The 72089-nt window shown below is 37.2% G+C and overlaps 3 protein-coding genes and 1 long non-coding RNA gene across 4 annotated transcripts; 3 read left to right on the top strand and 1 right to left on the bottom strand.

Annotated features, from left to right (window-relative positions):
* Positions 1 to 19887: 19887 nt before the first annotated feature.
* On the top strand, positions 19888 to 23593 carry LOC132053564 (uncharacterized). Its single transcript, XR_009414149.1, has 2 exons — positions 19888 to 20082; positions 20547 to 23593. It is a non-coding gene; the product is annotated as an uncharacterized LOC132053564 (long non-coding RNA).
* Positions 23594 to 29701: 6108 nt separating this feature from the next.
* On the top strand, positions 29702 to 35665 carry LOC132029714 (uncharacterized). The gene is made up of 2 exons (XM_059419043.1): positions 29702 to 30130; positions 35400 to 35665. Exons 1-2 carry the CDS (start codon positions 29765 to 29767, stop codon positions 35553 to 35555), a joined length of 522 nt encoding a protein of 173 aa, XP_059275026.1. The 5' UTR covers positions 29702 to 29764; the 3' UTR covers positions 35556 to 35665.
* A 14190-nt stretch (positions 35666 to 49855) lies between these two features.
* LOC132029719 (BTB/POZ domain-containing protein At3g56230) lies at positions 49856 to 53269 on the top strand. Its single transcript, XM_059419056.1, has 3 exons — positions 49856 to 50167; positions 51899 to 52075; positions 52641 to 53269. Exons 1-3 carry the CDS (start codon positions 49970 to 49972, stop codon positions 53100 to 53102), a joined length of 837 nt encoding a protein of 278 aa, XP_059275039.1. The 5' UTR covers positions 49856 to 49969; the 3' UTR covers positions 53103 to 53269.
* A 3762-nt stretch (positions 53270 to 57031) lies between these two features.
* Positions 57032 to 58706, bottom strand: LOC132029727 (transcription factor bHLH61-like). The gene is made up of 4 exons (XM_059419069.1): positions 58466 to 58706; positions 57821 to 57952; positions 57539 to 57712; positions 57032 to 57304 (listed from the first exon to the last, which is right to left on the bottom strand). The coding sequence occupies exons 1-4, from the start codon at positions 58544 to 58546 to the stop codon at positions 57215 to 57217; spliced, it is 477 nt and encodes a 158-aa protein (XP_059275052.1). The 5' UTR covers positions 58547 to 58706; the 3' UTR covers positions 57032 to 57214.
* Between the last annotated feature and the right edge of the window lie 13383 nt (positions 58707 to 72089).

A 72089-nucleotide genomic window follows, 5' to 3' on the forward strand; every position in this document is an offset into this window, starting at 1 on the left:
TTGTTTGGTTAGTTTAAGCATGGCCTTAATTGTAATAGCCAATTTCATAGCTTAAGTCAATAGAGGTCGTCATTGCAAAATTGGTCTTTAATTGTTTTATTAGTATAAATATGGTCATATTTGAAATAACCAATATCATGGCTATGCTTGCAATTTAAGTTTGTCACATAATTAACAGTGTCTTGAATTAGGCCAGTTGGTTAATCCATTATGTTTAGTCATAATTAAGGAGTTTAAATTAACTATCTCCCTTAATTATTTCCATTTATTTAAACCAATGTTGACTCCTTCCTATATTTATACACACATATACATAGATATACATGTATACCATGTATATGTATGCATATATAAATTGCCCTTCTTTTCATTTAAAAACTCAGCCGGGCCCAATCCATTCAGGGACTGACCCGACCCATGTTCTAGCAACTAAAGGAAGCGGTATATCCTTTTCCTTCATTCTTCATAACCAAACGACCTTTTGAACATTTCTCTTCAGGGTTTCTCCATAAACCCTAGCTGCCCGCAACCCCTTTTCTCTCTCTTGACGTCACATTGCCAGAAATGACAAATATTGTGGGCCCTTGATGCTTGGTGTTGACTTGCAATGACTGAGAATGGCAAGAGCATTTATTACTCTGCCATTTCTCAACCAAAACCACCACGTTCCTAACACAAACGAGGTATTATCTTCCCTTTTTTTGTGCTTTTTCTTCATTTCAACGGTCATAAACTGAAATTTCTTAATTATTTTTGTTGTGTTGTGATTTTGAATCCACAATTTCTATTGGTTCATGATGGAACCACGGATCGTTTCAAAATGGGGATAAATCTGACCCTTTATTTGTTTGTTGGCTTGAACCTCAACCGTTAGATGTGGTTTGAGAGAAGAAATTTTCAGAAATGCTAGGCTCCCACATCGATTTGTTACTAGGGTTTTGAAAATTGGGGGTTCTATATAAAGAACCCCATCCTTCTCTTTAGGAGAGCCTTTTGAGCATCTTTGAAATATCAATATACTCAGAAAAGAAAAAAAATCAAATTAACTAGGGTTTCTACTTTTGAGACCTTTACCTATTTGATTTTAGTCAAAATTTTAAAACTTATTTTGTTCTTTTTGTGTCTAGTTGAGCAATTCGAGTGGAGAAGGAGTCTTCAAGTCGATTCTTGATGAAGGTTGCGCATTTGAAAGGTAATTCTTTATCCTTTCTTTTATTTTTTGCATTTTTACTCCCCTTTATGTGCTTATGTATTTAATTTGTGTAGCTTATTTTAGTTAGTTTATGCCTTATGGGTTTTATGTGCTTTATTTATATAGTTTAGTGTTAATTAGTGTTAATTAATATTAGTTTAGTCTATATTAGTTGGTTTGGTTAGTTTATGGCTTATGTGCTTTATGTATATTAGTTAGTTTACACTTGTCTTAACATTATATAGTGTAATTTAGCATTCATGTGGTTATCTGCTCAGTTCATAGTTTGTTTAGTAGTTTGAATTTAGTTCTAATATGTAGTTTTGTTCAGTGGAACTCTGATTAGTCAAGTTTGTGTTGGGTCTATGTTGATACTGTCATAGGTTGGTTTAGATTCTAGCTCAAAGTGTTAATGAAATGGATAAGTTCATACTTAGTCTAATCATGTGTGTAGTTCATTAGTCTGTCTTGTTTTAAAAAATGTCATAGGATCCTTGTAACGACCCGCTAGATCGTTATGGGAGGATGACTCAGAAAACTAGACCTCCGTTGGAAATTTCGAGGTCGTAGGTGAGTCTGCAGCGTGTTTCTATATATATGTGCATGTTTGGTTTGCGTCTATAAGCCCTCGGATTAGTGTTGGGATTTCTGGGTGAAAATAGGTGGAAAAATCGGAGCCACTAGTCAAAATAGACCGCATCGTAGCGGGGCGAGGCTCGCCGCCGCGAGGAGTCGGGGAATAAATGAGTTCCGCCATAGCAGGAGGTTTCCCACTATAGCGAGACGCTGCAGCGAGACATCAACCACTGCAGCAGTACGGGAGGCAGGATCAGTGTTTATATTCTTATTTCCGAACCCATTCCCCACATAACTCCAAAATAGTTCCCAAGATCTCTTGTGGTGAATTTCTAAGGCTAGGGCTAAAACACTCTTGAAAGGTAAGTCTCGATCCTTTACTTTGTTCATTCTATCATCTTCTTAAATCCTACATAAATTAAGGGTCCTTTAATGGTGGAAGAAAAGGTTAGAACCCTAGAAACTGCAAACCCTTGAATATTGTTGGGTTATCGATTTTATTATTATTTGATCATCTATGAGTATAGATTATTACTTCCTAGGATGAGAAATTGGTTATTAATGGTAGAAATTGTTGATTGAGACTTAGGTTCCAATAAAAATGGAAGCGTTAGCCTAAAAACTGATTGAAAGAGGTTGAATTGAGTGGAAAATCCATGAATAGATAGAATGATTATTGGGATTGATGTTAGTATGAATTCACACTTAGTGGTATTCCACCCATTTGAAAAAGGGTAGAAGTAATTGGGTTCTCTTCCCTAAATTGTTGTTTCTGAGTAGATGATCTATATCCCACTTAGCATTATGATTACTAGACTTTGAACGTTCTGAAGATTTGCGGAAGGGGAAAGCTATTGCGGAGTGATTGCATTGTTCCAATTCGGCTTTGAGGTAGGTTACTTTGATTATTTGATTGTATATGTTATAAAATTGATTGATAGGAGAAGCATGATTAGGGCTTCGAACATAAAGTGTGATTGGAAATTCCTTAGTTTGACATTGATTGATTTATTATGTGATGAACTATTATGATACGATAAAGAAGGAGTTAACGAATACTCTTCTTGTTGACTTGGAGTACTCCCTTATTCATGTTATTGATGAATTAATTCTTGAGTCATGATATGACTTGTGACATGGTGACTTTTGTTCCTTGATATTAATTTATTGATTGTTCACATTCCTTATTGATTGTGGAACTAAAATACATTGTAATGAGAAAAATTATATAACTATGAAAAGGCACATTTGACAGGGGTGAGGATGTGGCCTAGTTATAGGCTCGTGATCCGAGGCCAGTTTCGGAGCGAGTGGTACATGGACACCATGGGTCCCCTATAGGTCATGGCTATTTGGGAAAACAATACCATTTAGCATATGTGTACGGATACGTGATAGAGTTGATAAAATTTGTGAGTTATGGTTGTGTTGGTAATGACACGGGTCGAGTTGCTTTTATTGATTACTATTTGTGTGGGCTTATCTTATTTTGGTGTTGGGTGATTCTTGTTGATAGTTTCATATGGTTATGTGTTTTTGTGTTAGTGATGTTGTTAATAGATATATTTGGTGTTGCTTAATTATTGGCGTCTCTATGACTTAGTCTGTATATATGTTCTTGCCATGACCAGCCTGTTTATGCTTAAGCCAGTCTCTAACCTTTTGAATATTTGAATGAGATGATTTAAAGATTTGAGCAATGTTGAGATGAAACTAAATTTGAAATATATAATGAAGTCTAAGGTCCATGCCTCATTGTGGTTGTTAAAACTGGATTTGAGTAGCCTGTCAACTACTAAAATGGGATTGAAAGGATCTTAATGATGTCTGTTTTCTCAGCCTAAATGCAACTACCTAGAATTGCTATATGATGCTAAAACTAATCTGGTTGATGGCCCTAATTTGAAGCTAAGTAGATTTTGAGAATCGAAAATGTCTTAGTTCTGTGGATGAAGTCTGTTCGCTTGAATATATATATGGTCCTGTCTTAGGTAATCCTCTTATTCTCTGAAATTAAAGGTGTTTGAGGTATGTTCTAATCTTGAAAGACCCCATCTAGCTATAGTGAGATAAAACAGGGATTAACCAGCACTTTTCTCAATAGTTTGAAACTGGAAGTACTCATACAGTTTTAACTGTTTTGACGAAAATTAATCCTCTAGTTTTGAAAGATAAAAGAGGTAAAAAGGAAAAGGAGGGAAGCTTGACATGAAATTGTCCAGACTCTTTCACACATAAACTGTTCATATCATATCATATCATGAGGCTATGTTCAAAATGTTGAAAATGTAATGACATAATTAAATATGAGAGTGATGGTGAAGTTTGGCTTTCCTTTGGGATTGAAATATGTTGTTTCTTGTTCTATCCTATTCTGTTACGTATAAATTAGTCCTAAAATGAGATGTATATGTCTGTTGGGATTCTATTATGTTCAAAGGTCAAGAGCTACATCATGATCAAGACTTTAGGTTAGGTTAATTAAAATAGCAACTGTGTCACGACTTTATAACTATTTGGCTTGGTTTAATGATGAAGTGATAAGGCCATAAATGTGTATGGATGAACTATTAGTCATTGGACAAAAGGAAGCCTTTTAAAGTCACCTTAAGGAAGGGATTGAGAAGGGCTAAGCTCAACTTAGCTCATAGTATCTTTCCTCCCACATAAAAGGTGACATGGCATGACTTAAAGGGTCTATGGGATACGTGTTTGCCACATACACAACCTTGGCCTTTCACTTCTTCCATTAGATCAAAGGGAGGGCTTCAAATAAAATGAATTCATTATGGTGTAAAACTGGTTATTCAGATATGACAATGGAACTATTAATAAGGTATGAATTCATTATGGTGTAAAACTGGTTATTCAGATATGACAATGGACCTATTAATAAGGCTTTAAAACTGGTTCATCTAGTACTTAGGCTATTAGGAGTGTAAAGAAAAGAATAGGATGGGACAGATTTTAGTGGACTTGTCTTCAGTCCAGAGATTGAAAAATTAAGTTATGGGATTGCTGATTCTTTTAGGTTGTGTGTCTTTCTCTTCCTCCATTTTTTTTGGAAGCTGGTAAGCTATAGAAGTCTGTAAAGCTTCTAAAGGGTTGTGTTTAAGCAACAGTATCATGAGAAGTCAATATTTCTCCTTGTGTCATTTCCCCCTGTGTTCCATTTGTGTTATTAGCTTAAGAGATTTGCACATCTTCATTTGGGAATCTCTGAATGTGTTCAAGCTCGTTTATATATATTCTTTCTAATCAAAGTGTACTGTCCAGACTAATAAACACCTGAATATATCAATTTGGATTGCCTTTCACTCATTTTTGAAACATGCTGAAATTCGATTACGGCTTTGTGTTTGCCTGCTGTTATTGGTATATGCTCATGCTTATCCTGCAGGATTTTGAGTCTTGGTTTGTCAGCCTTAGTTTTAGGATTGATCATTGCCTTAAAATTGAAAGATAATTAGGTGGTTAATAGAATCGGAGATTTAAGGGAAGCCTGGAAAGACTTGGAGTTGCTTACAACCAATTCAGTACGGCCAACTTAAGTCAGAGACTGATTATTAAAATTGAATCATAGGCTCAAGGTGATACTTAGAGGGATTAAGAGTTTCTTGCAACCAGGTCCGGTACGATATCACCAATAGACAACAAGGGTAAATTAAAAGGTCATCCTTGGAAAGGTCGAAATTGATTTCAACCTAAACTCAGTACGGGTCAACCAAAAATAAAATACCAGGATCAATAACTAAAACAAGATTAAGGTTTAGTTTCAAGATTAACTATAGATATACATTGGGATATACATATGATTAATAAAAAAGAAGAAGTATACATATATATATACACTTGATATACACATCAGATGTGTATATCATTGGCATATCATATGTATAGATTAATAGGTTAATCACATATAGATTGTATATCAACCATTTTGAGGAATAGAGGGCTCATAGGCTTGAACACTTAGTAAAAATTTAGAATTAGTAGAGCTTGGGCTAGGCCCATTTCATAAACTGGTAGAGAAGTTCCGTATTCCACACTTAGGATAAAAATAAAGGGACACTGATGGGCTTTGGGTAGAGTAGCAATGCAACTGGGCTTCCAGGCCCAGTTTTTTTGAAATTGAAGGTGTATATATATGTTTTACCTTATGTACATACATGTTGTAGTGAAAAGTTAAGTAAATCAGTTCTAACAAGGTTTTAGGACAAGGTGTTCCAACGTACTATATGGATGGACATGAGACAAAGTGTGTGATTAAAACATGAACAAGAAAAAGGTCTTATATACCTATATATATGTACATATACATTCACCAAAACATTTTTGATATTTTTACAAACAAAATACATTATTCTTATACAAAAAAGGAGCCTATTCTTACCTGGATATTATAAATCCAAGCCTAAACTACCCTATATATAAAGGGGATATATTCAAATCTTTTTCAAAACAAATGATAAGCAAGCAATGACAATATTTTTATAACGCAAAAAGAAAACACTAAATAAACAGTTCATGCAAATAATCACACACTGTTATTCGAAGGCCAATCGTATAGTACGGATCCTTAATACTGGGGTGCCTAACACCTTCCCCAGAGGATCACCAGAACCCTCACCTAGAACTTTGGATTATAAAGGTTTTTTCACTGTATTTGAATAAACCCTTCACCTTCAATTTTTCTAATTTTTCAAAAATTAGGTGGCGACTCTTTTTCAAATCAAGTCCGAAAGAGCACCAACCAGTTCTTAGTAGCTTTTCAAGTGCCAACCCCGCCCACAAGATATGAACCGTAACAGATGGCTACTCTGTTGGAGACTAATCAGGTTCTAACCATAAGGATTCCAGTATAATGTGATTTATTTGCTTGAACTGTTTATGTGTTTACTTTTTCCAAATTATAACTGTCACTACATGCATAGCATAACTCTGCCACTCCTGGCATTTATTTTACACTTTGTTCCAAAGGCGATTTCGCAGAGCACGCGGTCGAACCTTCACTATAAAACCAAAATATTTTTTTGGAATCGTTGTAAGGCGGGGTTAGCACGTGGTCATCCAACAGCCCCAATGATTCAACCCCAGTTAGTCCTCTCGGGTACCAAGTCATTTGTCAAAACCCACTCTAGTGATAACTAGGATAGAGCAAGCCAAATCCCTATCAAACTAGAGCATCCATACCTAGACGAGCCTTGGGTATCTCAGACCTACCTAAGGCTGATTAAGAAGACTACCCCGTGTTCGGACAGTCTATGACCCAAAGACACCGCATATCATTTATTTGCTAATTGGAAACATGTTTATGCCTATATGTTGAACCATTAGCCCTATGGGAAGGGGGGAACATTAACGCTGCTTTGTTTTGTAGATGGAAAGAAGGATTCGGTTTGACATTGTCCTCGAGGCACCCGAGTTGCTTAGAGCTTGATGAGAATAGTTGAGTGATTCATACCATAGAACTATCAGTTGCTGTTTAGGACATCTGCCTGCTATAATAACTATGAAAGGTCATCCGGAGCTAATGGAAGTATTGACCGGGTATTGGGATGACGAAGAGATATTATTTCAGTTTTGGGATATTGAGATGACACACTCTAGAAGAGATTAGGGATGCCATAGACAGCAACGAAACCTATCTAAGGAGAAGACGTAAGCCTGATCATAACCTACTCTTTGCTCAAAAATCTTTCGTCAGACAGATTCTGAAATACCTTGCTTTGACCCAAGCACCTTGGGCACATGGGCTTACAGTAGCTTTCAGAGATCTATACAGGCGATTCGGGGATGCTACGGGGTTTACTATGTACCAAGAAGAGTTTAAGAGTATAGAGGAATGGGAGACCACAAGGCCTTTAGCATTTTCCATCGCACTATTAGGCACCATGGTGTTCCCGAAGGATGAGTCGCTAGCCATAAACACCCGAATCATATATCGCTCAGGCCATTTTCTACAGCATAACTAAGGATCAAGAAACTCGATATGTTGACCTAGCCCCCATCAGTCTAGCAGATATTTTTCGAGCCCTAAACATGTGCCCAAACCATTTTAGATATTTCCAAGGGTGTAACATGCTGTTACAATGGTAGATTATCAAACACACCAGCATGGCTGAAGAAGTCCAGTATCTGAGCAACAACAATAGGATAAACCGCCTCACAAATTACTATCCGAACCTTTGTCACATGTCCAAAGGGGCGTGGGCCCGCTTCTTCGCACAGCTGACTGGAGATAGGATCCATTGGATGTTCCCTGACTTCATTTCTGAGGGCATAGCAGTTCGAGGTAGGAAGGTTCACCCCTACTACCCTTCCCGAGTCTTGAGGCAGTTTGGGAGAAGACAGGTGATGCAACAAGTGGGCAACACTAAGAATTTTTTACTCGAGCATACAGAGCAGAAAATTAGAAAAACTGGGGTAATACTCCGAGAGTGGAATGGTCGCGTGAGATTGGGTCAGGACACCTTAGCCCCCGACAGGTTCAGAGCAGGGTGTGATCCGGGATACCATGTCTGGCTACAGGGTCACTTAGCCGGCACAAATGTTCCAGGACCCGTACTTCATCACACTATCATGGATAGATCTGCACAGGCCGAAGCCAGAGTCTGACTGATTGAGAGGAGAGCTAATGATAGGGATGCCAAATACTTAGAGAAGATTGAGCACGATCAGACTATAATAGCCGGGTTGGTTTGAGAGGAAGAGAGCCTGAGAGAGCGTTTAGAGGGTACCGATGAGCGTCTGGCTCAGATTATAGAAGAGTCAGATCCTGTGATATTTAGGATACAGCTATATCAGACAGGTCTTCACATTTAGACCTCCCTTCGGAAGGCCAAGACAGATTGAGCTTCGACATCATCCCTTTGGAGGACAGTTCTGCTGATTTGCTGCTTTCTTTTACTTTCTGTTATAGCCCTATGTTGGCTTTGTCATCTTTTTTAATCCCTTCGGGGAAGATATTATTATTATTAATGATTATTTCAGGTTAATGGTTCAGTTTTACAAATGGCACTTGCATGTTTCAAACGATTAAGATAGCCTTGGCTTAAAAAAGCTTTAGGAACACGAGTAGCATAATTGCTTATAAATTACATGATTACTTGCTACGTGCTTCACATGTCTACTTGCTATATATGTTATCATTAAAACCTGAATGCAATTGATCCAACATTCTAAATTACCTAGCTAAAGAAGAACCAATTGACTCAACCACTTACCCTAGTTTATCTCCACTTAAAAAGGTTGACTTACAATGGCGAATCAAGGAGATCAGGACATGCTCACCCTAGGAGAGACCGCTGAAATGTTAAGACTCAAGGTTCAGCAAATGAAAGGGCATCTTCAGAAAATAGGCAGAAAAATAGTGGAAGTGGATAGGTTGCTGGATTTGGTTGGAAATCCACTAGAAGCGATACCATAAGAGCAGTATTATGAGGAAACCATCCCTGAAGAAATGAGGGAGCTAGTCTCAAACTACATACCATTAAAAAGAAGGCCAAAGACACCTGAAGACCAAGGAATGGAAACCGACCCGTGGATAATGGAGTCAGATCCACAAGAAGAGTTAGAGCCTCAAGAGGTGGCTCCCGAACCACAAGAAGATGAGAACGAATAGCCGGAGGAGTCAGACCTCACGGAGCGAGGAAGAATGCGAGCATATAGACATAGAAGGCAGGGGGACTTAGGACCTTTAGAAATGATCCCGGAATTTCAGGGAGAGGGGCTCAACATTGACGAAGAAATGCAAACTGAGATAGTGTGAAATCTGACTACTACGAGCCTGCACAAGAGTTGGTGTTAGCCGCATCTAATGAAGTAATAGAAAGTTTCAGAAGGGCGGACCCTTAGGCCCTCATGTGGTGGGGTATGGCTTTAAAAGCCCATTCATATCCCTTCCGAGTGGCTCCTCGACCCGTCAGCTGCAAGGACGTGTTCGAGAAGATGATAGCCACCGGAATACCATGTTGCACTCGAGCTAGGCTCCCAGTCCCCGATTTAGTGTACGCATACAAGAGATGTCCATTTCACCAGAATCAGTTCGGTCATACATTGAATGAGTGCTTGGGTTTAACAAAAAGAATCATCAGGCTGATAGACGATAGGGTTATCAAAGCCTTATGGGGGACACAAACCTTACTGGTCCACGACCCTATCGCCCAAGGAGTGGGGGTCACCGCCGACACATAAATCTAGTGGTATGATGTCACAGTATTCGAGGAGACTTATTCTAGTATCTTCTCAACCCTAGTCGTCTTAAGAAGGGTTAAAATCGTGGAACCTGTCCACGAGCCCCTACCAGTGGGGCCCAACCGAAAAAAAGGTACTTATTCCATACAGGAGCTATGGGACATAATATCGAGGAATGCGATGCTTTCAAGCTTGAGCCGAAACACATGATCAGAGTCAGGGAGATTTTAATCATCCTATCCCCGCAATTCTAAAGAAGAAGAAAGACATGAGAGAGCGATTTCGTAAGGACAACGACTCGCGGGGCAATCCTCCTTTGTAAGCTAAACTACGGTAGGGCCTGATTTTTCGTGAAAAGATATGTAGGCAGTCCACGTAAGACTCGGCCCCTATATGATATAAATTATTATACCACCACCACCACCCCCCCCCCCCTCTATTTGGAAAAGAGAAGAAGGGTTGCCAAAGTAGGTCAACCACAAGGCCCACTGGACAAAGATCTACTCTACACAAAGAACCCATAACACCTAAACCTTTAGAACTAAGGATCAATCAGCTATTTGGGTTTTGGTACATGATTTTATGTGTCACGTGTATTTTTTCAATACAATATATATGATATCTTGCTTTGGTATTATTTTCAGTAACTACCTTTGCCTGCCTTTGAGTTATTTTTATCTTATAGAACGAGGTCGATTACTTTAGTAATGCAAACTGGCATACCCGAATGCCCCCTCATCCCTTTCCCTCACTTAGCTCTCCAATGCCCGAACATTTCTCAATTTATCCACCAGGGACTGTTCCACCTTTACAAAATCTAGCTGACCCACATCACATCGGTACTTCTTACCACACCCCGCCTCCAGCAAAATACACCTAAATTTTGGGAACCACTCATTCGGTTCCCTCGTATCAAGCTCCTCAGCCGGTGAACATCAATCTGGAAAGTCGACCATATGTTTCAGCTTTGCCAACCAGGCAAACCACGTCAGTCCCACCAGACCACCCTACTTGCCAAACAGTGTCCTTCTATACTCCCAACGCTTTAAATGAATCTTCTTTAGGACACAAAAAACTGGACCACTATAAGGAAATGGAGAAGGCATGGAGGGCCAGACACGATAAGTGTGAGAAGGACATGGAGAGTAAAATGGAAGAACTATTGGAGAGGTCCAATAGAGTCACAAGAAGGGCCACAGGATTGAGATACAATAATCTGTACATACACCCGGACTTGGACCTACCAGAAAGATTCAAGATCCTGAAAATTGATATTTTCAACGAGATAGGGAATCCCAAAGCACACCTCCATTCCTACTGCGACTAGTTGGTCGGTGTCAAAAAGAACGAACCTCTGATCATGCGACTATTCAGCCGAAGTCTAACCGGTGAAGCTGCCAAATGGTTCGCAACCCAAGACATGCGCCAATGGCTCACTTGGGAAGATATGGCAGAAACCTTCATGGAAAGGTTTCGATTAAATGTCGAAACAATGCCTGACCGATACTACCTCGATAAGGTCAAACAAAAGTCAACTGAAAACTACAGAGAGTTCGCCAGCCGGTAGAGGGCCGAAGCAGCCCGTGTACAGCCACCGATGTGTGAGGGAGAACTGGTCACCGTGTTCATCTGATCACAAGAACCGAATTTCTACGATAAAATGTTTGTTATGACTGGAAAGCCATTTGCCGAATTGATCAAGATGGGAGAGGCCATAGAAGATGCTCTCAAATTTGGCAAAATCATCAGCGTCTTCAACAAGGCATCTGCCCAAGCTACTGTGGGGGTCTTCCGCAAAAAGAGAGAAGACGTGGCAAGCATATCCCACACTCCAAGCCCAAACCCCAAAAGGCGAGAATAACCACAATCTTCTCATCAAACTCCACCTCCTGTCAATTATCCAACTTCTCCTTACAGCCCTGTGCCTGTGTTCTACACACAACCAAGCTTTACGGCCATTGTGCTAGCTTACTTAACTCTACCAAACATCTGAGTGCCACCTTCTACTTACCAACCACCACCGCAATAAACTTATCAACCACCACCACAACATAATTATCAAACAGCAGACCATGCTTATCGACCACCACAAAATAACCCGCCACGGAAACTACCAAATTATCACTACCTCCCAAATTACTAAAATCAACTACCACCTCCATCAAACAATGCTCCACATCCCACTTTCGAGAGAAAGCCAGCAAGAGAGTTCACAACACTACTTGAGCTAGGGACTCGACTCTTTGAAAGGCTACACGCCGCATGCGTCATCCAGAAAATCCCTCCAAAATTGGCTCAGCCAGGGAACAGGTTTTTCAGAGCCAATCAAACCTACGCCTATCACTTAGGAGGCAATGGGCATAGTACGGAAGATTGCATAAATCTCAAACATGAATCCAAGATCTGATCGACAAAGGAGAGATCATTCTGGAAACTGCAGCTCCCAATGTAAACACCAACCCGTTGTGGAACCATAAAAACGGGGTCCATAATTGAAAAGAAAGGATCGGATAGCACTGCAGGCATTAGTCCCCAAGAGTCAAGTCCAAAATAATGACGAGCTTTCCTCACGCTCCAGGAGCATCCTAATTTCAATGTCCTGATCCCGGCACCGAAGATTCGCCAAGCTATGCCAGTTTTCAAGACTTTAGTCCTAGTGCCGGTGATAGCTCAAATAAACGGACAGCAATGCTACCCCAAAGAAAAACACGTGGTCCAATGCAAGAAGCCAGGGCTCAAGGTATGACTCGCTCAAGAAGATGTTACACTCCTAAATAATTGGCTCCGAATTCAACAAGAAAAGAAACCACTCAAAAAAGAACAATAACTAAAGGAGAAGCAGAAGACTTCTGGCGGCGTATGCAGCCAAAGGATTGTTCAATTGTTGAACATCTGAAGAAAACACCGACATAGATATCAGTGTTAGCATTACTAGTCAGCTCGCCGCCACACAGGCAGGCTCTTATGAGAGTATTGGATGACGCATAAGATCTGCCAAGGCTAGTAGCTCCTGTCATCGGAGAACACAAAATCTACTTCTCCAAAGAAGTTTTTCCGGCCGAAGGAACCACCCATAACAAGGCTCTATATATCACTTTAGAGTGTTGTGACAAAGTGATAGAAAGAGTACTCGTGGATGATGGGGCAGGGCTCAATATCTGTCTTTTAACCATACAGACTCAACTTAGCTATGATGTTGCAAAGTCCGTCAGAGCAGGACGAATGTCAGGGCATTTGATGGGTCCCAAAGTGATTCTTTAGGAGAGGTGGACCTGCACATCCAAATAGGACCTGCCTCCTTCACAGCATAATTCCAAGTCATGGCAATCACCGCCAATTATAACTTGCTCCTGGGAAGACCATGGATACATTCTGCCGGTGCCGTACCGTCAACCCTGCACCAAGCAATGAATTTTGAGTGGCAAGGCTAGGAAATCATGATCACAACTGAAAAAGATACACAAAAAAATCCTTACAACATCATACCAGTGATCGAAGGAAACCCCAACGGATCATACTTCCACGTGGTGGAATACATCGGGGCAACCCACGCTGAGGAAAAGGTTGACAAGCCAATGCCTGTAGTCTACCAAATGATTGCCTCCACGATGCTGAGAAATGGTTTTGAATCGGGGAAAGGCCTGGGAAAAGATTTGGAGTGCATAACAGAGCTTGCACCAATCCCAAAAGAAAATGACCACTTCGGCATGGGGTATATTCCTAGCGAGGACGAGCTCACAAAAGCCACCAAAAGGGAACCAACAATGGAGGATTTGCCTCAACCGATTCCGGGGTTATACCAGTCATTTCCCAAACAGATGCCAATACAGAAAGACGATGAAGTTAGTGAGGGCTTGGAGCTGCTGCTCCAAGAGGAAGGATGCTGCGCAATCATCGAAGAATGCCAGGAGATACCCACCATACGCAGCCTGAGGCTAGGAGAACGCTTGGACAACTGGATATCCACTCCCCTCTTGGCTCCTCGGTAGAGAGATGGGCTTCTTTTAAATCCTTTTGCTAAAACGGTGACATCGGCCGAGGCCCGGATGATCGCCCTTTTTCAAAAAAATTACCTCGCGATGTTAAAAATTGGGAATGGTCCGATGTTGTTCCGGACCAGGACCACAGTCTGTAATCAATTACTTTCAAATCAATGAAAGCCTCGATTTACGCAATTTTTTTTTTACTAACAACAATAAAACATTCTTTATAACCATGCATAATGAACAATAATAAAACCTAACTTTACTTTGCCTCACTTTTTCAGTAATTATTATTATTAGTATTAATAATAATAATAATAATAATAATAATAATAATAATAAATAAAAAACAACCGAAAATGTCATGACATGCCGAGAAACGAACGAGGAGAATGACAAATAAGAGTACGAGGAATATGACGAGGAGACGATGATGCCAGACGGCCTGGTAGAAGAATTGGAAGAATCAGAAGACAAGAAAAACCAAACATGGACGAAACCGAGGTAATCAACCTCGGTGACGAAGAGAATGTTAAAGAGACACGAATTAGCACACATTTGGAAGCGCCACAGAAAGAAGAGCTCATAGCTCTATTGAGGGAATATGAGGATGTCTTTGCCTGGTCATACACCGACATGCCAGGACTGAGCACTGAGATAGTGGCTCACATATTACCCATCAAAGAAGGTTTTGCTCCGATCAAGCAAAAGACCCGACATTTAGATCGGATATGAGTATCAGGAAAAAGGATGAAAGTGGAAAAACAGATTAAATCTGTATAGTGGATATGACGTCCTACCCCACTTAGTTGGCCAACATAGTGCCAATACCCAAGAAGGATGGAAAAATTTGAATATTTGTGGACTATCGGGACCTCAACTGGGCCAGTCCGAAAGATAACTTTCCCCTTCCAAACATCCACATTCTCATCGACAACTGCCCCAAGCATAAGCTGCAGTCGTTCATGGATTGTTTCACTGGGTACCATCAGATACTCATGAGCGAAGAAGACGCTGAAAAATTAGCTTTCATCGCCCCTTGGGGAGTCTGCCATTACAGGGTAATGTCATTCGGTCTCAAAAATGTCGGCGCCATATACATGAGAGCAATAATTACCCTGTTCCATGATATGATGCATCGAGAGATCGAAGTTTATGTGGACGATATTATCATAAAGTCGAGAGAGAGTTTAGATCATACCACGCACCTGCGTAAGTTCTTCGACAGACTTCGCAAGTTTAATTTGAAGTTAAACCCTTCGAAGTATGCATTTGGAGTGCCTGTGGGTAAACTATTAGGGTTCATAGTCAATCAAAGAGGCATTGAACTAGACCCTATGAAAATCAAGGCAATCCAAGAACTGCTGCCTCCCAAAACCAAAAGAGAAGTCATGAGCTTCTTAGGAAGGCGGAACTAAATCGGGTGATTCATAACCCAATCAACCATGATTGTGGAACCATTCCTCAAACTACTCAAGAAAGATGCTCCCACAAAGTGGATGGAGGAATGCCAAGAGGCATTCGACAAAATCAAGAAATACCTTTCCAATCCTCCCATCTTAGTGCCACCTAGGCCAAGGAGCCCACTGTTGTTATACCTGTCAGTATCAGAGAACGCTTTTGGGTGTATGCTCGCCCAACATGACGAAGAAGGTAAGAAGGAACATGCCATTTATTATCTGAGCAATAAGTTCACATCCTGCGAGTCGAGATACACACTCTTAGAGAAAACATATTGCACCCTGACGTGGATCCTCCAAAAGCTAAGGCATTACTTGTCAGTGTTTACCACTCACCTCATCTCCGTAAGTGGATCCATTAAGGTATATCTTTCGGCAACCGATGCCCGTTGGAAAGTTAGCCAAATGGCAAATGCTACAAAGCGAGTTCGACATTGTGTACGTAGCACAGAAGGCAATTAAAGGACAAGCACTGGGCAACCTGCTGGCAGAAAGTCCCGTTGACAACGAACTCGAACCATTACAAACTTTCTTTCCAGATGAAAAAGTAATGGCTACGGAAGAAGAGGAGGCCGAGTCGTACTCAGGATGGAGACTGTTCTTCGATGGAGCAGTCAACTACAAAGTTTCTGGTATCGGAGCAGTGTTAATATTAGAAATAGGACAACACTATCCAATGGCCGCAAAACTCAACTTCAGATGTACCAATAACAAAGCCTAGTACCAAGTATGTATTCTCGGCCTCAGAATGGCATTGGACATGAACATATGAGAGTTGTTGGTAATCGAAGATTTTGACTTGATCATCAATCAAGTGAAACGAAATTGGCAACCAAGAATGACAAAATACTGCCAGATGTGAATCTGGTATAGAGACTGTGTGGGAAATTCAAAAGTATCGACTTCAGGCATACTCCGAGGGCACAGAACGAGTTTGTTGGCGCTTTGGCGACAATAGACTCCATGATTCAAAACCCTGAGAGTACTCACATTGATCCAATAGAGATCACTCTGAAGGAAGAATAGGCATACTGCGCTTACGTTGAGGCCGAGTCAAATGCCAAACCATGGTCCCCCGACATCAAGACATACCTAGAGAAAGGAAAGTACCCTCCAGAAAGCTCGAGAAATCAAAAGAAAACCATCAGGAGGTTGGCCAATGGGTTCTTCCTAAACAAAGAAGTATTATACAAGAGGACACCCAACCTCGAGTTACTCAGATGTGTGGATGCCGAAGAGGCAACAAAATTTATGCAAAAATGCCATCAATGTAAAATTCCCAGAGACCTAATCAAAATTCCTCCAACACAGCTACATGCAATGAGTTCACCTTGGCCGTTCGTGGCATGGGGGATGGACTTCATCGGACCCATTGAGCCACCGGCATCCAATGGACATCGCTTCATTTTAGTCGCCATCGACTACTTCACCAAATGGGTGGAAGAAACTTCTCAAAAGTCGGTGACCAAGAAGGTTATGGATGTCTTCGTCAAGAACAATATCATATGCCTCTTCGGTGTGCCTTAGTCCATCATTACAGATAATGAAGCCAATCTGAATAGCCATCTGATGAAAGCCATCTGCGAGTAGTTCAAGATAACTCACAGGAACTCAACTGCCTATAAGCCGCAAATGAATGGAGCCATGGAGGCTGCCAACAAAAACATCAAGAGAATTTTGCAGAAGACGATCGATAACTATAAGAATTGGCACAAGCAGCTGCACTATGCTTGGTTGGGATACAGAACTATAATCCGGACATCTACCGGAGCAACTCCCTCCCTCCTTGTCTATGGTACCGAAGTGGTCATACCCGCAGAGGTAGAAATTCTCTCATTAAGGATTATTCAGGAGGAGGAACTAGATGACGCAGAGTGGGTAGGAAACCGCTACTAAAAACTATCCATGATACATGAGAAGAGAATGGCTACAGTATGCCACGGCCTACTATACCGCCAAAGAATGTCTCGTGCTTTTAACAAATGGGTCAGAGCCCGACTCTTTCAAATCAAACAGCTTGTACTCAAGCGAGTTTTTCCTCACCAAGATGAGTACAAAGGAAAGTTCACACCAAACTGGCAAGGACCATACATGGTCCACAAAATGCTTTCAGGAGGAGCCATAGTCCTAGCAAAAACGGACAAACAGGAATGGCCCAAAGCTATCAACGCAGACGCTCTCAAAAGATACTACATCCCTGTAATCGTATTATCAGTTATTATTAGTTGCATTTTTCTTGTAATCGCACTTTTTCTAGTAATCGCACTTTGTAATGAAAAAATAACTATCCATATATGAACTACGCAATGACCTGACTTCCCCCACAGTGGGATATGTAGGTTGTCCACATCGTACCCGGTCGCATTATTAGTAAAAACCAAAACTCAATTACTTTATTCTGAACTACATTCAGCCTGATTCCTGCTGCGACAGGATACGTAGGCGCTTTCGAGCTCGGTCGTCATAAAAGAAAAATCAAAGAAACCCTTAGGAAGCCTCAGAAACACAAAAGTCAGAAGGAAGCAGCAAAATCATAATACAAGAATCGACGCGAGAGGCAGACAACGTCAACCTTAAACTGGGGCAAAAAAATTTAGGAGACCTCAAAAATACCCGTCAAAACAATCAACAAGGAAAACGACAGACCCAGACCTTGAACTGGGGAAGATTTTTGAGAAAACCTCAAAAATTCCTACGGAGTGACAACTAGAGTCAAGCGACACAAGACCTAAACCTAGGGCAGAATTTTTGAGAAAGATATCAAAAATTCCACCAGTTTAGGAATATAGCAATAGGACCTCCCAGAAAACCTGAAGACCTCGTTATAAGAAAATAAATCTCATGATATCTAAAACAAAACAAGATTTTTAAAAGAAAACAATGCATTTATAACTTTGGCCTCAGATTTTTCAAACCACAATCAACATAATTTCGACTTTAAAAACCATCTCTCGAAATACCGAGTCCAAGAGGGGCAGATCTAGAGAAGAAGCCAAGAGAAGATACCTGATGGAAGGACAACGACACTAATCAGCCTCTAAGGAAACTAATTATTTTCCGTGGATGTGTGTTTTTCAAAAATCAAACGGAAGAATGGCAAAATACATCACCAACCGTTTGAGCACAAAAAAGGGAAAGGCAGATTCAACCAGACATAATGGCCAAAAGAGCCAGAACAGAGTGAACAGGAAAAGTTATATTTGACCACAAGGGTCAACAAGACAAACGGATGACAAAGACATATCGACTATAAGGGTCAACAAGAGAAACAAACGACAAAGACATATTCAGCTAAAAGGGTCATAACAACAAGCATAAAGATATATTCAACCAAAAAGGTCAACACAAGGACAAAAGGGCATATCCGACCATGAGGGTCACAGCCAACGCAACGGACGAAAGAAAGATTATCCAACCACAAAGGCCATATCTTTCCTCTGCATGCCACGAGGGCCATTCATACAAACATTTCCGCAAGGGCCATTCATACAAACACTGCCGCGAGGGTCATTCATACAAACACTGCCAAGAGGGCCATTCATACAAACACTGCCGCGAGAGCCATTCATACAGACACCGCCAAAAGGGCCATTCATACAAATGCTGCCAAAAGGTCCATTCATATAAACACTTCCAAGAGGGTCATTCATAAAAACATAGCCAAAAGGGACATTCATTCAAACGAAGAACACCGCCGCAAGAGGCCATTTCATAGAAACAGACTGCAGGTGGTCAAAACACAACAGCTATCAAAGAAACAAGCATTGGCAGAAGAGACGCACAGGGGCAGCAAAACAAGAAATATACAGGCCGCAGGTGGTCAGAACAACATAAATGAAGACAGGATCATGTATGCTGAAAAAGGCCATTTTAGTACAAAAACACAGACCGCATATGGTCCAAGAAAACCAGTGCCAGAGAAGCACCACATAAAGACGAACAAATACATCCGGAAAGCTACGCAGGTTGGTAATACGGAACAGGGCCAAGAGACCTGCCACGATACTACTCAGCATATGGAAATAGGTTAGCAGACACTGAGGAGTGGGTTGATCAAACCGGATCCAGATACTTGCGAAGCAAACGTGAAACTTTTTCTTAAGTGTCCTACTCCGTCAAAAGTTGAGGCACTTGAAATAGGTAAGTAGAAATAACAAGTGCATTTTTACTTCATTAAGTTAAGCGTCTAAATTTGAATTTAATTATTTTATAGAGTTTACCTTGGCGTTTAATTAAAACAATTTAAGGCAGATAGAGATATTCTTATAATCATAGTATTTGAAATTTTCACAAAATACCCCGTATATACCATAAATATATACGTATATACATAGATAATATATGAAATAACATATATATGTATTTTGGGGCCTTATTTTTATCCTGGTCGGGTACGACCCAATTAGAACTGACCCGGCCCAAACGTCCTTTAATATAAAAGTCCAAGGGCCTCTAACGCGTACATTTTTTGCCCCTTTTCATTGAATCAGCTAGGGTTTATTAACCCTAGCTACCCCGCCATGAATTCCGGCCCCCTTTACCCGTCAGTCGGTGCCATTTTTGGCAAAAACGCAGAAGATATAGACTTTTTGCAGTCATGTACCACCCATTTTGGGTTAGCATTAAATGCTTCGACAGCTTCAACCCCACTTCCACCCAATCTCAGCCCCAAACGGTAATTTTCTTTTCTTTTTCATTTATTTTTTCTTGCTTTCCAGCCAAACATCTGAAATCCTTTATTGTATTTGTTGTTTTGTGGTGCCACACCCTCGATTCTCATTGGTTGAGTCTAAATCTGTTGGGATTGATACAAATGAGTTCTAATCAAGGCCATTCATTCTTGATATCAGTTAATCATAGTCATTCATATCTGTTGGAGTATTAATTTTTCAGAAAAATTTCACAACTCCCATATCGGGGATTTAGGGTTTCTCTCATGTTTGGGTGTCTATAAATAAAACCCTATTTCATTGCAAAAACAAGTTTTGAACATAGCTTCATACGCACAAAGCCTGGATTTTGAGCAGTTCAACTTAAAATTAGGGCTATTAGTAAAAATTTTAGACTTAGCTTTTAAAAGTTAAGCTTCCCAGTTCTAAAGGTTGATTTCTGTTTTCATTGTGTGGCTGAGTTGAGGAGAGGAAGCCCTAGGAGCTTTCAAATCCATTCTTGATAGTCGGCTGCACTAAAAAAAAGGTAATCTTTTATCTTGTTATTGCTTTTTTTTTAATTTATTTTATGCTTAGCCTAAATGTTATTTTGTTTAGCTTAGATGTTTGGCAGTGTTAGTGATGTTGTTGATAGATATATTTGGTGTTGCTTAATTATTGGTATCTCTATGACTTAGTCTGTATATGTTCTTGCCATGACCAACCTGTTTATGCTTAAGCCAGTCTCTACCTTTTAAATATTTGAATGAGATGATTTAAGGATTTAAGCAGTGTCAAGATGAATCTATAATTTGAAATATATAATGAATTCCAAGGTCCAAGCCTCATTGTAGTTGTTAAAAATGGATTTGAGTAGCCTGTCAACTACTAAAATGGGATTGAAAGGATCTTAATGATGTCTTTTGTTCTCAGCCTAAATGCAAATGCCTTAGACTTGCTATATGATGTTAAAACTAATCTGGTTGATGGCTCTGATTTGAAGCTAAGTAGATTTTAAGAATCGAAAATGTCTTGGTTATGTGGATGAAGTCTGTTCACTTGAATATATATGGTCCTGTCTTAGGTAATCCTCTTGATCTCTGAAATTAAAGGTTTTTGAGGTTTATTCTGATCGTGAAAGACCCCATCTAGCTATATTAAGATAAAACAGGGATTAACCAGCGCTTTTTTCAGTAGTTTAAAACTGGAAGTACTCATATAGCTTTAACTGTTTTCATGAAAATTAGTCCTCTAGTTTTGAAAGAGAAAAGAGGTAAAAGAAGGGAAAAGGAGGGAAGCTTGACATGAACTTGTCCAGACTCTTTCACATGTAAAAATTTTATATCATATCATAAGGCCATGTTCAAAATGTTGAAAATGCAATGACATAATTAAATATGAGAGTGATAATGAAGTTTGGATTTCCTTTGGGATTGAAATATGTTGTTTCTGGTTCTGTCCTATTCTGTTATGTATAAATTAGTCCTAAAATGAGATGTATATGTCTGTTGGGATTCTATTATGTTCAAAGGTCAAGAGCTACTTCATGGTCAGGACTTTAGGTTAGGTTAATTAAAATGGCAACGTGTCACCACTTTATAACTATTTGGCTTGGTTTAATGATGAAGTGATAAGGCCACAAATGTGTATGGATGAACTATAAGTCACTAGGCATAAGGAAGCCTTTTAAAGGCACCTTAAGAAGCGGATTGAGAAAGGCTAAGCTCAACTTAGCTCATAGTATCTTTCCTCCCATATAAAAGGTGCCATGGCATGCCTTAAAGGGTCTATGGGATACGTGTTTGCCACATACACAACCTTGGCCTTTCACTTCTGCCATTAGACCAAAGGGAGGGCTTCATATAAAATGAATTCATTATAGTGTAAAACTGGTTATTCTAATATGACAATGGACCTGTTAATAAGGCTTTAAAACTGGTTCCTATACTACTTAGGCTATTAGGAGTGTAAAGAAAAAAATGGGATGGGATAGATTTTGGTGTACTTGTCTTCAATCCAGAGATTGAAAAATTAAGTTATGGGGTTGCTAATTCTTTTAGGTTGTGTGTCTTTCTCTTCCTTTTTTTTTTATGGAATCTGGTAAGCTAAAAAAGTCTGTAAATCTTCTAAATGGCTGTGTTTAAGCAAAAGTATCATGCGAAGTACATATTTCTTCTTATGTTCCATTTGTGTGATTAGCTTAAGAGATTTGCACATCTTTATTTGGGAATCACTAAATGTGTTCAAGCTCGTTTATATATATTCTTTCTAATTAAAGTGTATAGTCTAGACTAATAAACACCTGAATATATCAATTTGGATTGCCTTTCACTCATCTTTGAAACATCTTTGAAATTCGATTAAGGCTTTGTGTTTGCCACCTGTGGTTGGTATATGCTCATGCTTATCCTGTTGAATTTTGAGTCTTGGTTTGTCAGCCTTAGTTTTAGGATTAATCATTGCCTTAAACTTGAAAGATAATTAGGTGGTTAATAGAGTCGGAGATTTAAGGGAAGCCTGGAAAGACTTGGAGTTGCTTGCAACCCAGTTCAGTATGGCCAACTTAAATCAGAGACTGATAATTAAAATTGAATCATAGGCTTAAGGTGATACTTGGAGGGATTAAGAGTTGCTTGCAACCAGGTACGATACGATATCACCAATAGACAAGAATGGTAAATTAAAAGGTCATCCTTGGAAAGGTTGGAGTTAAATGCAACCCAACTCAGTACTGGTCAACTAAAAATAAAATACCAGGATCAATAACTAAAGCAAGAATAAGGTTTAGTTTCAAGATTAAGTATAGATATACATAGGGATGTATATATGATTGATAAAAAAGAAGAACTATACATTGTATACACTTGATATACATATCAGATGTGTATATCATTGGCATATCATGTGTATACATTAATAGGTTGATCACATATAGAGTGTAAATCAACCATTTTGAGGAATAGAGGCCCCATAGGCTTGAACACTTTGTCAAAATTTAGAATTATTAGAGCTTGGGCCAGGCCCATTTCATAATCTGGTATAGAAGTTCCATATTCCACACTTAGGATAAAAATGAGGGGACACTGATGGGCTTTGGGTATATTAGCAATGCAACTGGGCTTCCAGGCCCAGTTTTTCTGAAACTGAAGGTGTATATATATGTTTTACGCTATCTACATATATGTTGTAGTGATAAGTTCAATAAATCAACTCTAGCAGGTGTGTTCTTTCTCCTCCTCCCTCTTCCACTGCATGGCCACTTGGTCCAAGTTAGACCTCCGTTGTTGGGCTATGGCCCAACAGGTCATTCTTTCAGCCAGATTAACGTGAAAAGGAAGCTAATATTGTACGGGAACGCGTTGAAAGCCCAGCCATGGGTAAAAATAGCTAACTAGGGGTTTGGTACACCCTATCCTATCCCTTTTCTTTTTATTATTATGTCCTCTTATTTTTCAAATTGTTGTATTGTATTCATGTACTTGTAAAAAACTCGTAGTATAGTGGAATCCTTTATGATTGAACTAGACATCTTAGGCATACAGTGCATATGCCGTTTAGTCGAATTTAGGTCCCCCAAATGATTTTTGAAATCCACATTAAGCATAATGGTTTCAAGACTTGAAAAGAACAACAAATGATTTTGATAAGTTAAATGAAAGCAAAGGATTTCAAAGGGAAAAAATGATACAGCATTTCTTTCAAATTCGAACCAGTTTCAAGGAATTCCACTTCATAAGCTAAAGCAAATTTTTGGACAAAGATAATCTGAAGTTAAGCAATTTTGGGCCAATGCCCACTTGAAATATGTTGTTTTGGGCCACGAGCCCCATCTAATTTTGAAAGGAGGAAAGAAAGGTATTTTGTGCTCAAGCCCACCCAAAACACAAAAATAAACATTTTCATGTAAATATGAATCACACACACACACACACACACACACGAACAACAATTGTTTTATATATAAAGCCGGACTTATTCAAAATGAGCGGAATACATTCGTAAATACAAGGTTTTAGGACAAGGCGTTCCAACGTACTATATGGATGGACCTGAGACAAAGTGTGTGATTGAAAGATGAATGAAAAAATAGTCTTATATACCTATAGATACGTACATATAAATTCACTAAAACATTTCTGATATTTTTACAAAAAAAATACATTATCCTTATACATAAAAGGAGCCTATTCTTAGTCGGATATTATAAATCCAAACCTAAACTACCCTATAAATAAAGGGGATATATTCAAGTCTTTTTCAAAACAAATGATATGCAAGCAATGACAATATTTTTATAATGCGGAAAGTAAACACTAAATAAACAGTTCATGCAAATAATCACATACTGAAATTCGAAGGTCAACCGTATAGTACAGATCCTTAATACTGGGGTACCTAGCACCTTTCCCAGGGGATCACCAAGTCCCTTACCAAGAACTTTAGATTGTGAAGGTTTTATCACTGTATTTGAATAAACCTTTCACCTTTGATTTTTTTAATTTCCTAAAAATTAAGTGGCGACTCTTTTTCAAAACAAGTCCAAAAGAGCACCAAAAAGTTCTTAGTAGATTTTCAAGTGCTAACCCCGCTCGCGAAATGTGAAATGTAACATCTACCAGTACATAGTGTTTGTATTGATACTACCTAGCTGCATTTTTTTGAGTGCAGATTGTGATCCAGAGACGTCTACCAGATGTCATATTTAGCGTGAGGCCGATTTTCGATAGATTTGAGGGTGAGCTCCTATCCATGCCAGGCCGCCTGAAGATCTTTCTTATTTTGGATGTCTATTTCATTTCAGACACTTATGATTATTTCAGACAATTTTACATTCTTTAGACAGTTATGTTTTCGAGTCTTTGTACTATGACTATTGAATTTTGGGGTTGTAAACTTCCGCACCTTTTTTTATTTATGGAATGACTAGGCAGTTTAGAGATTTTTATTATCATTATATCCTTGAATGTGTTAAAATTGATTAATTAGATGATGATTGGTTAAGGGAATTAGTTCGCCCACTGAGAGTCACGGCTATTTGGGTCGTGACAAAGTTGGTATCAGAGCCCTAGGTTTGTCGATCTCATTGTACAAGGACATGTCTAGTAGAGCCTTGCGAATCGATACGGAGACGTCTGTACTAATCTTCGAGAGGCTATGGGACACTAGGAAAATTCAAATTCTTTCCTTCTTTTGTGCTACTTGATTCTTATTGGTATCTGGATGCTTCAAATTGGTATCTGACTTTTCATTCTATTCTCTCACAGACAGTGAGGACTCGTACGGCAAATGCAGCTAATGAGGTACTTGCGCCGGCCATTGGGGTCGTGGAGGCCCAGCCAGGGGCCGTGGTCATGTTAGACATAGGGGAGCAGCAGCACCAGCCAGGGGCAGGGCTCCTGTGGCTGTTCAAGCCTGCGTTGAGTCCGCTGAGCCTTAAGTGATTCCAGATTAAGCAGTAGAGTTTGTAGCAGCACCAACTCAGCCAGACATTATAGGTCCTCCAATGTTGTCCAATGTCATGATTCAACACTCGAACCTGCTGAATGGGTTGACAGAAGCAGGTGTGTTACAAGCTGTTCCAGGTGCTCAAGATGCCAGAGTGGGTGATCTAGCTCCAAGCGGAGTTCGTGCTCCGGGGTTACGGCATCTTTGCATCTGTGGCTTCTTATTTAGATGAGGCTCCAGGATTGGAGGTATTTCGTAGACCAGTGGGAGATCCGGTGTTGAACGAGGACGAGTATGATTTGTTTTGGAGATTCACTAAGATGAAACCTCTAGAGTTCTTTGGCACTGAGATTGAGGATGCTTATGAGTTCATCATGGACTGTCATGAGAGGCTCCATAAGATGGGGGCAGTGGAGAAGTATGGCGTTGAATTTGTGACCTTTCAGCTCTTGGGTAATGCTAAGTAATAGTGGAGGGCTTTTGTAGAGTGATGGCCAGCGGGATCACCTCCGTTGACATGGACTCGATTTTATCAGGTGTTCTTAGACAAGTATTTTTCTCGTACTTTCAGGGACCGCAGGCAGATGAGTTCAGTAACATTGAGGAGGATAATTTGTCTGCGGCTTCTTATAAGGCTCGTTTGCACTCGTTGTTTCGCTATGCCCTCCAGCTTGTACCTACTGAGGAGGTGAGGGTTAGGAGATTCGAAAGGGTTGAACATGTTATACCTCGCATTTTTTTCACATTTGAATATTTTGAGCTAATGGCGGGAAGTTAAGGACGAAGTTATATTTTCCGGTTTCGTCTGGATGCGCAAGTCGCTTATAAAATTATTGGTATGGGTTATTAAGGGCAAACTTGGAATTTGGAAATTATTATTTATGATCTGTTGAAAAAAAAAAAGGTTTTGTAGTCATCCAAGTTGGAGTGGACTATGGCCCACATGGATGCAAGGTGCATGTGATGAAAAGATGACCAAGTAACCATGGAAGTCATCTTTTATTATTTAGAAAATTCAAGAAGCTTGGAGGGAAAGAAAAAGAAAAATCTAGAAAAAAAATTGGAAAGAAAAGAGAAGGGGGTGGCCGGCCATGTGCATGGCCATGTGCCCCCTTTGTGTGTATATATATATATATAAGTGGTGCAAATAAGACATGAGCCACCACTTTCAATTCTAGAAAAATCAAGAGAAAGAAAAGAAAAGAAAAGAAGGAGAAAAACGGCCAAGAAGGAGGGGGCTGGCCGAACCAGCCCCATGGAATTGATCAAAAAAAAATTATTCTCTTCATGTTTTCATACTAAATGGAAGGTCCTCTATCATATGGAGTGGTTGTTGGAAGAGAAAAACCATTTGTATTGCAAGGAGCATGTCCTAGCCGAGAAAAGGAAGTGAAGGAACAAGGTAAGGTTCAATCTTTCTTGCATGTTTTATAGGTGTTTATGCATGTTGTGATGTGTAGAAAGGAATAAAGTTTATGAGATTGTGGTGTTGTGTTGTATGGCCGTGTATATGTAGTATGGCGTAGAAGTGAAAAACTAATTTATTTAGCTTGTTGGATGATTGTATTATGAATAGTTGTGCATGTGTAATGTAAAGGAATGGACGAAATTCATTAAGTTGTGTGTGTGTTGGCCGAAGGCATGGGTGGTTTGTGTAGAAAAGATGAACTAATGTTATTTAGTGTTCTAGTGATGTTGTGGTGAATATTATGATGAAAGAATGGATGTTTGATGACTCAAGTTGAAGTTATAGTTGTGTGGGCTGATTTGGAGCTTAATGTGATGTTAATATAGTTTCTTGAATTTATGAAAATATTGTTGAAGACGTATGGAATTGTTGACATAAGTCTATGAACTTGAAAATAGAAAATGTGTTATGAATGTTTCCTGTTGAAGTTGGAGGATTCGGGTAGTCTTGGATTATTATGAGTATTATGGTTTTGTTAGAATAATTGTTGACATTATTGTTGATAGTTTGGCCGGGTTGAATTCCCGGGGTTGTTGTTGATTGAAATTGGCCAAGTTGAACTTGGTGGGATGGCGCATTTACAGGGGAAATGCTGTCAAAATTTCTGTAGGCAAGTGTCAACTCAAGATTCAACCTCTAAAGGTTCTAATCACTATTTGGTATATGTGACCAATTTTGTAGATTTTGGCGAAATTGGAAGCTGAATTTGGAGCGGCGTACAAGGCGGAAAAGGTATGTAAGGCTTCACTTTCCTTCTTTGGCATGTCTTAGACATAATAGGCTTGAATACGTGTCTCGGGGACTACTCTAATCCTAGAAATCCGAGATTGAAATTGGTTACTATTCATTCAGTAGAATTGAAGTAAATGTTCATGAATAGTTGAAGGAAATGTCAAAACACCTAAAACCTGCATGAATAAGACCCGACTACCCTAAAACTCTCGTAAGTAAGGTTATGAAATGTATCATACGTAAATTGTGTACGCCGCCTCATTCGACCGAGGTGGGCCCACTATTCCCAAATTCCTTTCTATTGTCCCGTTTGGTTTGTCTCCATACTATAGCTAATGGAAGTTCTTGGTTATCATTCCGACTACCAGACAATAGCTGTGTTAACCAAACCCTTGACCCCAAGGCATGATTTTCCCTACTAAAAGTTTACAAGTGTTTTCCAAAATATTCCTTTTTCTTCAAAAATCAAGTTTTACAATATTGAAAGTCTTAATGACTAAAACGACGACTATGGTTCTATGATGATAATGATGATGCCAGATAAGAGAAGAAGTATACGATGAATATGTCAAGGATATGTTCCTACCACGAATATGACGATATGGAATGTTAAGCTATTTCTTGAGTTTCCGGCTCTACTCATGAACGATGACTATTTTTAAAGATTCCAAAGTATATGAACTGCTACCTTATGGTCCTATTCTATGTTTGCTCATGATTCCACTCTCCATTGATAGTCTTTCCTTATTACTAGTTCTCTCAAGGTGCGACAAAGCGCCCGTGGTTATTCCATATTGCGATCGGGGGTTACCGACCTTACGTCACTCCGATAACGTTATAGCTTTTCTTTGGGCTCCCTTGCATGCTATGATATATGTATATATATGTATATATATGTATATGGGGAAGATGGGGAAAAGGGCAGAGCGCTATAGACGCTGGGTTGTACACGGTACATGTAGCCGTATTTGACTTGATATCATCCCGGACGCGGGATGCCCGGACGCGGGATATATATATATTTATGGTTAAATGGATCGGCTGCCGACGCCTCGGCAATATACCATGTTATATTTTCTATAGATATGAAAAGAAATGTTTTTCAAAGACGACTTGCTTTAGCATGCATGGCATCCGCCCCAGGGGCACTCAGATACACAGGTTACTCTGCTATCCGTTGATATGTTTTATGTTTCCATGCAGTAATTGTTCACATGTACAGGTTATTCCTTTACCTCGCGATATGATATCCTGTTTTTACTCATGTTTATATCTCTTACTATGTTATTATTCATGCCTTACATACCTAGTACATTGTTCGTACTGACCCCTCTTCTTCGGGGGCTGCGTTTCATGCCGCGCAGGTACACCCAGATGATGCGAAGTTAGCATAAAAGATGTTCCAAAGATAGTCAAGCGAGCTCCGTTCGCTCCGGAGTGTAGCCGAGTCGAGCTTGTATGCTAGGATTTCTCGATTGCGTGCTTAGAGACTTTGCGTACGAGTTGTGGGCATAGAGAGTCAGTCGGCCAGCGGCTCCACTAGCCAATGTGTCATAAGTGTTATGTTATGTGCTTCGCATAAATATAGATTTTGTTTAATTCGAGTACAAAAGAAAAATCCTGAAGGTGTTACTACGTTTTCATTCTTATTAATGTAAGTCTAAGGGAGTCTATATATGTAATAAGAGTCAGAGGGTTCGCTTGGCTCCGATTACGGGGTCGGGTGCCCATCACACCCTAGTAAAGTCGGGGTGTGATAGAACACTACTTTTTAGTTGTCAGCTCTTTAGCTTGCAGCAATAGGTGCTTCGTTTTAGGAAATAGTGGATCAAGTTAGGACTGTCGAGGGTGTTAGGAAGGATGGTTATAATAGGTACACGGAGAAGAAGGCCCGAAAAGGTGGTAGTTGCAGTGGCTCTTTCTCTAAGGGCAAGAGTTCCCAGGTCTATTCGGGATGCCTTGTTGGGGCCAGTCAACACTATTTTAGTCATCCAGGGGATTCACAGGTCAGAGCTCCAGATTATGGTGGTTATTCGGCTTCGTCCATTTCTGTTTAGCGTCTGATGCCAGACCGCAAATGTTTCAAGTGTAATGATACGAGGCATTTCAAGAGAAATTGTCCCAGACTTAGGCAAGGTGGCCAGGGTACTCAATTTCAGGCTCCCAGAGCTCCAGCACCAACTAGAGAGGAAGGATCTTATGAGGGTAACCACACTCAGTCTGGGAGTGGCGGTCACACGGCCGGTAGAGGTGGCACCCAGCCTAACAAAGGCGGGTTTCAGTCTGGTAGAGGCGGACATCATCCCAACAAGGTTGGAGCTCAGACAGGGCAAGTTAATCACAGTGGTTCGCAGGCTACTGGCGGACGATTCATTGTTATGCCTTTCCTGGCAAAACAGAGGCTGAGGGCTCAGATGCAGCCATTACAGGTAATATTTCTGTCTATCACCGGATGGCTTCTGTATTGTTTGACCCAGGTTCTACATTTTTTTATGTGTCTACATATTTCTCTACGGGTCTTGACATGGTCTATGATTTGCTTGATGCCCCTATACATGTATCCACTCCGCTTTAGAGATTCTGTGGTTGTAGATAGAGTTTTTGATCTTTTACTGTCACACTTATGGGGTATGGCACTTGGGTGGATTTAGTGATTCTAGACATGATAGATTTTGATATCATCCTGGGTAGGAGTTGGTTAGCTCCTTATCATGCAATTCTAGACTGTCATGCCAAGACAGTCACCTTAGCTATGCCCGAGGTGCCTAGACTTGAGTGGAAGGGTAATTGTAGTACCTCCCCAAAGAACATCATTTCCTTTATTCGTGCAAAGAAGCTAGTGGATAGGGGGTGCTTGTCTTATTTGGCACATATCCGTGTACCAATGTTGACGGTCCATCCCTTGAGTCAGTTCCTGTAGTACATGAATTTGCGAATGTGTTTCCCGCATACTTGCAAGGCATGCCACCAAATCGTGATATTGATTTTTGCATTGACTTAGAGCCATGGACCCGCCTTATTTCAATTCAACCATAACGGATGGCACCAGCAGAGTTGAGGGAATTAAGAGAACAACTTCAGGATCTTCTTAGTAAGGATTTCATTCATCCGAATGTCTCCCTATGGGGTGATCCTGTCTGTTCATGAAAAAGAAAGATAGGACTACGCAGATGTGCATTAATTATCGCTAGTTAAACAAAGTCACCATCCGATATAAATACCCCATCCCTCGCACTGATGATTTGTTTGATCAGCTTCAGGGGGCTTCTGTGTTTTCGAAAATTAATTTTAGATCGAACTATCATCAGTTCACAATTCAGGAAGACAATATTCCTAAGACAGCTTTCCGAACTAGATATGGGTATTATAAATTTATGATCGTGTCTTTCGGGCTTACTAATTCCCCAGCTGCTTTTATGGATTTGATAAATGGCATTTTTAAGCAATACTTAGACTCCTTCCTGATAGTGTTTATTGATGACATTCTAGTGTATTCAAAGAGTAAGGAAGACTATGAAAAACACTTGAGGTTTGTTCGTGGGTTGCTGAGAGACAACGAGTTGTATGCTAAGTTATCTAAGTGTGAATGTTGGCTTGCGTTTGTGTCCTTTTTGGGACATATGGTATCGAAGGAAGGGATTATGGTTGATCCTAAAAAGATTGAGGCAGTGAGATATTGGGCTAGGCCTACATCAGTGATGGAGATTCACAGCTTTGTGGGGTTGGCTAGTTACTACCATCGGTTCGTGAAGGAGTTTGCTTCTATTGCTTCACGTTTGACTCTGAAAGAGGTACCTTTCCAGTGTTCCTACAAATGTGAGGAGAGCATCCAAAATCTCAACACTTTATTGACTACAACTCTTATTCTATCTTTGCCCGTGGAGGGTAAGGACTTTGTGATTTATTATGACACTTCTCGTTCTGGTTTGGGTGTTGTTTTGATGTAGGAAAAGAAGATGATTTCTTATACTTGCAGACAGCTGAATATTCATGAGAGGAACTATCCTACTCATGACTTGGAGTTGGCAGCTGTAGTTTTTGCGTTGAAGATTTGGAGGCACTATCTCTACGGTGCCCGTTACAAGGTATTTACTGATTATCGCAGTCTTCAACATGTGTTTACTCAGAGGGATCATGAGTCTAGGCAGTGGAGATGGATGGAGTTGCTTAAGGATTACGATATTACTATCTAGTATCATCCTGGCAAGAAAAATGTGGTGGCAGATGCCTTGAGCAGAAAATCAGCTAGCATGGGCAGTTTGGCTCGTTTGATTGCGTCAGAGCATCGGTTGGCTAGGGAGGTTCAGACTCTGGCTAACAGTTTCATGAGGCTTGATGTGTCTGGTTCGAGCAGAGTATTAGCTTGTATTGAGGCGAGATCGTCGTTTCTGGAGCAGATTAAGGCCAGATAGTAAGGATACGAGTTTTAGTAAGATTCGCAATAAAGTCTTACGTGGTGAGGCCAAGGACGCCATGATTGATGATGAAGGGGTCTTGAGAATCAAGGGGCGTGTTTGTGTTCCCCGTGTTGATAATTTGATTAAGACAATTTTAGTGGAGGCTCACAGTTCTAGATATTTCATTGATCCTGGTGCTACCAAGATGTACCGTGACTCGGGAGCACCACCGGCGGGCAGGACGAAGCGAAATCATCGTCGAGTTCCTTGGTACGTTGTTTGAATTGCCAGCAGGTGAAGTACGAGCACCAGAGACCCAGGGGTACACTTCAGAGGATGTTTATTCCAGAGTGGAAGTGGGAGAAGATAGCGATGGATTTTGTGGTTGGTCTTCCAAAGACCTTGGGTAAATTTGATTTGATTTGGGTCATTGTTGATAGATTGACCAAGTTTGCCTATTTCATACCGGGTCAGATTACCCATAACGCCGTAAGTTGGCCCAGATTTATATCCGTGAGATTGTTCGTCCGCATGGGGTTTGGGTTTCTATTTCCATCATATCCGATAGAGGCATGACATTTACATCCCAGTTTTGGAAGACTTTGCATTTAGAATTGGGTACTAGATTGGACCTTAGTACAGCTTTCCACCCTCAGACAGATGGCTAGTTTGAGCAGACTATTAAGGTCTTAGAAGACATGCTCCGAGCTTGTGTGAATGAATTCGGTGCCCTTTGGGATTAGTTCTTACCATTAGCAGAATTTGCATATAATAATAGTTACTACTCGAGCATTGACATGGCCTCGTTCGAGGCTTTTTACGGGAAGAGATGTAGGTCTCCTATTGGGTTGTTTGATGCATTTGAGGTAAGGACATGGGGTACAGATCTTTTGAGGGAGTCGTTAGATAAGGTCAAGGTGATTCAGGAAAATCTCTTAGAGGCTCAGAGTACACGCGCAAGGAGTATGCGAATGGAAAGGTTCAAGATCTTGAGTTCATGATTGGAGAACAATGCTTATTGAAGGTCTCACCCATGAAGGGTGTGATGAGGTTTGGGAAGAAAGGTAAGCTTAGTCCCAGATTCATTGGTCCTTTTGAGGTCCTTAATTGCGTGGGGCATGTTGCCTATGAGTTGGCTTTGCCCCCAGGTTTGTCAAGTGTTCATCCAGTTTTCCATGTTTCTATGTTGAAGAGATATCATGGTGATAGTTCATTTATCACCCGTTGGGATTCTGTCTTGTTAGATGAGAATATGTCTTATAAGGAAGAGCCTGTTGCGATTCTAGATAGAGAGATTTTTAAGTCGAGATCAAAAGAAATAGCGTCAGTGAAGGTTCAGTGGAAGAACTGTCCTGTTGAGGAAGCTACTTGGGAGACCGAATCCGACATGTGAAAGAATTATGCCCAGCTTTTCACTATTCAGGTACTTTTTCCCTTGTTTTCTTCCTTGTCCGTTCGAGGACAAACGGGTGTTTAATTGGCATCTGATGTAATGACCTGCTAGGTCGTTATGGGGGGATGACTTAGAAAACTAGACTTCTGTTGAGAATTTCGAGGCCGCGGGTGAGTCTGTGGCGTGTTTATATATATATATATATATATGTGTGTGTGTGTGTGTGTGTGTGTGCATGTTTGGTTTCGTCTATAGGGCCTCGGATTGGTGTTGGAATTTCTGGGTGAAAAACGGGTAGAGAAACCCGAGCTACTGGTCAAAATGGACCGCTGCAGCGGTGGTGGGAAGGCTGTAGTGAGTCCATCGTAGCGGGGCGAGGCTCTCACCGCAGGGAGTCTGGGAAAAATAAGGTCCACTATAGCGGGAGGTTTCCCGCTATAGCGAGACATCGACAGCTGCAACGGTCGAGAGGAGGCAGAATCAGTGTTTTATATTCTTATTTCCTAACCTATTCCCACATAACTCTAATAGTTTCAAAGAACTCTTGTGGCGAATTTTTAAGGCTAGGGCTAAAACACTCTTGAAAGGTAAGTCTCGATTCTTTACTTCGTTCATTCCATCATCCTCTTAAGTCCTACATGAATTAAGGGTCCTTTAATAGTAGAAGAAAAGGCTAGAACCCTCGAAATTACAAACCCTTGAAAATTGTTGGGTTATCGATTTTATTGTTGTTTAATTATCTAGGAGTATATATTATCACTTCTTAGGGTGAGAAATTGGTTATTAATGGTGAAAATTGTTGATTGAGACTTAGGGTTCCAAAAAAAATGAAAGTTTTAGCCTAAAAACTTATTGAAAGGGGTTGAATTGAGTGGAAAACCCATGAATAGATAGAATAGAATTATTGGGATTGATGTTAGTATGAATTCACACTTAGTGGTAGTCCACCCATTTGAAAAAGGGTAGAAGTAGTTGGGTTCTCTTCCCCAAATTGTTGTTTGTTGAGTAGATGATCCATTACTCACGTAGCGTTATGATTGCTAGACTTTGAATGTTCTGAAGCTTTGCGAAAGGGAAAAGCTATTGCAGAGTGATTGCATTATTCCAGTTCAGCTTTGAGATAGGTTACGGTCTACTTGATTTAGATTTTGAATAGTTAATTATATATGTTATGAAATTGATCAGATAAGCATGATTAGGGCTTCGAACATAAGGTCTGGTTGGAAATTCCTAAGTTTGACATTGATTGATTTATTATGTGATGAAGTATTATGATATGATAAAGAAGGAGTTAATGAATACTCTTCTTGTTGACTTGGAGTATTCCCTTATTCATGCTAGTGATGAATTGATTTTTGGTCTTGATACGATTAGTGACATGGTCACTTGTGTACCTTGATATTGATTTATTGATTGCTCACATTCCTTATTGATTGTGGAACAGAAATACATTGTGATGAGAAAGATAATATAAATATGAAAAGCCACATTTGACAGGGGGTGAGGATGTGGCCTAGTTATGGGCTCGTGATCCGAGGTCAGTTCCAGAGCGAGTGATACATAGACACCATGGGTCCCCCTGCAGGTCATGGCTATTTGGGAAAACAATACTATTTAGCATGTGTGTACAGATACGTGATAGAGTTGAGAAAATTTGTGAGTTATGGTTGTGTTGGTAATGACACGAGTCGAGTTGCTTTTATTGATTACTGTTTGTGTAGGCTTATCTTATTTCGGTATTGGGTGGTTCTTGTTGATAGTTTCATATGGTTATGTGTTGTTATGCCTATCTTTCTATTCTATTAATTCTGTGATTGTATGCATGATACTAATCTTAGTCAACCTATAATATTTACTGGTACATAATGTTTGTACTGGTACTACCTTGCTACATTCTTTTGCGTGCAGATTGTGATCCAGAGACGTCTACTCGACCTCATATTTAGCGTGAGGTCGGAATTCGACAGATTTGAGGGTGAGCTCCTATCCATGCCAGGCCGCCTGAAGATCTTTCTTATTTTGGATGTCTATTTCATTTCAGACATTTATGATTATTTCAAATAGTTTTTCATTCTTTAGACAATTATGTCTTAAAGTCCTTGTATGATGACTTTCGAATTTTGGGTTGTAATAGTTAGGATTTTCGCGCCTTTATTTATTTATGACATGACTAGGCAGTTTGGAGATTTTTATTATCATTATATCCTTAAATGTGTTAAAATTGATTAATTAGATGATGACTGGTTAAGGGGATTGGTTCACCCACTAGAAGAATTAGTGTGGGTGCCACTCACGGCTATTTGGGTCGTGAAAATCCTATCTCTATATCATGTTAAACTGGTTTAGCTAAGTCACATGTTTGATTGATAAATGATTTATAGTTTATGGAGTCTAAAGGGTTAATATGAGTGGTTGAGTGTCAATATAGGCTAAATATGGATTGTTGGTATTTAATGATGTGGTTGGGTGCAAGCATTCTCCAGATTTCACTTCACATGGTTTTGATTCATGTTTTAGTTTAGATAATCAATGAAATAAAGGACTAGAACAAATATGGCTTAAAGGTGTAAAATCAAGAATCACCTAGGTTAATCAGTTAAGCAAAGAATAGGATTAAGAGATGTCAAGTTGGGATTTTCTTAAAGATAGTTAATTGTTCAAGAGCTTTGGATGTCCAAATTAAGGAAAAATGACCTATATGTTAAACGGATACTTTGTCACTCATCCCATTTCCTTCTTTTTTTTTTCTTTTTGATCTCTTAGAACTGTACCATCCCTACCCCTATTCCCCCATTTTTTGCTGAATTGTTAGGATTATGAGTACTAGTAAGGCCTAGGATGCACAAATCTGAAAGCATGTTCCTAAACCTGGCTGCCTAGGTTTATTTCTTGTTAGTCAGTATTTTGTCTACATAGTTTAAATGCGTTAAGTCTTCAATAGTTCAGGATACTTAATTTGGATAAGAAATGAACTTGTTGTGCAAATGATCATCTGAAAAGCTTAGGGAATTTATGAGTCTTGATCCCTTTTCCCAAACACCACACGTCTTGGCCATGTTTTTCCTTTTCTGACCTCTTCCTTATTCTGTTGAGAAAATTTAAAGTGAACCTGTTGTTGACTAGCATGGCTCTTTACCCCCTTTTCTTTTACTTTGAGATCATGTCTTGTGCAGTCTTAAATTTGAATTCGCCACCATGCACAATCCACATCCCCTTCCTCTTTTGATTGAACTTGTGCATGAACTGTGTTGGCAATTTAATGTTGTTAAGTTTGTTAAGATGTCTTGAAGTAGAATCATGCGAAAATCCCATCCCACTCCCCATGCCTGCTGCTGATATGTGTGCTATACACTGAGCATATACAAGGTATGCAAGACTTGTATACATCATGGTGTATACAAGGTGTATATTTTGTATATCATGCGATATAAATTCCAAAAGGCTGATCTTGTATGTTTTAAATGGGATTTGGGCTGAGTCCATTCTTTAATGTTATTTTTCTGTGGATTGCCAAGAATCTGGGCTTGTTTTCATCTACTCTTAGGCCTGTTTGCGTTTATTCACTTAGGGCTTTAAGATGCTGAGTATATATCACTCAAGTCTACTCAGAATTATGTGTAATATACATACATGACTTGAATGTTTTATTTAGTTGAAGTTTTTTGTTAGTTTAGTATATAAGTTTAGATACCTCCTAATCGCATTTCCCCTTTTCCCTTCTTTTGTTTGCATGGGACACTTCTTCTAGGCCGACTCTTATTCTTTAAACTTGTTGGGCCCGAGGCTCAACTTCCTTTGATCGAGTCTGAAATCTGAGAAAGGGAAGCTAATATATTGAAGGCCCACCTATGGGTAAAAATAGGCAGCTGGTGGGCTTAGATAGGCCCAACAACCTAAACCCTTCTCAATTACTTATTTGTAAGTGTGTTTGTAAAGATGTTGTATAATATTGAAACCCCTTGTGAATGTTAGAACTTAGGAAAACGCTAATATTATTAGAAAGTCGCCCAAATAATTTTCAAATTCACTTAATTCTATACATGCATGAAACTGGTTTTTAATTTTGTGTAAGTTTTCAAATTTAAAAATAGTTTGATGATAAGGATTAAGACAATGAGAATTGAATGGCACTAATTTGTAATTTTTGGGCCTCTCCCCCTTTTTTTCGTGAATCTGGAAATGAAATGGACCGGAATAAAAAATCAGTGTTTTGGGCCTTAAGCCCGTTGATGGACTGTTTTGAACCAAACATATAGCTGTTTTGCCCGCTTTGGGACTTAGTATTAAATTGAGCTGGAATTGGACCTAAAAATGACTTGGATATAAGGCTCACTTGTGGAAAATTGAGAGTAAATTTTACTTGGCATAGCTTAGTATGTTACATATTTATGGAACATAACTATACTTTTTAATAATTAAGTTTAGTAGCTATAATATCATATTTTTACAACTTATAGCCACCCACTTTTCTACCAATTAACTTACCACTCCCCGCACCTCTATTTTTTAGCTGCACACTTTCTCTCTCTCCCCCTTTTCCTAAATATATGTTTCTAACTCCCATCTCCCCTAATTTCGTGTTTTTCAAATCAGTTTCTGATTTCCTTCACTTCTTTTTTTTTACTCTGTATTAACTGCTCATTAATTTCAACCTTTTACAGCCAAAATTCAACTCTATTTCCTAAAATATGTAAGATTCTCTGTTATTTTTGTGTTCTCCCTCATCATCTTTGTTTCTTTTTGGGCTTTACTAAGCCACAGATTTCATCTTCCCTGTATTCAGTGAAAGTTTAAAGGTTTTTTATTTTTTGTTTTGAGGTATCCATGTATCATTCATCCTCATGTCGTTTTAGACCACCGTCTTCTCCGGCGTCTTCTTCGGTGTGATCTAACCGGCGTTAGTCGTCTTCTCTTTTCCGGTCAGATCTGTAGCAATTGCATGGTCAAATCTGTAGCAATTACAAAGACTAAAATTTATTTGACACGGTCCGTATCCGTAGCAATTAAAAAGATCGGCTTTATTTGAACAGAAAATATTAAAGACCAAATCATTTAACCGCCATGACTGTTCCTAGATGCCCTCCGCCGCTGGCCACCGGAATTTTTTAATACAGATCTGAAGTTTTTGTTATTAGACAAGAGTAAAAATGTTCATGTTCACCAAGAGATATTTTTTCTTATTAATGACCCTATTTTCACTTCACCAGATATGTATTTTACTTGCATTTTAAGTATATTTTTATCGTATTTTTCGATGAACTTCAGTTAATTCCCGTTTTTTCAATTCACCAGATCTATATTTTGCATACATTTTAAGTATATTTTTGTTGTATTTTTTATTACTTCAATTAGTTTGTGTTTTGAACTTGCTTAATTCCTGTTTTTTCAACTCACCAGATCTGCATTTTGCGTACATTTTAAGTATATTTTTGTCGTATTTTTTATTATTTCAATTAGTTTGTGTTTTTAATTGTGTGTTATATATTTTTTCTACCTAATTTGTTACTTGTAAATTTATGCGATTTTGAATTTGTGTTTAATTTTTATCAAAGTATATTTTGTAGTAGATATTCACTGTATTTGAAGTGTATTTTACAAAAGACCACACACGTTGTAGTGACAACCACGGGCATTTGACATTGATATATTTGCATTATATTTATAGTATATTTTCAGTATATCTTGAATGTGTTGTTATTTATTGTGGTTAATTTGTTATTTCATTATTTTTTCAGGTTTTGTTAATGTAAAGTTTCAGTATATCTTGACGCATTCCAACTGAAATTGATGCAAAGTTTCTCCGTATGAGATACGACGCAAATCGACAAGGCAACCATGAACGCATTTATTGATAACGAGCAACCACCAATACCTGTCAAGGCTACCGTTGATTATGATGCAGTGATTTTAGTAGATGTTCAGGAGTAGATTTGTAGACAGAACAGTTTATGTTTTAAGTTGTTTTTTTTTTCTCCAACTTTTTTTTGATGTATAACATCACTTCTTTGCGACATTATTTTTATGAAGATTTTAGAAGAAGTTTTATGTATTTTGGTAATGATCCCGTTTGTTGTATAGTCTAATCGTAGATTTGAATTCTGTTTTTATTACATTTATATTTTTCTTGTATAGTTACTGCTAAAAAATTACAAAGTGCATTTCAATATCAAGTTTGTATTTCCTACATGTTTTCACTATATTTTATTGATGAACCAGAAAAAGTTCTATGCATTTTCTCTATATATTCATGATACACTTGAATTCATTATTGAACCATCAAATCCATTTTTCTGTACAATGTACTTCAAAAATTAAAGAACAATTTTAATACTTCTAAAATACATACAAAATACAAGTGAAATATATTGTAAATATATTCATTACGTTTCAAATCTTACGAATCAATTAGAATACACTCAAAAATATAATCATAATACAGATAAAATACAGTGAATCAAAAGCCACGCTTAGGGATTAAAGTTTTTTTATGGAGTCAAGTTTTCCCATCTTATTAAAGTTACTAAATAATATTCAATATCAGCTTATTGCACTCAATAACTAATATTTTTTGTAACGAACATTTTGATTTTTAATAATGTAATTTCATTGAATATTTTTAATAACGAACAAAAAATCGATGGTCATAGCATCAGGAGACAATCTCAACTTGTCACTATGCAATTCAGTTGATGAACAAATCAAGCTTTGCATGATTTATGGAACATTAAAAAGAGATTTTTTTTTAGTTATATTTTGGGGAAAAATATGAAGAGAGTTTTTTAATTCAAATTTTATGTGAATGATTAGATGTTGAATGAGATATGTGATTAGATATGGAAGAGAATGAGATTTGCGTGATTTATGGAATATTAAAAACAGATTTCTATTTAGTTTGAAATAGATTTTTTTTTTCCTTAAATAGAGGCATTATTTGCTCAACAGTTCCGTGTATTTAGTCTGTATTTTGGCTATATTTATGCGACCCGTCCAGGACCTAAATATAGGAAAAACCAGCTACGAATTGTAAATAATGAACTTGTAGTTATAGCTTGTTAGAAGCAGCTAAAAGGTAGCTATTTGAGAAAATTTTACAAATTGAGATGGGTAAACTTGGAGCATGACTTAGAATCAAAATTCAGATTCTTTACTAAGTAAAAATGGATCTCTTTACAACTTGTTTGGACTTAAGAGAATTTTCAGGAAAAAAAAAATTGCATTTTGGGCCAAAGGCCCAAACTTAAAGAGATAAAACAAGAAGAATTATACTTGGACCAATTTTGAGAATAAGATGGCTTTGGAAAGTGGAATATAATTGATTATGAAATGGACTTTAATAAAACTCTTTATATACTTATATTATAAAAAGGAGAATAAAAACCTATAAGAACTAAACTCATATCATTAGGATCAAAATAGTAGTGATACCACTTGGGAGAAATCCCGAGTGTGTCTTGGTCTATAAATGAAGTGAGTTGAACACTTATAAGGAATTTTTGAAACCAAAAATCCCCTTTCCTACTATTTTTTGCCAAAATTTTGAATTTATGAGAAGTTTGACATTTTGCGATAAAGTAAACATTTTAAGCGAATAATCACATTAATCACACATTGAAGCTCGTAGGTCAACCATATACTATGGATCCTTAATACTAGGGTGTTTAAAACCTTTCATAGGGGATCACCAGAACCCTTACCTCTAACTTTGGTCTAAAAATGATTTTTTTCTTGTTTGAATAAACCCTTTTTATCCAGTTTTTCTAATTTCTCTTTAATAAATTAGGTGACGACTCTAAAAATACGAAATCTAATTAGAGCACCAACAACCTCTTAGTAGCTTTTATGCGCCCGCATAAAAGTGAACCGTAACAATTGCTAATGCATAACACTACATAAACCAACACAAGTATAAGAATAATATACAAATATTGTGGTAACTCTGAAATCATGAATACAAACAAATGATGCATGGATATACTGAATCTGAAACTTGCTCGTAGGACATAGTATGTATTTATTCATGTATTATCCCGTCTTTCATAGTGGGGTTTATTTATCCACAGTCCTACATGGGTTTCTATCACTCTAGCATCTACCTTCGAATGAATACCTCTCGGGGCCAGACAGATTATGCTCATCTGAAGAAATGATAATGTGGGATAAACATCCAAGTAATATCATATCTTATCCCTGTATCTGTTGCAAGTCTAATTAGCAAAAAACACCCTAAAAGACTCTTACGATAATTTATTAGACACTTGAAAACTATCCAATTTAGATCATGTTTACCTAGTCACACGAACTAAATAATTTAAATGCACATAGACATCACATAGCATATATTTTTTTATGAAAAACAAGCAAACTAGGAGTTACTGGCTCGCATGCCTGATTTACAATAGTCAAATTAAACCTCACTTGAAATGTCAAAGTCCGCCCAAACGAACTCTAACGATATCAATACATTCAATTTCAAATAGTCTAGGAAAAATATTTTCATAATTTATTATGAGTTGAGGATTATATTTATGCCTTATTAATAAGTTTGAGCTAGTTATATACTAGAAAAGCATGCTATTTGTATGTGTCTGTTGAATTTTATGATTTAACAAATCTACTATGTGATTTCCTTATTTGATCCTTATAAGTAATGTGACATTGTTATGAAGCGGAGATATTGGAGACCATGTGAGTCTGATGTTGATACAGTGTTTGGGATCGTGTGAGTCTGATGTTGATATACTGATGAGGACTATGTGAGTCCGAGATTGAGATACTAATGAGAATTGTGCATGTCCAATTTAATATAGAGATGTGGGGACTATTGAGTCCGGATGTGAAAGAGCTATATGTGGGAATTAGTCCGGATGTGCACTTATGGATATGGAGCATACCTCATGAGTCACCGTCTTGGCATCCTCAATGTGCATAATGTAAGGGAGATACCAAGTTGATAACTCATGAGGTACGGATCTATATCCACACACGCACATGATCATATCTATGATCTCACGGACTCGTTATCACGTATCTCTTTCATAATCCGAACTCAATAGTCCGCATATCCTTGTATCATATTGGACTCACACGGGTCCAATCACTGTATCAACATCGGATTGACATGGTCCTCATTAGTACATCACATTAGATTCACACTGTCCTCAACAATGTGTCAACATCGGACTCACACTGTCCCCAAATCTTCGTTAATTTTCAAAGATCCACATATCGAATCACAAATAAGGAGCAGAGAAAGAAATCACACAACGTACAACATATAGCAGTTCAATCACAAATTCCAACAAATACAGAAATAGAACATGCTTTTCTACTATATGATTAGTCAAATTGATCACAAGGCATAAATATAATGTTCAACTCATCAAAATGTGAATATGAAAAACAAAACTACAGTTAGCACTTCAAGTAATCCCCTTTTAAATTGGATAGTCATATATACGCTCAATACGTCATATATACTCTACACCCATACATTACAAGTAACATAGAGCACGTAAGTTGGGAAAAGATCCCCAAAATTAATTAGAGGAGTAGAAGATCTTGTTTTCGAATTTGACTTGGGAAGAATTAGGGATGGCAGTGAGGCGGGGTGAGTTTGGCTTAACCCGCAAAAATTATAACTGGCCCCACCCCGTACCACATGGCATTTTTATGTGATTTCAATCCCTCCCCCCCCCCCCCCCCCCCCCCCCCCGCCCCCAAAATCGCATAAACCCGCCCCGCACCGCATAAACCCGCATAATTTTTCTTTTTTTCTACGTTGCTACTTACATATCAGTAGTTCACTATAAATATTATATAGGCCAAACCCATCGATAGACGCCTGTGGTCGTCCACTTCTTTCATTTGAATACATCAATTGCCCCTTGTTCCATTTAGACACCTAAGGTAGGGTTAGACTGTGCATTTAGACACTTTTTGCTGAATCAGTCAAATATATAGAGTGAGTGTAACACACTCGCCGATGACATGCCAAAACGGCGAATTAAATGAAGACATGTGGCATATATACCAAAAATAATTGTTAAAAAATAGAATATGAGTAGAAAAAATTATTTTAAAACTATTTAGTTCAATAAAAAAAGCAGCGAAAAAAAAAAACATATTTTCTAAGCCCCTCTCACCCACCCTTCTTCCTTCTTCTTCTTCTTCTTCTTCTTCCCGATAAATTCCCACCCCCGCCCCTTTGACTCTTCTTCATCTCAATTGTTGAACCGAATTTGGGTAATTTGTTCTGCATCTCCTTCCTTGAATAAGTTTTTCCCTAAAAATGGTGGGAAGAAATAATGAGATTGGTGAAAAGTTGGCCAAAATTAGTAGATGTACACAAGAATCTTCTATTCTTTGTTCTCTTGTTAATGGAGATTTGAAAGATTCAAGTAAAGGGGAAAAGTTGGGAGAAGGGCGAGACAAAGCGGGTTCTAAAGAACTAAAAAAATAACAGGTTCAAAGAATCTTATGTTCTTCTTTTTCTTGTTAATGGGGATTTCTTCTAGAAGGTGGTGGTTTAAGGTGGATGAAAGGTTGGAAGGAGAGAGAAGGAAGAAGAAAAGATTAAAAAAACCGCAAAGACTCAAATATGCCCCTAACGTTTGCGAAATTATACACATTTGCCCATCGTTAAAAGGTTGGTGCAAAGATGCTCCTAATGTTTTTTTTTTTTTTTTGCCATACATGCCCTTGAGTTAACGGAAAATATTGGAGGGCATATTTGTTCAGTTTCGCATAGTATAGGGGCATATTTGATCCATTGAAATTCCTGAATATTATGGCACAAATAGTTCTCATTTTTTTTGTAGTGCACTTTATGCTAGCCAATGATTTATTAATCGCATTTTGAAACTCCACACTTATCGTACAACCCCTCACTTTTCTCTCTTATTCTTTCACTTGTTTATGAAATGTCAGAAGCTTCGAGTTCTTCAAATAGCTGTGGAAGGGTTTGTGAATGTGGAGTTGTGGAAGGGTTTGTGGACGTGGAGTTGTGGAAGGGTTTGTGGACGTGGAGTTACTGCATTCCATCTCACTTATAGACTTCAAATAATTCTACTAAATTTCGGTTATGCGCGAAATTCGCGAAAGGGTCACCACATTGAATGTTATGTAAGAAACTGTATAAATGCTTAAAATGCGATACTCTTTCTATTATTATTATCAAAATTTTGAGCACTGCGGGAGACATTTTTTCATGTGTCATAAGTCTAATGTAAGTTATCTCTTTTTTTATGTTTATGTTTACAATTGTTGCATTCATTATCTTGTAGATATTGGGACTGAGAAGACAAAAAATATCCAGAAAGAACTATCCACATCATCAACAAATTGAAAAATAAAAATGGTATTATCATTAGTAAAAAAGGGAAATGTTTCTCTTGTTTGTGAAAACAGTCTTTAAAAGATGGTTGTAATTGCATCTGCTCTTTTAGTTGTATAATTTTGATGTAATGCAATGGTGAATGGATTGTAATTACAAATGTTTTTTATGTTTTGGAATGCAAGGATATTTTGTGCCATAATATTCAGGAATTTCAATAGATCAAATATGCCCCTATACTATGTGAAACTGAACAAATATGCCCTCCAATATTTTCCGTTAACTCAAGGGCATGTATGGCCAAAAAAAAAACGTTAGGGGCATCTTTGCACCAACCTTTTAACGACGGCAAATGTGTACAATTTCGCAAACGTTAGGGGCATATTTGAGCCTTTGCCAATACAAAAAGAAAAAATTATAAAATTTAAGATCTTCACGCGCCTGTTTGTTATGCAATTCACTCAAGTTGCAAGGTCAGCAAAAAGTGTCTAAATGACACCATCTAGCCCTACCTCAGGTGTCTAAATGGAGCAAAGAGCACTTGAGGTGTTCAAGTGAAAGAAGTAGACGATCACAGGTGTCTGTCGATGGGTTTGACCTATTATATATTGGAAAGGCTAACATTTTTATGCTACAAACTAAAAGTATAAAGTGTGTCTTGAAATTATGAGTGAGCAGACCCCGTTTTACATGGTCATTTTGAAATTTAGATACCCTTCTTTTGGGGTGGTCTTTAATTGTTGCCCCACAAATTGTTGGTCTTTAATTTTTCCCTTCACGTAGAAACCCTGAGGTTTGCGTAGAAACCCTAAGGTTCTGGGTTCGAATTCCCGCTCCGGCATAAAAATAAAAAATAATTTGGCATGGCAAGGCTTGGGGAAAGTTACGCCGGAGCCGACATACGCGCGCTTAAGGCATAATTAAAATCTGCTGGAAGGGGCAGACTTTGCCTTAAGGCATATATTTTATTTTATTTTACTTTGCAATGTAAACTTTTAGTTATGCCTTAACTAAGAGTCTGCCCCATCAGGCAGAAATAAACTATGCCTTAAGGAAAAGTCATAAGGTGAAACTTTTCCTTACGGCAAAGTCTATGCCTCATAAGGCAAAGTCTATTCCTTATAAGGCAAAGTCTATGCCTTAAGGAAAGATTCCGCCTTATGGGGCATACTTTTAGTTATGACTTAACTAAAATTCTGCCCCATAAGGCACAACTAAACTATGCAAAAAGTTCTGCCGGATCCGGTATAACTTTAGTCATGCCTCAAGCGCGCGTATGCCACTTCCAACATAACTTTTCCAAGTCTTGCCTTGCGAAATTATTTTTTATTTTTATGCCTGAGCGAAGGTTCGAATCCAGAACCGCAGGGTTTCTACGCGAAGGGTAAAACTTAAAGATCACAAATATGAGGGGCAAAATCTAAAGACCACCCCAAAAGAAAAGACAATCCGCGCAAAAAAATGACTTTTATTTATGCCATTAGCTGACAAAGTTAAACAATACGATCCAAATAAGTCGTTTTAGTTTCAGTTCTGGTAAACGTACTTTAGTTATCATTGTTGAATTGCAGACTAATTAACAAATCTAAAGTGGTTGAGAATATAAAACTCAAAAGCCGTAAAACAATCATTTTTTTGTGCAGAGCGCCCTTCAAATGCACTGGTCTTTAATTTTTGTCCCTAATTTAATTTTTATCCTTCGCCTAAAATGCCTAGGTTCCGGGTTCGAACTCCCGCTCAATCAAAAATTTAAAAAAATTTCGCTAGGTAGAATATGAATTCGCAAGGCAAAGTTTTGCCTGCGAAACTCTGCCTAAAGGTAAAATTCTGTCTTAAGGCGGAGTTTTGCCCAAAACTCTGCCTGAAGCAGGCAAAATTCTGTCTCATAGACCTAACTTTGGCCCGAATAAGCCTAAATTTGCTATAAAACTCTGCCTTGTGAATTTTATTTTATTTTTAGTTGAGTCAGGATTCGATTTCCTAACCTCATAATATTAGGCGAAGGCCAAAAATTAATGACCACCCCAAAATAAAGACAGTCCTGCGAATTGCCCTAAAAGAATTTTCTCAAATGAGTCTTCCTAAAGCCCAATTTCAACAATTTGTTTCAAGCCGCAACCGTCCCGCCCTGCTTTAAATTTTAAAACATCTATTAGAACCCGCCGCGCAGCACCCGCATAGAAGCTCACCCGCCCTGTATCCGTCCCATTGCCGAGTCCGGAACCAAAATGCCCCCAAAAAAATCATTTTGAACCAAAATACCCCAATAAAAAAAATGTTACAAAAATACCTTTAGCGCAGTATTTTACTGCGCTAAAGAATTATTTTTTTTTTTGGCATAGCGCAGTAAAATACTGCGCTATAGCTAGCACTAAAAAAAAAAAAATTTGCTAAACTTTTTTTTTTTTTTGCAACACTTAGTGTGTTTTTTCATACTTTAACCAATGATTCGTCGTGTGTCAAGACTCCGAAACGTCAATATTTTATATAGAACTTGATTTTTTTTTTTGCGTACAATAATGTAGGCCTAATACATCAAGGATACGTAGACGTTCGGATAGTCATTTTAGGGGTTGAAAAGGTGCCCGAAGTAAGTTTTTTTTTAAAAAACTTAGTATTTTTTCCAAAAAAAATTTAGTATTTTTTCCATACTTTGACTAACGATTAGTCGTGTATCAAGACTCCGAAACGTCAATATTTTATATAGAACCTGATATTTTTTCTGCGCACAATAATGTAGGCCCAATACATCAAGGATACGTAGACATTCGGATAGTCATTTTAGGGGTTGAAAAGGTACCCAAAGTAAGTTTTGTTTGGAAATTTTAGGGTGTTTTGTTTTTTAAGATTTTAATTTAAGCGTGTTATTTTTTAATCAAGACATAACTTTATTTTGAATATAAATCTAATTCAATTTGATAAAAAAGTATTTAAAAAATATAGGGAGAAAAACTAGTTGTAAAGTGGTCAAACTTTAGATGGTCATAACTTTGCGCTCGGACGTCCGTTTTACGCGTTTTTTTTTTTTTTTTGAACTTGCGTATTTTTTCGAAATCTATGCGGACAAACCGCCGCAAGCCGAGCCGATTTTTAAAAAAATACCTTTTATCCCATTCAATTTTAATTTTTTTCCAAATTGGCCTGAAATTTTCAGTTTTATTTACTTATAAGATGATGATACGCAATAGATTTCAACGTAAAAATCCCGGGGTAATGTAGCTGTGAATGTCAATTTCACTTCTGCGGTTTCAATTTTTGAAAATAAAGTCAACTAATTTTCTCGACATACAAAGTTGACTAAAATAATCTTACAGTCAAACACTAAGTTTTTTCAAACAAAACTTACTTCGGGCACCTTTTCGACCCCTAAAATGACGATCCGAACGTATACGTATCCTTGATGTATTGAGCCTACATTATTGTACGCAGAAAAAAATATCAGGTTCTATATAAAATATTGACGTTTTGGAATCTTGACACACGACTAATCGTTGGTCAAAGTATGAAAAAATACACTAAGTGTTGCAAAACAAAAACAAAAAAAATTTGCCAAATTTTTTTTTTTTTTAGTGCTCGCTATTTTACTGCGTTATACAAAAAAAAAAAAAAAAAAAAATCTTTAAAAGAAAATACTTTAAGCGCTAAAGCGTTTTTGGAAAAACCTTGGCAAATCGCTTTATTTTCAATAAATCTAAACCCTAAAAATAAAAAACCTTAAGCTACCGACAACAAGTCTTCAAACAAAAATGGACGTCTATGTATATAAAACACTTAAACCTAAAGTTTACAAATAAAACTTACTTGCACCTTTTTCAACCTCTAAAATGACGATCCGAACGTTTACGTATCCTTGATGTATTGAGCCTACATTATTCTACGCAAAAAAAAATATCGGGTTCTATATAAAATATTGACGTTTTAGTCTTGACACACGACTAATCATTGGTCAAAGTATGGAAAAAAACACTAAGTGTTGCAAAAAATAAAGTTAGCCAATTTTTTTTTTTTTTTGGTACTGTTTCTATAACGCAGTATTTTACTGTGTTATAGAAAAAAATTTAACTGCTTCTATAACGCAAAGAAATATCGTTAAAGCGCTTTGTTTCGTTGTCTCCGTCTTTTTTTTTTTAGCGCAAGAAATTATCGCTTAAAGTTTAGCTTTTGTAATATATTTTTTTTTATTGGGATATTTTGGTTCAAAGTGATTTTTGGGTGCATTTTGGTTCCGGACTCCCCCGTTGCCGCCCCTGGGAAGAGTGGGAGTTTTGTTTAATTTGTACTGAAGGACGTGCTTGTCTTACCTCATTTCCGCTGTTTGTAAGGTTGGAAAGTCGTTTTCCACTTCCTACTTTATATTCTTTCACCTTAATTCTTAACCAATTCCTTTCTTCTTGAAACCTACTCAAAAGAGACATGGCCAACCAACACCCCCATCAATTATTTTTCTTAATCAATTCTTTGAACCCATTTTTTTTTATTCTCTTTAACTTTACCCAATATTTAATACTCCTGCCTCGCTGGAACTAAATGATGCCCTCAAATTAGCTGGTGGATTACATGAACTAATAATTAAGTCAAGCTGATAAATTGGTTTAATATTCCATTCTCCGAATCACATATAGTTTCGTTTAGGAGTAAATAAAAATTATTCGCGCATCTTTTTCAAAAGGGTACATTGAGGCTTTTCTCTTTAATTTTTCTAATTAATGTCTTCTTCTTTTTTTAGTAACTTATTCATCCACCTGGATAAGGGGTGAGGAAGGGCGAAATACACTTTATATATTTTGAATTAAGTATAAAGCATTTATTTACACACACTCATAAAACTAGGAACATAATACAAGCTAGCTAGCTTACCCCACATACATATGAATCAATCATACTAATAACACAAACGGAGATAAGTTGCCACTAATTAATAATTGTCAGCTTATAAAGAAAGCATGGAAATAATTTTGCCTCCGCTTTTCACTTCTTTAATATAAAGGAGCATAAAGTCTAACAAACTTTATGATAATAGAGATATGAAAAAGGCAGCGCCATCATTCTAAGTCACTTCTCTTCTTTTCCTTCATCATCTCTTCTTCATTTTATTGAGTTTCTTCTACCAATATTCATCAGAAGAAAAAAAAAAAGGAATTAAGATATGGATTGTTCAATATGTAGCGCAATGCCATTTATTCTAAGGCCACCGAGGAATACAATATGTGTAGCTTGTTACGACGGAGCCAGAACAATAATTACGTTGACCACCAACAAGCTTGATAACAGTGAAAATACAAAAGGAAATGATAATAAAACAGTAGCTGGACTTTCTGTTTCTTCATCCAATCCATCTATTAAGGTATCATTCATCTCTTTGTCGTGGTTGCTTATAATACAAGGTTTGTTCACGTATATATTGTTCATAATTGTTCTTCGGTCTTGGGCAAAGAGAAAACCAAAGAATTTAAGAAATTCAATCTGTTCTATAGATGTCATGCATGTAAATGCCGTATAAATTTTTTCTTCTTCTTTTAATTGTTCTTTAATTTTTTTTGGTGCGAGAAATGATTTCCTTCATCATAAATGTCAAGAATTCTTGTCCAAGAACACATAAAAATAAAAACACTTAATTTCGACCCCAAGCAGAGAATCTTTTTTCTTTTTCTTTTTTTTTTACAATTTCATGTTATTGTCCTTTGGTGATGGGTTTTGTGTAAAATTCTGTAACAGCCCCATCCACTAATGATATTGTATGTTTTGGCCATAGGCCTGCACAACTATAAAACACATATCCAGGGTCTAAGGCTTGTTTGCTAGTTCAAAATGAATAATATTACCAGTGATGTTACACATTTTCAAGGTAAAAGGAAAGAAGACTTGGGAGAGGTTTACTTTTTCCTTCAATTTTTATCTGTTGATTTTGATTACAAATTAGCATGGAATTATTCTTGAAAGAGAGAAGTTTGAAAAGTATAGCGCGTAAAAACAATTTGCAAAGCAGTAGTTTGAGGCTAAACCTATGCAGCACAAAGAGAAATTTGTGAACCAATACCAAGTTTCGTGTCTGGCATAGAAATTGGACTGGCACCTAAAATCCTGCCAAATCCTTCAGCAACCATCAACACCCATTCTTGCCGGCAAATACTGGAATAAGCCCAATAGTAGGCGTGTCAAATGGATGTGCCGGCCTGAATGTTGATGGATTAAAATGGGCTGTGTTAATAAATGGGTGGGTCATTGTAACCCCACCCAAAAGTTATTTGGGTTGAAATGAGTTGGACTAAAATGCGGGTCATAGCCTAATTCTCCCAGTTCTTTATAAGTTTTAATTTCTCTATTGGTTCTTTTATAACTTTCTAAGTACCTAATAAAACTTGTTTTACGTCTATATATAAAATATCAAACAAAAAATTATTCTTTTGAAAATATTTTAATAAAATTTCTCATGGTTCAATTTGGGCTACATATCAACCCAACTTTTAAATGGATTGAATTTGGCGGGTCAAAATGGACTGAGCCAATACATTGGACGGATCATATTTTTATGGGCTAATTTTGTTACTCTACCCCGTAGGAAAACCTATGCTCTAATAAAAAGCCAATATGTTGCTTCAACCTTTTTGTTTTACTTGCTTGCATATATATCATTAATTGATTTAACTAAACTACTTCAATAGAACCACTCCCTCTGTTCCAAAACAATGACAAGGTTATTAAGTAGAAAGATGAGCATGTGTACTTTTGCATTATTGTTAATGTAGATGTAGATATGGATATTGTTTTCTTGATTTTTTTTTTTTAAGACACAAATTCACATATTTAGAAATTGCAGAATTGTTACTTAAAAGTAGAAATATTTGAATTTTTTTTTTTAAAACCAAAAAAAAAATTGTCTGAGTTTCCAACTAGTAATTATATCATTCTTTTTAATATTACTGTAAAACTAAATTCTTGATAAACTGAAAAGCTATATCTTAAACAATTATTTGAAGTGACCTCAATATTTTGACTTGACCAATCACTTCTTTTATTTCACGGTTGGACCTTAATAGGAAGTTACATAATAATTGATTGTTTGTTGGAATTACAGGGATTTGCAAATGCATTAAAATGGGTGAAAGAAATGAAGGAGATGGAGGAGGAATTAAACGAGAAGCTGAATTATCTTAGTAGTTTTGTTGTTGCCTTTAAAGATCATATTCATACCGATATTTTAATTAAGCCTGGCAATGATGCTCCCTCCATACCAGCCCATAGAGCTCTTCTGGTAATTTATCATCTCTTTTTTATTTCCTCAATAATCAATTCATGTATTTCACTATCAAATGTATGAATAGATCCATTTTATCTACTTAATTTGGTAAATTGTATAACCAGTCTCACAAATTTGGCATGTCTCAATAATAAAAAGAGATTTTCACACAGCAGTCCAAAGTGGCCTTTTTAAAAATATAACTCTAATTTTATTTATAACAAAATTTAGTCAGTATAGTCACCTTATATTTGTGTATCAATTATACATAACATATGCTCATTATACAAATTGTTATACACTTATCATACATTTGGTATATACCTATTATACAATAAATATACATTTATGCCGGCTACAAAGGGTTACGGCTAGACACGCATAGATATTTTAGCTGCCCGGCTAAAACTGTAAACTTCCCATTAATAAATTGGATTTTTGGCTTATATCTCAGTACATTAAAAAGTTTTACACTATTAGTAGAGCTTCTTTGGAGTATGCCATCAACCCTTTCAGCTAATTATTATAAGTGCATGACCTTATAAATTTGATGATAAGAACCATGTATATTAATTGACAGGCAGCAAGATCTGATATCTTCAAGAACATATTGGACTCAGATGGGTGCAAAGCTCCACCAAGTCATGACACAATAACCTTGCCTGAACTAAACTACGATGAATTAGAGTCTCTACTAGAGTTCCTCTACAGTGGAGGTTTGCCTAAAGAAAAGATCGAAAAACACGTCTATTCATTGTCAGTTGCAGCAGACAAGTATGAAATCCCCTTTTTACAGAAATTCTGCGAGCACCAAATGTTGGGATCATTGAACACATCGAATGCTCTCGATGTTTTAGAGATTTCGGACACTTGTTCTAACCTGTCTTTAAAGGAGACATCCTTAAACTTCATTGTTAAGAACATGGAGGACATTGTGTTTACATCTAGATTTGATGCATTTGCACTCAAGAACCCTCATCTAACTGTACAGATCACTAGGGCTTCTTTTATAGACATTAAAAATAGAAGGCCTGGTGTTTGAATTTTAGAACAGTCAAAGATTACATTTATTTTATTGTGGTGTTAATTGTATGCTACGTACACAAATGTAACACCTTCAGGAGGTAAAATGAGATGAAGGAAACTGGCAAATCACAATATTGGTTCCTTGTTACTTTCATAATCTCTTCTTGCATTAGCTTCAGCCCGATAAGTTTTGTGCTCCATGGACTTGGAGGTAGCGTTCTTGAAGAAATTGCACGGTTTGTCCTTCAAATGGGCTGGTCTTTAATATTTGTCCTTCAAAATCGAACTTATGCACAAAAAGCATAAGTTGTTTAGAGCATGTTACGCGCCATAATCAATGTGAGATATTATGATGCGAAAATATAAACTTATGTTCCTGAAAAAGTTGTTTGCTTTGTGGGAAAAAATTAAGGACCAGCCAAAAATAGGAGCAGAAGTGCAAATGACCCAGCGTTCTTCAACATTGGGCCTGAAGCCATATAATAGACCATAACCTTGTGCTGCCCAAGCCTAGGGCCCAGATCCCTTGTGTAGGAACTTACGACGCCAAGGCTTTTTTTTTTTTTGGTCTGGACAACGCCAAGTTTCTATATAGGTGGTGGAAGTTCGGAAATTTGGATATGCACTCTGTAATTTCTTAATTGGTGATTTTAACAAGGTGAATTCAGAATATAGAATCAATGTTGACTGAGTGTCATCTTAAATCTTAATAATATGTATATCCATAATTGAAACCATAGAACTCGCCCTAATCTCTGACGTGTTATAATATATAATGATGCAATGAGTAGATATCATCCGGGCAGGGGACCATCTAGTGAAACTGAAGTTTCATTTTCTTAGTTCTTAGTTTTGTCTGAATAGAAAAGGAATAAAAGGACAATAACAAGTAGAAAATGAGGAGAAGAAAATGGTGATGGTGCTAATTCAGTGTGTCATGTTTGAATGAAAAAGAAAGGACTGATAAAAGGGCTAAACCATCGCTCTCCTTTCAAACTTACATCTTTCTCCTTTCTATCCCAGAAATTCATGTTTGACAATTAATGAGATCAAATTAGGTCATCTTTACTCATTGTAGCAGCCTAAGAGGTCTGTCACTCTGTCTTATTCTCAAGAATGTAAATCCTCCATTTTAAAATGACTTAATCCTGTATATCCTTTTGGTAACTTGATAATTTACACTAATAATGTATTGTGACTTAAATTCGATTTAACTTAAGATAAAGCTTTTACATGCATGACTCCAGAGCTTAAATTACTGCCATATCCTATTTAGCACATGACACCTTAACCTTGATCATGACAATACCAAATATTTAAAATGAATACCTTTTAATCATCTTTCTTAATTCAAGCATGTCGAGCAATTTTGATCTTTCAATTATTGACAAATTTTAATTTTGATTTTCATAATTGATACTTATTTGACTAAGTTATTATAAGTACTCAAATGTAGTTACTAATAATACTAAGTTGAGATGAAGAAATATTACGGGCCATGAAGGGTAACATTACATTCGATAACGATTTTTTTCTTTTTTGGCAAAAATATGATAAAACTTTAGAAAGTTAGGCAGTCTATAGAGTTATGTGACATTCGATATAGAGCTATATGTCCTGTGATTTAAAAGGCATTTTCGCGGCGAGTCCCGCGACGCTCTATACCATAGCAACCCTGGTATACTGTAACATGTGGTAATTATTTGGTCAAGAATTAATAATCTACTATTGCTACCTAGTATCATGAGGAGGAAAATTAAAAAACGCTGACCCTCAATAATTGAACGACTAAAAGAAAAAACCAAATATTTTCCACTAAAATATATTTTTTTGCTTAGGGTTCCATTTTCTGAATGTAAAAGATTACCTTTTGGCATTTATCACAGGTAGGGGTGTACAAAGTAAACTGACAAACCGCACCAAACCGAGTCAAACCGAGAAAAAAACCCGACTAGTGGTTTGGTTTGCAGGTTTGGTGTTGGAAAAAAAAAACCCGATCACAATTGGTTTGGTTTGGTTTTAACTAAAAAAAGTCAAACCGAACCAAACCGAATAGACATTACATGTATTCAATTTTTAAAATATTTTATACATAAAAATATTTATTTGTAATGTAATTTATAAATATTTCTTAAATTTTTTCGTAGTCTTTTTTATCTATTATCATATTATTCAAGCTTGAACTTAAAATTTTAAATGTCAATAAGTTTTATATCCTGTGGATATTAGTAACTCAAATAAAGTCCAAACCAAAACTAACTCAACACTAATGCTAACAAAAGAAATTCAATTTACCACTAAGAATGATAATAATGTTAGTTATCTATTCTTTAGTTTTGCATAATTGATTTATAGAGTGAAAATACATGACTTATGTATTTTTTTCTTTGTCATGTAATTAATACTTATTAGCCGTACTTATTTTAGCATGACTTAGTATTTTTAGATTATGGTCATTTTCTTTATGGCTTATTAATTAGCAATATTTATTTTAACCGATTTTATTAGCTTTTGTTGAATATTTTAGGCCAAATCCATCGATAGACACCTGTGGTCATCCACTTCTTTTACTTGAGCACTTAAAGTGACCCTTGTTCCATTTAAACACTTCAGGTGGGTCATTTCTATTCCACTTAGACACTTTTTGCACCGTTATCGGAGCAAAACCAACACCAAAGCGGGCGCCACTCATCGCACATCCAACCATTTCAAAAGCCCCAATTTTTAATGGTCAAAACTCCACGAATTTACAATTAGTGAATTTACAATTAAAATGAGTTGGCACAATTTAATTGAGTAAGACAATTTAAATGAACAAGCACAATTTAATTGGCCACTTAATCCATGTAGAGACGATCGGTGTTAATTTTACTCCGATAATCTGCAAAAAGTTGTCTAAATGGAATAGGACCTACTACCGAAGTTGTCTAAATAGTAATGTGCGCCACTTTAGAAAGTCTTCAGTAAAAGAAGTGAACGACCACAAGTGTTTGTCGATGGGTTTGGCCAATATTTTAATACAATGTCATCACTTTTCTCACATTTGGTGTTATTTTCTTAAGAAATACCTTAATTATATACAGATCTTGCTGTGATTTAGAGAAATATTTGAAGATAAAAGTTATATGTTTTGTACGACTATTAGAAAAAAAACCCGAAAAACCCGAGAAAACCCGAGGTTGAAAAACCCGAATTTTATTGATTTGATTTGGTGTATAAATTTAAAAACCCGACGCAATTGGTTTGGTTTGGTGTTTAAAAATCCGAATCCATGTACACCCCGAATCACAGGTATTAGGCTAGCAAGAATGGTCCAACTGCACTTCATAAAATGTAGATTTTGCGCTTCTCAAACAAATGTTGTGAGGAGAAAGTCGGTAAAATGGCCAGTTTTTGTGATGGCATTAATTATTTTGTATGTCAGTTTTATCACTCAGAATCTTAAATTATTGTATATATAACAAACAGAAACACCAGGAGGTGTCTTAATCACATACATGCATCACACACTTCAAATTGTCTTCTAATGTACGTCAGACAAGGATGTATATTATATATAGCACCTACCTCAAGTCATAAATTTAAAAACCAATAGAACAATTTTTAAGTTTGCTGCTGAAATTAAGCACACCCTTTTAAGCAATTTCATTAATCACGGAATAAACACCTTATTAACTTCTTGTCATATACACCCATAATTAGAAGGCCAATACCTTTCCCATTTTCCTGGAAACTAAATTTGAATAAACTGACACGGAGAGTACTATTTAAAAGAGTTAACATTATAGGGCTTAATTATTCAACTTATACACAAAGAATCAAATTTTGGCTAAAACTTTAGACTATACAGAATAATTAAGAATACCATTTTCTCCTCTCCTTTTCCCCCGATTGTCAACATGTTACGTGAAAATAAAATCTCTCAAGTATCGGTCGAGGGTCATGTGACTGGGCAAAATGAATGATCTTTGATCATTAAGATGGATGAATTAATGGACTATCCAATAATTCCTGATTAATATAACTATAATATATAGCTAGGAAGATGAGGGGGAATTAAATTTGAAGAGAAATTAAGAACAAAAGAGAGATCATAGTAATAGCTAAGGTACATTGATTGATTAATAATTAGCCTTGCTCGTTGCTTTCACTCCAGTTCTTAATAGCTTCAAAAACTGCCTCCGTCACCACTTGGGCATTAATGATAGCTTCTTCATTCTACAAGAGGAACATCAAAACGAATTTTGGTTAGTCCAATGCAAGAAGTAACTAATTAATTAGTTAAAAACTTGAGTCACATGAAAGAAGAGAACGCTCTTCTTTTATTTCCATAGAAAGAAATGAAATATTTACATAGTTCTTGTTTATAATATATGGACCTTTTTTTTTTTTTTTTTTTTTCAAACAAAGAAGAATGGATTCTAAATTTAAGAATGCATGATAATTAATTACCTCTCCTCCAAATGCTTGTAAACGAAAGGTGTCAGTGCAAGAAACCCTAGCTTCGAGCACGTTAAGGCCAAGTTCCTCAAGAACTTCTAATATGGAAACAAGCAAGCCAGGGCAACTTCTTTCTGAATATACATTTACCAAGAAACCTTTTTCTAGGGTTTCCACTTCAACTTGCTGTAATAGAATGAGAAAGAATTAAATGTCACTTTTGAATGTCGACCCAAGTTATAAGTACTCAAAAGTAGTTACAAATAATACTAAGTAGAGTTGAAGAAATATTACGGGCCATGAAGTAGCGTTGTTATTAGAAGTATGAGGGGCAGTAGTAGTAATGTCTTGATTAAGCCTTTCCACTTTGTGTTTCAATTCTTGAATATACTTTGATGCATCCACTATGATTGAGCTTTCACTAATCTGCATGCCATGAAAATATCGCAAAGTCACACTGGAAATTGCAACAAAGAAGCAAACTTGCAATTCAGAGGATCAAAAGAAACCTCAAAGTTCGTTTTGTACTTGTATATTCATTTGCCTATTTACTGCAAAAAGTATTAATTAGAAAATGAATAGAAGAACAACAAATGTCATGTCATGTCATGTCATATTTAGTTCCCTTTTTACTCTCTTTGAGGTGGGTGTAGATGATGAAGGTATTGGCACAAAAAGAGTACTAAATCAATTAAATTAAAATTAATGTTGAAGAATGAAGGTATGAAGAGAAAATTAATGGTATTTCTTTTTCTAAAGGAAAATGAGGAAGGGGGAAGAAGAAAGGAGAGTAGAAATTGAAAGAAGAAAAATAAAGGAGTAGTTTATCACGCCATATATAAATAATACTATTATAGTTCAATAAATATATGATTGATATATAGATGTAGAATCCATTGAAAGAGAGGAAATTGAAGCCTGAGAAATACAGAGAATTACAGCATGAGATTTAGTGATTGAACGAAGAAGTTGCAACTTCTCATGCAGTACTGCCCCTCTTTTCTGCTCCCTTGATACCATTCTCTTTTCTTTTCTTTTCTTTCTTTCTTTGTGTCCCTCTTTTTTCTCTCTATTTTTCTCTTCCTCGGTCTCTTTAAAAAGGGGGAGAAGGAGCTCTCATATCAATATCAACTCTTCTTCCCACCTGGCTGCCTCTTTATTTCTTATTATCAAGAACTAGGAAAGATGCCCTTTGGATAAGAAACATAACAAAAATAATTCACTCTCCTTGATGACAACAAAATAAAGATAAAACATTTTAAACAATACCAAAGGGTATAAAATGAATAACTTGTGGATAAGGGAGCAGTTACCAAGTGTTATCTAAGTTAATAATATGATAAATAGTGGATACTATATATATATATATATATATATGATTGCTAAAAGTCACTGAATATGGACATATGGTTACTTCACTACTAGAGTTAGATGTGCAATAATCAATGCACTAGTACGTAATTATTATGCCTCTGTTATGACTTGACACTCTTTTTTGGAGGGGAATATATATAACGTGTCTTGTTTTTCCTGTTTAGCTTATCAATAAACTTTTTTTCTATGTCTAAGAATCTGTAATATCAGCTACGGAAGTTAGTGATAACGGACCGTTATTCTACCCCTTCTCCACTTAAATATCATATTTGGTTCGATAGTAAGGTTTTGACCTCCTGACGTGCGCATATCATGCATATAGCTCTCTATAGTATATATATCGACGTCGTAAAATGTTTACATTGTCATTAAATGCCATTTACATGGAACTTCTTGTATCAAGTATGGATCGGTAACTTAGAAAAGATGATAAATGATCTCTTACCACTAGTAAAACTACGTTAATAGTATAAAAATCTCTTATGCTATCAGTATATAAAAAATTTAAATACATTAGAAAAGTAGTTCAAAATGCTAGTTATTATTAACAACCTTGGGGGTCAAATATGGAATTACGATGGACAAGACTGTTTTTCCAACTGGATTTTATTTTATTCATCATAACTCAAAATTTTCGAATGGGTGAAAATATAATTCTTCCTTTGTCCCAATTCATATGTAGGAATTCAGTGTGCAATCGAGGGTCAAAGCAGTTAAACTTTGACTCAATTTCAAACATAGATTCATTGAGCATTTTATAATAAAATTTACATATTTAAAAATTATATATCTAAAAACACTATAAGTTTGCATACTTATAAATTCACAATATATGGAAAAGAAAAAAAACCAGTAGTCAAAAAGAAAGAAATTGTTTAACACCCCAAAATAAGAAACTCTCATATAAATCGTTATTTGAGCAAGACTAATAATTAGATTGTCTAGCGGAATTATGTTAAAATTTAAAAGAACCATCCACCGTTGAGATGGGATGGGACATGAAGTGATAGTAATCCATGCATAAATAGCTATATGGAGCCATTTATACTATGGAAAGTAGTGGAGGGAAAAAAATTTGGGTGGATGTCTATATTATTGTGAATTTTGGATGAATCCAAATAGTTTTCACGGGGAATTTGGAGTTCTTCCTTTACTCCAGCCGTCACCTTTGTCTTCACTCCTCAGTCCTCCTCCATTTCCTCTCTTTCTACACGTGCCTTTCTTCCTCCATCACTATTTCTTCCCCTTTTTTTTTCAAATAAATATCTACGTATCATTATTTGAAATGTATATAATTGAATATGCCTAATGCATGATCAATTTGCTTTTTACCTTTCTACCGTACACACTACTATTAGCAGTATCATGACATCTCGTGATCATATACACTTCGGGGTCGTTTGGTTCGGTATTGAGTTATGTGTGGAGATTAGCATATCAGAGACTAAAAATGCATGGATGAGTAATATAAAGGTTGTAATGCAGAAATTACTCTTGCTGAATGTTTCACAAAGTAGTATATAGTACAATATGATTAAAATATTGGGAAAAATTCAAAAATATACAAGTTGATCACTTACATTGCAAAAAAAAGCCTACAATTTACATTACAAAAAATAGCCCAAAATATACAAATGTATACAAACATGTACAGACATTTATACAAACACTTATATCAACATATACAAACATACAATAAGGCAGAGAGAGAGAGAGAGAAGTTTGGGTCATTTCTTGTAAGAATTTAAAAAATGAGTCAATTTTGGTAGCATTGTTGCCCCAATTAACACACAATGTAATTTTCTTTAAAATATTTGAATACTTTTAAGCAAAGTAGAAATTTTCTTACTATTACGAGGACTAGTTTTATCAGTTAAGTATTTTTAGTCCACATATACTACTAATACTTGCATTCTTATTATACATTCTATTTCACCTAAAATAATATTTATGCTCTCACATAACTTATGCATGTATTATTATAAGAAAAACTAAAAGGAGGAACCACGCGTTGTATAACCTAATGTTGATTTCTACATGGCGATTAAATCTCCTCAAACCAAAGGTAAGGAAAACATATGAGTAAGAACTTTAGAAGAGGTGTGACCAAGCCTCCTATGCCAAAGAGAGATATCAGCAATGGAGATGGTAGATTGAGTTGCATTATGTACAGTGCTGGAATTCTGACCAGCAAGAGAATGTATTGTAGTTTTGGATTTTAAGGAGGATGAGATGCCTCTACTGAGAGCTTGAACAGGTAGAAGGTAGAGTCCACCAGACTCTCTACCAATCCCCTTCACCTGCCCATTGTAGAGGTCCTGGAATACAAAGAAATCAGGGAAAAAGGAGACAAAACAGTGTAAGCTTTTTGTGATTTGTGAAACTGACAATAGATTAAACTTGAAGTCAGGTATGAATAGCACATTATTCAGAGTAGCATTATCAAATATGGTACATGATCCTATATGGGAAATGTTAGTTGTATCCCCATTAAGCAAATGAACTTCCTTATGATCATTATCTACCTTCTGTAGATTTGTAAGTATATTAGTTTTTGAGGTCATGTGATTTGTAGCTCCAGATTCTACAATCCACATATCCTTATCTTGTTTATGGTCAACCATGAGTGAAGTGGTAATACCTGCAGCATTGACAGAGATTGAAGCATCACCTTGACTAGTCTCACCTACTCTTTGACTAGACTGACCAGCTTCATGATTCAGTAAATTCACTATCTGACCATATTGCTCCTTATTGTATCCCATACCAAATCCAAAGTTATTCACAGCTTGTTCAAGACCCCTTACGTTGCTACTAGCACTGCATTCAGGTTGACATGATTCACCATGTGTTGTCACAACATTATTAGCAGCATGTGCATTTCCTCTGTACTCTCTTTGTGGATTGTTATGGTTCCTCTAATAGTTGTTCTGGTCATTTTGATAGTTGCTTTGATTATTATTTTGGTAAGGTCCTTTCTTTTTGAATTTGTAGTCAGAAGGATATCCTACAAGTCTGTAACACACTGCCAGGGTGTGTCCCCTTCAGCTAGTAGTGATCACATTGTGCATTTGGATCATAGTTTAGGTCGTAGTTATAGTTTTTCTTTCGTTTCTCGTGTATTTGCATTTCTCGTGTACACAAAGGCAATTAAGTCATTAATCTCATGTTTCTCTAACTCTCTCTTTCAATCAACATAGAATAGGCTTTGTTAATGGTAGGAAGAGGAGTCATCATAAGAATCTGTGCCCTAGCTTGTTCGTAGGTGTCATTAGTCCCATTAGGAATTGAAACAGTTTCAGACCATTCATAAACTTTACATAATCTTGAGTATTATACCAGGAAATGGTATTATACTATCAAATTCGACCTGAAGTGCTCTCGAGTTTGAGAAATATGCATAAACTGTTTTAGTACCTTGATGATTTGTTGTTATCTCCTTGTGCAACTGATATGTTCAAGAACCATCCACTTTGTCAAATCTCTCTTTGAGATCATCCCAAACTTCAATTGCATCAGTCAAGTATAAAATTTCACCGTACAATTCCCCTGAAACACAGTTCATTATCCATGAGAGTACAATTGCATTGCATCTTTCCCACAAATATGTCAAATTTGGAGCATAATCCTCTTTTTTGCAAGTTCCATTGATGAACCCTAGCTTATTTTGACCTAGAATAGCAAGTTTCATCATTCGATTCCAAATTGAGTAGTTTTCTGCACCAGTTAGTTGTAGGGCAATCAAAACTGCTCCAGAATTTTCTTTCTGCACCAATTAGCTGTAGGGCAATCAAAACTGCTCCAGAATTTTCTATTGAACTGAGATATAAAGGATGATTGTGATTTAGGTTTTCTGGTAGTGTATTATCTACCACCATTGTTGCAATCTCTCAACTTTGCTTCAAAGCTTTGAAATCGAATCGGATAACCAGTCTAGTGATTGTACTGCTCTGATACCATGATGGATTACTCCATTAATGGAGTTTGAAGCTCGAGCAAGTTGAGAGAAAATGAAGAAGAAGAAGAAGAAGAAGAGGATTTGTGAAATGGAGAACTAATTTCATTTACTGAAAAATGAGTTGTACATATCACACTTATACAGCTAAGCTAACCACTTAACAGACTAACTAACTCATTAAATATCTAATCCACTAACTGTCTAAGTTTTAGTATTTACTGTTTAGTCCCCTAAGCTCTAGGTACGCCATCATCTTCAATAATCAATAATATGGAAAATTCTTCACAGTCATACATTAATAGAAGCTTATTATATCTTACGTAAATTAAAAATTAACTAAAAACGTGCAGGCAACAGGAATCAAGAAAACAGTGGAAACGACCCCTGAGGTTGGTTTGGAAGTAACTGGTGAAGATTAAAAGAGATGCAAAAAAATATAAAGAAGAAATATAGTAGGAGATCTAGGAGAGGTAGCTAGTATCCAATATATCTCCACAGAGGGAGGGTGTCACGAGATGTTATATCAGTATTGCAAATAGGAACAGTTCATTAATAAGGAAGTTGGCATAAGGTTCTTGCTTCAAATATTGTCTCCATTCCTCCAAGACAAATGCACGTACCCAACCTCTTCACATGTGCACCCTTCCCTTTATCAATTATCATTACTACAAAACAATTCTCTCCATACATTTACCCTTGTCTCTTCCCAATTTCTCTGTTTATTTTGTTCCCTCTCTAACCCCTTTTCTTAATTATTACCTCCTTAAACTAATAAATATATCTCTCTTCTCTTTCCTCTCTGTAATTTTGTCATATCATTACTAGCTTGCCTTTGTTCTAAGGGGTGTCATTTGATACCGTCACGCAAAATATCATTCTCATATATATATATGTGTGTAGATAGTATTCTTTAAATACCAATATGTATACAGGCAACAGCCTGACATTATGTAAAAATAATCCTCTCAAGTAAGTATCGATTTGAAACAAGAAGTACTATACACCTTAAAAACTACCACAGTCCTAAACGCAGATCAAAATAAATTGCGACAAAATAGGTTGATGTCGCTTTGCAAAATTAGGTGTACGCCACTGCAAGCAGGGATATATAAGGAGAAAAGTTTCATCCACATTTGAAATCTCGGAGATACGATACAATACGTTTAATCACGGTAAGGTTGAAGGAGACGTAGAAATCGTGTGTCTAGTTAATTTATAGGGAAAAGGGTCAAAAATATCCCTCTATTTTTGGAAAAAGGGCTAAAAAAAAAATCCTCCGTTACAAATTTCGGTCAAAAATATACTCCTCCCCTCATTAAAGTTTTCAGATATACCTCTGTCTTAACAGAATGTGCCAAAACAACCCAATTTCATTTTTAAAACCGCTCCATTTAAATCCAACCCAACTAAATAAAAAACCCATATGAGTTACCCGCTCCTGTGCCTAGTGGCTCCAGATGCAGGACTCGAGAACAAGTTGATTGCATATGAGTTTTTTATATAGTTGGGTAGGGTTTAAATGGATCGGATTTAAAATTAAAATCAGGTTATATTTGAAAACTTTAATGACGGGAGGGATATTTTTTACCGAAATTTGTAACGGAGGATATTTTCAACCCTTTTCCCAAAATAGAGGGGAATTTTTTACCCTTTTCCCTAATTTATAATTAAGAACTAAGATGCAACTTTTGATATGGCTCTAGGTATTGACACGAGTGATAATTGTCACAGAATAGTTAGCAATAGCAAAATTAACGAAATCAGCTTATGTTTGAAACAAGAAACGACAAAAAGATTTAAGAGGATACCTAGTCTAAATAAGAGCCTCTTTACAGATGTATGAAACAGAGCCAAAACTGTTTTTTTTTTTTTTTTTTTTTTTCAAAATTTCAAACACAATAGCTAAGGTTGCTTGCTAACTCTCAATCACTTGTTAGAAGGAAGTGCAGCTTGATTGTCGGGGGAATCAACGGGAAGGAAAAAAGAAGGAAGATTGTTTATATTTTATTTCCTCCTTTGGTAAGGATTGAAAAACTCAAGGGTATGTTAAAAACTATCATCTTTTCGTTATTGTATCACCGAACCATCCGAAGGGTTGGCTATGTACTCCGGAATCCCGGCCATTCAAACCAAAATAGAATGAGCACCTATGACTAAGGGGAGTGGAATGTTGACCCCAAAAAACGAAGAAAGAGAAAATATAATTTGACGACCAAAACATAATTACTAGAAATTAGGGAAGGCCAAAAGTTACCCCTGAGACTACAAATTGTAAGACTCTCAGGAAAAAGCCCTCACGTGAGTTGGAAGAGTATCACTCGGGAAAGTACATTCACATGCAAAAGTGACAAAAACAAAGCAAACTTGTATTTAAATTGCAAAAGTTGAGTCATAAAGAGAGAATGTACGGGAATGGTGGGGGCCTATTTCAACCAAATGACGAGAGACTCAGCCAAGTAATTAACAACCTTTCCTCAACATTGAAAAATTAGTTGTTGCAATTTTTTATTCTTTTTATTTTTCCAGAAAACGCTTCCTCTACTTTCAACTTTCAACTATAATGAGTACGCAAAAGTGGCCCTATTGCTTATAGCCTCTTGAATACATACATTCTCCCAGCAAAACCTTACTCTTATAATCTTCTCTCCCATATGAGCCACAGCACTCTGTACAGCTTTGATTTTTTGTACTCTTCTAACAGAACACTATTCTGAGATAGTATTGTAAATTAATAATTTGGCTTCCCACCCAATCTTGGATAGCACAGGCTGTAGTGTGAGGACCATTGGTAACGAGTGTGTGTATTTGTGTGGTTTTTCTTTTAACTTTTTTGTTTGACAATCTCACGCAAGATTGATCACCTGTTCAAGGAATATTTGGGTCATTATAAGATCCTGAAACTTGAAATGCACATGAATCATTGTTTCACAAGACATTAGGAATATGTATGTTCCCCACTTGCTACGACTTCTTGTCAAATTGACTGAAGGAACAAATTCATCGAGCACCAGAAAACATGGTCATAGACAAAATACTCATTTACATTGCTGGACCATGGGTCGAACAAAGAATCCAAAACACATATGTACTGTTGATACTTGTCCAGACATCTGAAAGTAAATCTAATGGCCCCCATTTGTTTCATGTTCAGTGATATAGAATTCTAGTCATTTAAATCTTAGCTTAGTTCAAGTATCACACAGATTTTGCTAAAACTATCAACACAATGGCATTAAAGAGAAAGCCGAACCGTAGTATTGCCAAGTGCATCTTCTATTGAGACAGATGGTTGCCCTGAATTCAGGTCATCAAGGGCTGGATTAGAACTTTCAAAACTCATCAATCCGTTTAGGAACTAAAAATCCAAATGGCATTTATTTTTGTACTTGTCTATTCTTCATATGTGATAGAACCATGACGACTCATACGAAAAAACAACAGGATCTTGTGTGCCAGTGGCAACTTTGCATGGGGCATGCGGATTATTTTTCCATTCTAATGCCCCTTGAAGGGCTTACAACATTATAGCTTGACTCACTCGCTAGCAATGTTTAAGATCCCATTAAACAAGGGAGCTTTCACCTAGCATAACCATGGCTTTCTAGTGGACATGTAACACGAATTACATGTAACTACAATGTAAGGATCCTCTCAACACTTTTTTTTTTTTTTGGAGAAGGTAAAGGGATTTTCTCAACTTTCTTCAGAAAAAGTGTGTAAAAGTTCAGCAATCTAATAAAACATCTATGTAAAGACGTTATGGCCAACTTCTAAGAAAGTGACGGGAATATCAGACCTGATAATAGTAATCTCAAGACCTAATATCATATGATAAATCTTGAAATCGACTCAGCAAATTTGACTTGTATGTCCCGACTTCAGCATCCTCAGCGGATTCGAGGGTGGACTTGATGATTGATATGGCTCCAGCTTGATGTAAGACCACAGCAGCCTCATCTGCAGTATAAGAATGAGCATTAAATACCACATCCGTTCAAGCAGATATACGAGAACAGATAACAAGTGCCTTGGCAAGGCATTCTAGTAACATCTGACACTAATGAAATGTGCCAATTTGACGCCAACCTGTATCTATAGAACATCAGCCTTAGCAACATTTAAGTATCATCAGGCAATTGGTCTTAATCTCCGATTACTTTCATTAGCCAAAATAGGATAAGATAGCAAGGGCCATACAAATAAAACAAGATGTCTTCGTACATCTGAAGGTAAATATTAAGCAAAACTGACTCAAGTTGATACTGACTCAAGTTGTACATCATTCTTTTGCCTAAAATACATGTAACAGGCCACAAGCACCAGAGAGTTTCCTGTTTAAGCTGAGAATTCCTAAGCCTGGGTTGATTTCGTAAGTACTAGCATCAAGGTTTGACCGGGCTTCTACTAGCAAACCATGCCATTAAAATGACTTTCATGTTTTTTTTTTTGGGCTCATAAGAAGAGAGATATTAATCACTATGCATCATAACAGAATACAGGATAGTCAGTAGTCACAGACATTATGTAATCAATCCAGGTAGTATCTGAGGTTTGCCTGACAAAAGTAGTTCATAATTTGACTATCCTAACAGCTTCACTGATAAAGGAGGAACTGCCAAGTACACAAAAATCAAAATTACAGAAGACTTACTTGTCTAGCTGCTTCATTTTGTCAATTTATTTTGTGCTTTAACAGTTTGGCGGTGTAACTAAAGGCATTTAGGGCTAGTTTTTCCAAGGAAACATCAAGTATAAAAGTTAGTGTATAGCACAGAAGCATGTATTCAGTGTTCAAGGGAGTGTGAAGCGGAAAAAAGCGACAAGGCCCTGTTTCACTTAAAGCGTGAAGCGAAGTGCTTGCTTCATTGAAGTGAAGACCAAAATAAAAAGAGACGGATATATATAAGCAGAGTTCAAATTAAAAACTAAAAAGTAAATATCAGAAATTCCTCCATACCGTAGGACAAACAAAATTAAAGCTAATAATGGTTCAACATCTAATTGTTATTCTTCTAATGTTCTACTTTAACAAGATTGTCAAAATCTTGTATTCCTCCATTATCATTATATTGCTCGTCATCTTCTTCAACTCCATCATCATTTTTTTCAACTTCATCAACTAGGGATAGACTTGTAGCTACTTCTTTTCCCCTCCTATGTTCGCCATAATGTTTCTCCTCAACTCCACTTGCCTCCACAGCTACACCCCAAGTGAAATCAGAATCTCCCTCAAAAATTGCTTCATCTTCCACATTCTCAACTCCGGTTAGCCATTCATTGGCATCATCAACATTGTCAAAACGAATTGGATCAATTACATTGCGAGCAATGTAACAACACCTCAATGTTCTGTTGTATTTTATGAACACTAGGTCATTGAGGCGCTTTAGGGTTAGTCTATTCCTCTTTTTGGTATGAATTTGCAAATAAGTTGTGGCAAATAATTTGTAGGAATTAAGACAATTGAGATATAATTTAGTTATCTCAATATACTAAATCTTTCTTCTTAGTTCTTACAAGTTCAAACACGCTCTAGTTTCTCACATCCGGATGAGCTACAAGTTAGACTTGGAACCAGTGTTTAGGAAAGTGAGTACTTCAGTTGTTGCGCTTCGAAAACCTGAAGCGATGAAGGTGAAGAAAAGCGATCGATTAAAAGGCTGAAGCGCAGCGATGCTAGAAGCAAGGTGAAGCACCGCTTTCCGCTTTTTAAGTTTAAAAGGTCGATTTTAAGGGGAAAAAGCTAAGTTGCTCACTCTTCACTTTCGGTGCCGCACCCGCGTCGACACGACATAGGTGTGAGTGTGGGATCTATACCCGATTTGGTCAACCGATTTGGGTACTTTGACCAAAATCGACGGAGAAATTCCGGACAGATCCAATGATTTCTATAATCAAAACAAAAGCTAAGGTGGAATTGAAGAAATAGAACACCTTGTGTGTTGAAATTTCTATGTTACTCCTTTTCCTTTTATCTCCTTCCGGGTTTCTCCTCTTAAGCAATATTTTCTTCTCAAGTTTTCCATAATATCTCATAACTTATGGTTTATAATTCTATTTTCAGATATTTGAATTATTTTAGCCGAATCCCCACAACCGTATCCCTACCTGGGAATCTTAAAATTTAGTTCATGAAGGATCCGACCTCTAGATCTGCACCCGTATTGGGCACCCGCAGCCGAGTCCGAGCAACTTAGGAAAAAAGAGTCCCGACTTCGGGAAAGTTTTATTTTGCGGCTCCCAGATTTGTTCTACTTCTGCTCTGTTCTGCTAGGTTTTCAAATCTTCTTCTCTTCCTTCAGGTAATTCTCTTCTTCTACTACTCTTTTCTTTCCTTTTTCTTCTGCTTTGTTTAGGAATGTTCTATTTGGCTGATTTTATATGTTGCTAAAGAGAAAAATTATATGTTGCTGAATTTTTTTCTTAACAATGCTTAAAATATAATGCTCATTATTTTTCTTAACTCTTAACAGTAAAAATGTCTGAGCCGGCTTGGAAATATGGGAAGAAAACTAGTGAGACCAATAGGACCACAATTGTATGTCAGTTTTATGACAACTAACGGCGGAATCTTTCGTCACAAACATCTTATTGGTACTGATAGCGACGTTGCACGCTGTGCAGAGTGCCGAGAAGTTACATCAACCAAATGTTACTCATCTTGATGATAAAATGGAAGAAGGTGAAGTTGTTGCTTCCTACAAAATCACAAAAACGGGCAAAGAATGCAACAGTCTCTTCAAGTTGTGGATCAACCGGTAGGAAAGGTCTTTGTAACTTTCCGCATAAGCCAGTAAATAATGCAGTGAAAAGCGGTAAGAGAAGTTTACATGATGTTGCCAAGAATATTTTGAAGGATCGTGCAGTTGAGGCTTTTTCACGATGGATGTACGATGCATGGCTCTCCTTCAATTGTGTCAATTATACCGACACTTTTGGAGACTTCATTAAGGTTCTCAGTCAATTTGGTCCAGGAATGAAGCCCCCAACTTATCATGAAGTTAGTAGTTCTTATCCAACTAAAGAAGTGGAAGAGAAAAAAATGTGGAAGATCATGAGTAGAATAGAACAAGTTTGGATGTTCCATTATTTATGATGGATAAATGGATAGCAAGAACTGGAAAAATGGTCATCAATGTGTTGGTGAAATCTCCAAAAGGAAGCTCATTTCTTGAATCCATTAATGTGAGTGACTCGTCTACTAATTCAATCAAAATGTTCTCCTTATTTCAGAACACTAGAGAGAAGATTCGAGCAGAGAATCTTCTTCAAGTTGTTACAGATAATGCAGCTGAAAATGTTGAAGTGGGTGATATGTTGAAGGAAGTGTTCCCACTCATATCTTGGACTTCATGTGCAGCTAATTGCATATAAATTTGATGTTCAGGGACATTTTCAAGGAAAGACCCTTCACAAGAGTTTTCACTAAGGCAGTTTTGGTACATTCTTACATTGTTCAAAGGCCTTTGTTATTGAAATTGGTGAGGAGATTCACAAAACAAAAGAACTAGGTGAAACCTAGCAAGACTAGATTTTCTATTGCTATCTTGACCTTGCATAGTATGCATGCCCAAAAAACCAATTTGAGAAAATTGTTAAATTTCAGAAGAATGGAACACTAGTAAATTTGCAAAAGAAGTTATAGGGAAAGAAGTTGCACGAATAATGCTTTCTTGTGCCTTTTGGAATAGAGTCCGAGCAACATAGAATTGATAATTATGAGATGGGTTCAAAAAATTCCCAACTGCATGCAAAGGTTGATGAGGTTTAGCCGCCCACCTTCTATCAATGATCTCAAAGACCTTTGCATATTTACGCTCATCACTAAATTCCACTCAGATAGCCTCAGCCCTCTCCATAGCTTCATAAAGGTAGCCCATTGGCGGTTTTTGCTCCCCATCCACCAAACGAAATTCCTTAAGCAACGAACCACCAATTTTAAGAGCATGAACAACATCATTCCAAAAGGCATAAATAAGCACTGTGCGCGCAACTTCATACCCCGTAACTTCTTTTGCAAATTTACTAGTGTCCCATCAGTCTGAAATGAACAAGCTTCTAAAATTGGTCTTTTGTGTGTGCATACTGTGCAACGTCAAGAAAGCAGTAGCAAATCTAGTCTTGCCAGGTTTCACCAAGTTCTTTTGTTTTGTGAATCTCCTCATCAAATTCAATAACAAAGGCCTTTGAACACTGGAAGAATGTACCCTAACTGCCTTAGTGAAGACTTCTGTGAAGGTCTTTCTTTAAAATGTCCGTGAACATCAAATTTATACAATGAGGTGCACATGGAGTCCAATATAAGTGCAAGAACACTCCCTTAACAGATCACCTGCTTCAACATTTTCAGATGCATTATCTGTAAGAACTTGAACAACATTTCTACCCCAATCTTCTCTATGGTGTTATGAAATAAGGAGAACATTTTGATGGAATCAGTAGACGAGTACGTCGCATCAATGGATTTAAGAAATAAGCTTACTTTGGAGAATTCACAAACATATCGGTGATCATTTTTCCAATTCTTACCGTCCATTTTTATCCATCATATTGGAACATCCAAACTTGTTCCATTCCACTCGATAATCCTCCACAATTTCTTTTGTTTCTTCCACTTCTTTAGTTAGATAACGAATAATAACTTCATGATAAGTGGGGGGCTTCATTCCTAGACCAAATTGGCCTACGGCATCAATGAAGTCTCCAAAAGTGTTGGTATAATTGACACAATTGAAGGGGATCCCTGCATCGTACACCCACCGTGAAAAAGCCGCAACTACACGATCCCTCAAAATTCTTGACAATGTCATGCAAACTTTTTTAGCGCTTTTCCCTGCATTATCTAATGGCTTATGTGGAAAGTAACAAACTAAAGGATCTTTCCTACCGGTTGATCCACAACTTGATGAGACTGCTGCATTCTTTGCCCTTTTATGTGATTTGTAGGAAGCGACAAATTAGCAGCTTCAGTTCTTCCATTTAATCATCATCAGCAAGACTAGTCACATTTGGTTGATGTAACATTTGACTTTTTAGCTCCTTTTTTCCTCAATATACTTTTTAATTTCTTCCTTCAAAACCTCCGGGCATTTTGCACAGCATGCAACGTCACTATAAGTACCAATAAGATGTTGTTTGTGGAGAAAGATTTTGTCTTTAGTTGTCTTGTCACAAAACAGACATACATTGCGATCCTATTGCTCTCATTAGCTTTTTTCGCCATATTTCCAA

The sequence above is a fragment of the Lycium ferocissimum genome, chromosome 1 (assembly GCF_029784015.1).
Source record: "Lycium ferocissimum isolate CSIRO_LF1 chromosome 1, AGI_CSIRO_Lferr_CH_V1, whole genome shotgun sequence".
Lineage (NCBI taxonomy): Eukaryota > Viridiplantae > Streptophyta > Magnoliopsida > Solanales > Solanaceae > Lycium > Lycium ferocissimum.

Coding starts and splice junctions, on each gene's coding strand:
- LOC132029714 (XM_059419043.1), top strand. CDS start 29,765: ATGCCAGACCGCAAATGTTTCAAGTGTAATGATACGAGGCATTTCAAG. Junction 30,131..35,399: donor CTCAGATGCAGCCATTACAG/GTAATATTTCTG, acceptor TTTTGCGTGCAG/ATTGTGATCCAGAGACGTCT.
- LOC132029719 (XM_059419056.1), top strand. CDS start 49,970: ATGGATTGTTCAATATGTAGCGCAATGCCATTTATTCTAAGGCCACCG. Junction 50,168..51,898: donor CATCCAATCCATCTATTAAG/GTATCATTCATC, acceptor TTGGAATTACAG/GGATTTGCAAATGCATTAAA. Junction 52,076..52,640: donor CAGCCCATAGAGCTCTTCTG/GTAATTTATCAT, acceptor ATTAATTGACAG/GCAGCAAGATCTGATATCTT.
- LOC132029727 (XM_059419069.1), bottom strand. CDS start 58,546: ATGGTATCAAGGGAGCAGAAAAGAGGGGCAGTACTGCATGAGAAGTTG. Junction 57,953..58,465: donor CAATCACTAAATCTCATGCT/GTAATTCTCTGT, acceptor CATGGCATGCAG/ATTAGTGAAAGCTCAATCAT. Junction 57,713..57,820: donor ACAACGCTACTTCATGGCCC/GTAATATTTCTT, acceptor ATTCTATTACAG/CAAGTTGAAGTGGAAACCCT.